General features: G+C 46.2%; 1 protein-coding gene across 1 annotated transcript; it reads right to left on the bottom strand.

Annotated features, from left to right (window-relative positions):
- Positions 1-15,934: 15,934 nt before the first annotated feature.
- Positions 15,935-41,252, bottom strand: seraf (Schwann cell-specific EGF-like repeat autocrine factor). The gene is made up of 5 exons (XM_072509123.1): positions 40,919-41,252; positions 40,077-40,172; positions 18,802-18,906; positions 18,502-18,597; positions 15,935-16,479 (listed from the first exon to the last, which is right to left on the bottom strand). The coding sequence occupies exons 1-5, from the start codon at positions 41,151-41,153 to the stop codon at positions 16,370-16,372; spliced, it is 642 nt and encodes a 213-aa protein (XP_072365224.1). The 5' UTR covers positions 41,154-41,252; the 3' UTR covers positions 15,935-16,369.
- Between the last annotated feature and the right edge of the window lie 30,837 nt (positions 41,253-72,089).

Below are 72,089 nucleotides of genomic sequence, written 5' to 3'. Positions count from 1 at the left end.
GGCAGAAATGATGACCTCAAGAGGTAGGCCAGAATCGATACGGATGGACAATGCGTTGCACTTTAGAAATAATACCGTTATTAACTTTTGTGCTGACAGAGGAATAGCAATTAATCGGGCCATGAAATATGCACCGGAGAGTAATGGAATGGCTGAGAGGTCTGTAAGAAAAGTAAAGGATTGGATAATAAAGAATCAGAATGATAAAGGCTGGGATAAAGACATTGAGCGAATAGTATTTGATCTTAATAGTAATCTCAGAACCTCTGTCTCCCAGGGACAAGGGGACCCAAGTGAATCTGGAAATTATCAAGTAGGAGAGGAAGTGTGGGTGAAGCTACCAACTAAGACTGCAGGGAAAATAATCAGTGAAGCTGTGAAATGTAAAGACAAGATTGTTCAGAATCTGGGTAAACATACAGTTGAATTAGAGAAGCATGGTGTCTGGAGCAAAAGAAATTGTATCGGATACAATTAAAACACATGACCCAATTGGTGGGAAGACAGTGAATTAAAACCCGTGAGCAGCATTGATTGGACAGATGATAAAGTTAAAATGTCATGTTTGGAACTTACCTTCATAAAAATCCGGTCGTAATCAAAATAAAGTAATTAAAGCAAATGCAGTAGCAATATCAGGAATGTATCAGGGTTAGGTTTTGACCAGATTGGATCACTGAGTGAGCAAAAGAGGAGGAGTTTGAGATTCTTTGAATCTCACTCACGGGCGCAATGACAGAAGGAGGAGGCTTAACAGGCTTTAATTGTATGAAGAATATAAAGGATAAGGAAAATAAACCAGTCCAAAAAAAAAGGAAAGAAATGGTAGCCAAAGAAATCCGGAAGTCCTGGAGAGGGCACTTCTGGAGTGTTCAAACGAAGATAGAAAGTACAAATTAAAGAATAGGGCCCTCTCCACACTTGACCTGTTCATTTGATTTTTCAGATAGAAAAAATAAATAACAGACAAACCAGTTCACAAGAAGGAAGAGAACTGCACTCCAGAAAAGAATGTTTTAGACAGGATTGGGGGAAAACTAATGATACAATTGGCTACATGTTTGAGGGGATTAAATGACAGAGCCCGGAGGAAAACTTTACGGGTTAGAAACAAATCAAAATATCAAATTATTACTGAGCAGTGAAGCCTCCGGTCAGACATCGCTAATTGGACATCAGCTGATGGATGATTTGCGGTCTCCACAGGGTATGTACTACGTGGTGGAGTTATTAAGGGTCTCGGTAGACAGCAGCGACTGACGAGGAACCACAACATGATAAATGACAATAGTTTAAGAAATTTTGTAGCTTGATGCCACGGTGGGAAAATTTTTACCAATGCAGCAAACAATATTGCATTGACGAGCTGTAAACATTATTAATGAAGAAATGTCATGTAAATTGGTAGGCACTGTTATGTATGTATGATAATGGGGGTATGTGTGCCGTTCAAGAACTTGATCAGCATTTCTAAACTATGTGAATGTTTTAATAGAGGGGGAATAGTGGTAGTTTAGTGTGTTTTCTTGATTTAACTACATGGAACATCACAAATAATATTGATGTTGTTAACACGCCATATTTAGTATATAATGACTACTGGTCCCAAAGCCACGAAGGGATGTGTCAATATTGTACTTTATTTTTAGTATTGGAATTGTGATAACAGTTGCACATATGTAAAGTTGTAACACAGTCTATTTGTGTGGTTAGGTGATGAGTAATGTGTTAAGATAAGACTTAATTTTTTTTTAACTGTGTATTTAACAATAGGGAGAATTTATTTGGAAAAAGAAAAGTGACAGTTCAATGTGGTTTTGCGAATACTGTCGGCATGTTGTATTGCAAATGTTGTAAGGGAACTGATAACAGACGAAAGGGATTTGAAGGAAGTTTGTCAGAAAGATATTCTCTCATGTACACCAGGGGCTGGCAGACATACATGGTTCAGGACAATGTTAGACATTAATGTGGAGAAGTCAACGATAGAAGCAGGATCGATTGAACCTTTTAAATTAATGAAGCAAGGGAATCAGTGGGTGGTACATGATATCATAATTTACCATTCTGATGAGAAACGGTAAGCAATTTGGATGATGGTAAAATGGGACACTTAACAGCATTGATGGACAAAAGACCTTTTTGGTTACTGATGGACTGAGTTGTGTGCTGTTTCTAAGGGACATGAGGAAGCTTCTACGGTGCTGCTACCCCAAGGAAGTAAAATACTTTGGAGGTAGTGGGACACACGGATATAGCTATTGTGTTACCTTCCTGAGCGGCTGTGGCTATGGTTCACGGTAATTGGACTTGTGGAAAGGACGAAAAAAGACACTAGTCTGTTATATGGATACATTTACGAATTGATTTTGGTGCACAATTTAAAACCACAAAACATGTACATACAAATGAGAAAGATCAGGGATAAATGTTAGTCAGTACAATTAGATAGGGGGAAAGATGTGTCATTTGAAACATGGAAGTCTGGCAATATCTGGTCTGAAAGAAACATGAGAGGATACAGGGAAAGGTCCCACAAAGGGTTAACAGCAGCTGCAAAGAGCAGGATTGTAAAATGCAGATATCCTTGGTCAAGCAGGCTTAGCAAACAAGACAAACAGGATTTTGAATGAAGCCCAAAACAATGGCTCACACCTTCATTGAAAGTAACTATCTTAGTAAACATCTGGAAAAGCATGGATGAGGTTCAGTTGAATTTGGTGACAATTCTAAGTGTGAAATTTTGCTAATACCAGGTAAATTAAAGAAAACTGGAGACTATCAGTCTACGAGAAACATAATTCAAAGCCAAAATCAAAGTCCAAATTATGAGCCGAGGACACAATTGGAAAATAAAACTATAGAAATGACAGGAACCAAACCAAAAGTAACACCTCTTGAAGTCAAAGCATTTTTGAATATCACAAAGGACACAATGTAATCAGATCTATGAGATGAGGTTATGTCAAAATGAATACTTAGTTGGATTAGACTGTTTAGATCAAATATGCTTTTTACAATCAAAGAAAATCAAGAGATACTTTACAATAAAGTCATAAAAACTAGATAACTGTTAGAAAAATATATAAACCCGAAGAAAGGGAACAGCCAGCAGAGCCAGCTCTCACAGCTCGGTACATGGGAAAGATAGGACACAGCAACCCAGCTTATCAGCGAATACATCTAAAGAAGACCAGATTTTTAAAAGAAGATTGATTGTCAAGTTCGGCCTGAAGGTCCCTTCAACCAACCAGAAGGATCCAGAAGCAAGATCTTTTTACTTTTCTGTAAAGACAGTGATTGCATTTTTAAAAAGAAAAAATATATAATAATAAAATAACTTAAAAGTTTTAACCTGAAACAGTGGTTATAAGCCTACTTTACGTACTTAGCAACGCAGGACCCAGGATATCAATGCTACTGAGGGGTAAGTAGGTAAAATTCTTCGATGAAGGTATGGGTTACATCGGGGGATAACTTGAAAATATAGTTTGACCTGAATAGCACCCACTGAAGCCTGCATCGGAGTCGGGGAATGAGAATCCCCTGTTCACCATTTAGAATATCGACCCTTTTTTTGGTTTAGGGGGAATTCTAAGAATAGTGGTGAGTTTTTAACTTCAGGTGCCTGTCTTTTGGTTTCTCTGCTGCTTTTGTGGCGCGTTGCACTGTCGTGCAAAGTGTCCTAATTGTCCACAGTTGTAACATTCCTGGGTTTTGGCTGTGGTGGGCTGTTCCTGCCCTCATTTACCCATGCGGGGTTCTGGTGCGCCTTAACTGGATTCATATCTGCCTGCTCTTCATCTGGTTTTATCAATGCGGTTTTGCCTTTGACTGATTGCTCCCAAGCGCGGGACAATCTCTTCAAAACCCATTTCTCATTGTGGGCCTCGTCTGAGGGGTCGTAATTTGCGCAAGCTCTCTGTCTGCATCTGTCGCGTGAGAGACTAGGATTCAAGTCCATTTGGCCATATTATCTGGGGACAATTGGGCACGGGCTAACTCTCCGAAAACTGCTGTGAAATGTATCCACGAAGCCTCCAGCAAACGCGGTGGGGTGCTCTGTCTTCTTTTGCCTACTCTTATTTAGGCCTTCTACGGGGTCTCCTCTGTTATAGCCGATCACATCTAGGATCGCTGTGTGCATCTCTTGGAGTGTGCCTCCTACATTCTCTGGGTCAGGAAGGGCTGCCACGACTGAAGAGTCGAGGCTTAAAACTGTGAGCTTCACTTGCTCCTTTTCATCCAGGCGGTACATGGTAGTCTGTTGTTTAACTCTAGCGAAAAATTGGTGGGGGTCTGATGTGGGGAGGAACGGTGTAATTTTTCCACACGCGTCCCGTAATTGGGTCACGGTTATCGGGGTTGCGTACAGGAAATATGCATTTCCTTCTGCTGCAGCCCTGCGGTGTGTGGTTACAGGGTTCATGGGGGTGTGTTCTGCCTGTTCAGTCGGGGGTTGGGGTGCTTTCCTCTTTTGGGGTTTTTCTTGCGTACATGTCCCATGTACATATCTGTGGGCAGTCTCATTTAACTCCTGCCAATCGGGGACGTTTTCCTGGTCTAATTGGGGTCCAAACGTATTTTGAAACCCATTTTGAACAGAAAGCAGAGATTGCAATTCTGCAATATGCTTCCGGCACTTTGCGTGATCTACTGAGCTCTGCCTTTGTTCCGTTGTGGAAGTGTGGAGTGCTCTTAGGGCTGCTTTCAAATCATTGGACTGTTTCTGCAATTTCTCAACCTGTTGCTCGGTTTCTTGTCTTACCAAGACTGTACGTTGCGTGTCCTGGTAGGCCTTATCATATTGGGTGAGACAAGACTGGTGTGCCCCTTGGTATCATCCAACTCTCTGTCCCTCGCTGCTAACTGTTCTCTCAAATCTTTATTTTCTTTCTCAAACTCGCTCACATCTCCCTCACTATTTCTGTCTCTCTGCTCTATCTCTCTACGGAGCGTCCTAATGACCTCCTCTGTGCCTCGCAATTGTGCCAAACAGGACACGATTGCCATCGGCTTGCGAGCTTTCCCTAAGCTCTTTTTGTGGATCTCTGACAGGTTCTCCCACCAAGTATGTACTATACTCCCGGGACCTGTTTCATCATTCGTGCACAATTCGCTCCAAAGGGGCTATCCTTTCCCTTTGAGGTTCTCTCTGATTTCCTCTTCCCATACGGGACACTGTCCTACTCTACTGGTCGCTGCGACCTCAAATTCCTGGAGGTTCATAAGGCATTCCATTGTCTTCATTGCCATTTTCTCTATCTGGGTTCTCTACTGAATTTGGAACAGGGGGTGATAAAGTGGTGGTGTAAACACGGGTACGGCTTACGCTAATTTCCGGCCTACAAAACTCCCGACAGTTTTATGCAACAAAATGTAGCCACCTGAGTTGGCCAAGTCCCGATTTAAAATGGAGAACAGCAAAGGCTGAAGGGAAATTCAGCCAACACAGGCAGAAACTGGCAGGTGCAAGTTACTGTGTATTAAACTCTGCAAAAAGCCCAGACAGCATTGATACCAGCGACCATCGGCATAATAATGTAGCAGCCATCTACATACTAATGAGCAATCCCCGGGAACAAACGAAACATTTGGGATAAACAAAGCCAAGCCAGACTCCCCGGCGCCAGCAGGAGCCAACACAAGAAGTTAACGGACACCTCAAGACCGCCCATCGATCAGGGAACCGCTCCAGTATTGGAGAAATCGAACCAAGCGATTGGAACAAAGTCCAATCACTTGAAACCAGGGACAGGGTCCGCCCCGAAAGGCGGGAAGCCCCTGGGGACTATAAAGTTAAGCCCCCAAGTTCAAATCGTTCTTCTTGACCGGGTCACCCAGCAACGCGAACCAACCTTGACCGTGACCAGTTCAACTGCCACCGATATCCAGTAAGTCTTAAGTCAACGCTCGCTATGAGATAGGCGCTCCTAGCTACCAATCCGTACCAACTTCGAATCCCGCAGACTCAGAACCCGAACGAAAGGCCATTTGTTTCCCTGACCTGGTGGGCCAGTCCGAAGTTAAGTATAGGCCTGTTAGTCGTAGAAGTAGCTTAGACGTAGAATTTGTGCATGAGTAGCGATTACTGTGTATAATAAATGTGCTTTAATTTGAATCTTACTAATCGGTGTATTGAGTTATTGATCATTACTTGAACTTGAACCTCGTGGCGGTATCATGAAGATACCTGGCGACTCGAGAGCAAAGGTTATAAAACGGAGCCAATTGAACCAACCAAAAGTTAGCAACATATTACTGGCCCACCAGGTCAGGGGAACAAATGGCCTTTCGTTCGAAGGTCGCTGGTATCGATGCTGTCTGGGCTTTTTGCAGAGATTAATACACAGTAACTTGCACCTGCCAGTTTCTGCCTGTGTTGGCTGAATTTCCCTTCAGCCTTTGCTGTTCTCCATTTTAAATCGGGACTTGGCCAACTCAGGTGGCAACAAAAATCCCTCAGGTTTATATCCCTGTTCGTACGCATGCATTAACACACTTCCGAATCTCGGATGTTTGATCAGTATTGTTCTTACACTTCTGGGGCGAGATTCTCCGACCCCCCGCCGGGTCGGATAATCGCCGGGGGCTGGGGTGAATCCCGCCCCCGCCGGTTGCCGAATTCTCCGGCACCGGATATTCGGCGAGGGCGGGAATCGCGCCGCGCCGGTTGGCGGCTCCCCCCCCCCCCCGCGATTCTCCGGCCTGGATGGGCTGAAGTCCCACTGCTAAAATGCCTGTCCCACCGGCGTGGATTAAACCACCTCTCTTACCGGCGAGACAAGGCGGCGCGGGCGGGCTCCGGAGTCCTGGGGGGGACGCGGGGCGATCTGGCCCCGGGGTGTGCCCCCACGGTGGCCTGGCCCGCGATCGGGGCCCACCGATTCGCAGGCGGGCCTGTGCCGTGGGGGCACTCTTTTCCTTCCGCCTTCGCCACGGTCTCCACCATGGCGGAGGCGGAAGAGACTCCCTCCACTGCGAATGCGTGGGGTGCCATGAGCGGCGGCTAACGCTCCCGTGCATGCGCCGCCTGGCAATGTCATTTCCGCGCCAGCTGGCGGGGCACTTCCGCCAGCTGGCGGGGCGGAAATCAGTCCGGCGCGGGCCTAGCCCCTCAACGTTAGGGCTCAGTCCCCCCAAGATGCAGAGGATTCCGCACCTTCGGGGCGGCGCGATGCCCGACTGATTTGCGCCATTTTTGGCGCCGGTCGGCCAGATACCAGAGAATTTCGCCCGTGGTTTTTCTGTTTCTAATTGTATTCTAATTCAAATTTGGGTTCTCTCAGAGTGACTAGGCCACTTCTAGGTCGAATCCCGACAGATGTCGCCAGTAAATGTTGCTAATTGTGTTTCTCTTAATTTGGCTCTAAAAATGGCGGCCGATATGGTCGCCTTCCTTAATTCTAATTGCGTTTTGCTCTCGAGTCGCCAGGTATCTCTCGATACCGCCACAAGGTTCAAAACCGAATACTGATCAAAGACTCGATACACCAGTTAGTAAGTTCAAACTCAATGCTCATTTATTTACACACACAGTCAGATATACTCATGCATAAAACTCTACAAACTAAACTATCACTATTGCTAAAAGCCTATACTTAGCTTCGGACGCCCACTCAGTCAGAGGAACAATGGCCGTTGTTCGGTTCTGAGGCTGTTGGTGTCGAATTGGTACGGAATAGCAGCTAGGAGCGTCTGTCTCATAGCGTGCGTTGACCTTGTCTGACTTGTTCTGATGTTGCTGTTGGCCAGGTCTCTCCTTGGTGAGAGCCGGGGCCAAGAGAGCGATTCTCTCTTGGGGGATTCTTCTTGTACCCAAAAAGGGCTTCGCGCACTTTTGGGTGGGCCTTGAACTTGGCCCCAATTAATTGGGCCGTTTCCCAATCGTTCCTATCGACTTCCTCCAAATGAAGGGGTGGGTGCCCTGATTGCTGGGCGTGTTCTAAGTGGCCGTTGGTCTGCTTTGTTCTGGTCTCCTCTGGCGCCGGGGTGTCTGTCTTGGTATTGTTTACTTAAATGTTACCTTTTTGTCCCCGGGGATGGCTCATTAGTATGGTAATGGCTTTGCAGTATCGGTCTTGTCTGGGAGCTACGGCTCCAATCAACAGACAAACCTTGCACCTGCTTGCTTTCTCAGTACTATCCATTTTCCCTGCAATCTTTGCAAAGTGTCCATTTTGTAATCGGGAATTGGCCATCCCAGATGGCTACAGGGGGAGGGATTCGATGGAAACAAAGGGATAGGGCGGGCCATGCCCAGTGGGCAGGGCCCGGAGTTACGATGATGGCGGATAGGAGGGGCGGGGAGGGTGAGAGACCCTCCGGTCAGAATAGTAATGTGGAACGTGAGGGATTTGGGGGGACCGGTGAAAAGGTTGAGGGTGTTTGCGCACTTAAAGAGCCTAAAGGCCTATGTAGCGATGCTGCAGAGGCATAGGAAGGTTTGGGTGAGTCGGGTGTTCCACTCTATCGAAAGCTACTATCGAAGATGGGGCTGGACTGGAGGGGCCGGTGGGGGAACAGGAGGTAAAGGAGGCAATTGGGGAAGATGGCGGGACCGGATGGGTTCCCAGTGGAGTATTGTAAGAAGTTTAAGGACAAGTTGCCCACTGATAATGGGGATGTTTGAGGAGGCGATAGGTAGGGAGTTATTACCACAAATATTGGGACAGGCTTTGATTTCCCTGCTGTTAAAAAAGGATAAGGACCTGACGGAGTGTGGGTCGTATAGGCCCATATCATTATTAAATGTGTATGCCAAGATATTGGCGAAGGTGCTGACTGCAAGTGTGGAGGGGTGCCTCCCGAAGGTGATAGGAGAGGATCAGACAGGTTTTGTGAAGGGCAGGCAGTTGTTCTCGAATGTTAGAAGGTTGTTAAGTGTGATCATGACGCCGACTGAGGGGAAGGAGATGGAGGTGGTGGTAGCACTAGATGTGGTGAAGGCGTTCGACCGTGTAGAGTGGAGGTATTTGATGGCGGTCCGAGAGAGATTTGGGATTGGGTTGAGGTTTACAGCTGGGTACGGCAGTTCTATAGGGAACCGATGGCGAGTGTTTGCATGAACAACATGAGTTTGGGGTACTTTGCTCTGTACCATGGTACTAGGCAGGGGTGTCCTATTCCCCCCTGCTATTTGCATTAGCGAGAGAGCCATTGACCATCGATCTAAGGAGTTCAGGGTTGTGAGATGTGGATGGGCATCGTGACGGGGGATGGAACATAGGGTATCCTTGTACGCGGACAATTTACTGCTGTACATCTCAGAGCCGAGTTGGGAATATAATGGGGCTGTTCCAAAGATTTGGGCCGTTCTCAGGGTATAAATTAAACCTAGAGAAGAGTGAGTATTTTATTGTGTCTCAGCCAGGAATGGGGGGGGGGGGTGCTGCCATTTTGTAGGGCGGCAATTCACTTCAGGTATTTGGGGGTGCAGGGGGGCGTGTGACGAGGGGGAGGGGGGGGGGTCCGTAGATATAATTTTACATGTTTGGTGGGGAGGGTGAAGGCCAACTTGGTAAGGTGGGTTAACCTCTCTCTGTCGTTAGTGGGCCGGGTGCAGGCAGTTAAAATGAATGTGCTACCTTGTTTTTGTTTGTTCTACCCAATTAACATTGAATAATTTTTTTAAGGATGTGGACAAGGTAGTTACTTTGTTTATTTGTGGGGGGGGGGGGGGGGGGTGAGAAATACCCAGGATTAGGAAGGTGGTCCTGCAGAGAGGGCGACAGGTGAGGGGGCTGGGTCTCCCAAATTTATTATATTATTACTGGACGGTGATTCCGGAGAGGTTGCAGGATTGGGTCATGGGTGGGAGGGGGGGGGGGGGTGGGGTGGGGGAGGGGGGGGGGGGGGTTCCTGGTGGGCCAAGATAGGATCGGGGTTGAGGGTGCTGACAATGGGCTGACAAGCTCGGGTCGGGGTTGAGGGTGCTGACAATGGGCCGCTCCCGATGGCCCCGGGCAAGTATTCGGGGAGTCCGGTGATGGTGGCAATGTTGAAGATTTGGAGGCAGTTTAAGCAAGGGCTGAGTCAGGGACAATTGCGATTAGGGGGAATCATAGGTTCGAGCCAGGGAGGCTGAAGGTGAGGTTTCGGAGATGGGAGGTAAGGGAGAATAAGGTTATGAAAGATCTATTCCTGGAGGAACAATTTGGCGCAGGTGGAAAGGTTCAGGAACTGCAAGTTCGAGACTTTGTGAGGAAGGAGTTTCTGACCTTTCCGATAGTGTGGCCCTCTCGCTGTTGGAGCTGGTAATGTCGGCAGGAGAGTTGGAGAAAGGGGTTGTGATGACGATCTATGGGTAGGTTTTGGAGGAGGATAGGGTGTCCATGGCGGGGATTAAGGCCACATGGGAGGAAGAGCTGGGAGAGGTCATGGAAGGATTGGGTGTAAGGAGCTGCGAAGGATGAATGCCTCAACTTCGTGCACGAGGTTGGGGCTGATGCAATTGAAGGTCGTGTATAGGGCGCACCTCACAAAAGTGAGGATGAGCCAGCTCTTTGAGAGGGTGGAGGAAGTCTTCAAGTGGTGTGGGAGGGGCCAGCACACCATGTACGTATGTTTTTGTCCTGCCCGAAGCTGGAAAGGTATTGGAGGGAGGTTTTTAATATCATCTCAGGGTATTGGAGCCGGATCCCCTAGAAGCCATTTTCAGGGTGTCAGACCGCCCAGGCGGCTGCGGGGACAGACATTTTAGCCTTCGCCTCGCTGGTTGCTCATAGGCGGGTCCTGCTAGGGTGGAGGTCAGCTTCTCCGCCCTGTGCCTCGGCATGGTGGGGGACCTGCTGGAATTGTTGACCCTGGAGAAGTTGAAATTGGTGGGGTTGTTTTGCTGTTGCTTCTTTTGGGCGCGATCTTCCGGAAAAGTCTCAAAGTGCTGTAGTGAGCAGGAATTGCCACAAGTTTCCCGGTGCTCGGCCCAGCGAGGCTGTCAACGCTATTCAATGTTAATTGGTCCACTTAAAGAGGTCTCACGGGCTTCCCACCCTCAAATGCAGGCTCGCCAGCTCATTCGCCAGGACCACGCTCGCCAGTCCCCCCTCTAACAATGCCGAACAGCACTTGAGCTGCATTTGCTCAGACAATCCCAGCCAGTTTGCAACAATGGCGTCGAGGAGACCGGCCCCAACATTTGTTCAGGGACACTGACCTGGGAAGGCTCCTGAACAAGGTGGAGGCCAGGAGGGTTGTCCTGTTCCCCCAAGGGTACCGGAGGGTGAGCCACAACACAGCCAATGCTGTCTAGGATGAGGAGGCGACAGCAGGGGAGAGTCTAGTGCAATACCTCGGCACCATGAGTGAAGATGTCCCAAGGCATCCCGCAGTCGGTGACGGCCATGGCTGAGAGGCTCGGCAGTATGTCTGCCTCGCCGGGGGATGTGGCCCAGTACCAGGCTAACCTTGATGAGGTTCTGCGGGACATGTCCCGCTCTCAGGTGGGAATGGCTGAGGGGCTGTGGACCTTGTCCAAGGCGCAGGTGAGCATGGCTGAGACACTGCAGAGCATGGCCCGGTCACTGGCGGATGTGTCCCAGTCACTGAGGAGCTTCACCAAGGGCGTTGAAACGATGGTGCGAACTGTGGGGAACCATCAGGGCTGGCAGAGGCAGATGATGCGGTGGCAGCCGGGGCTCGAACCAGCTACCCCTCCGTCCCAATGTGAACCTCAGGGCCCTATGGGCATTGACCGGGCGGAGGGGGCACAGAGTGCCAACCCGGGCCCATCCCATGGGGTGGCGATGGTGGCCACCAGCTCCCCCGAGATCCACCCCTTGATGAGGCCGCGTCTCAGGGTCAACACGAGGGACAGGGCGGCAAGGCTGTGCATGTGCCGTCGACAAGTGAGCCGGGGCCCTTCGGCCCCAGAGGACGCCTGCCCCTGGCATCAAAGGCCACGGGACGAGGTAAGCAGCTGGCTGCCCCCACCTCAGATGTGCATCCTTACTGTAGTGGTAGAGCTTGGAGGGCCAGGCACGTTATTCATCACTGAGGGCACCAGGTTAGTGAGGAGGGGTTAGGTTGGGGGTGGGGTTGGAGACTGGGGACGGGGGCGGGGAGGGGGGGGGGGGGGGATCAGGAATGGGGTATTGTGCAGCACATTAAACAACATTTTTCACAAACATTATGATGCCTCTGTCACTTTCTTCCGTAATGCGGGCTGACCCCTGGACCCTTAGTCTATTTATCCAGGCAAACCCCCTTCCCCAAGGCACCAAGCCACCCTCCGGCTATGGTCATGTCCCGGAAGCGGCGCCCCATCCCCGGGGTGTTCGGATGTTGGCTGCTACATATGTGGTGTTGACTCCACACAGTGTCTAGGCATCAAGGTGCGATCAGAATGCTAGGCAATGATTCCCACATGCTACATGGCCCACCTACCCAAGGGATTCCACTTGGCATGTGTCAAGAGCTCACTTAACCACAAATGCGAATACCCTGTTACCGATGGCGTTTAGGAGCGCAGCCAGGGACCGCAGCAGTCGGTGGGGCTTATGGGTGATTGGTGTGGCCAACAGGCAGGGACAGAGGTTATTCCCAGAATGGGGTTAGGATCCAGGGATTGGCATGGTGGTGCTGGGTGCGATTGCCCCCCAGCGCCTCCCTACCATCCTCCCATGGCAGTGCATCTCTTTGGAGAGTCCCACACCCTCCCCAAGCACTGGGGTGGCAATCCCAGCGCCCCGGTCTCTTTGCCTGTGAGCAAAGATTACTGCTCCCTTCCTCAGCTCCCCATGGAAGCCCTTCCGGCAGGTTCCCGTTTTTCAAAAGGAGTACTAATCATCGCCAGTGTGACCACTTGCTGGGAAGGCCGGTGAATGACGGGAGGCATTTGGATGACGGAAGGTTCTCATTAGTTGTATGAAAATGGGGCTTAAGTGGTGATAATTGTTTTCTCGCCACGCTACGGCGGGATTCCAATTTGGGCTATGGGAGCAGGCCGGTTGCATCGCAAACTGTTTGGCGCCTGGCACGGTTCCCATTTTTAGCACCTCCCGCTATTCACTGGCCTCGTTACGCCTGAACACAAGTGTAATGAGGCCGGGAGATCGCTCCCTTTATTTTGCTTTTGTTGTTTTGATGATAAAAATTACGAAAATCTGGCGAATAAAAAGTTCATGGGATTCTCCCTGTGCCCAGGAACTAATGGTCATGGCTGGGAGATCTCATCAGGGTGCCATTTAGTAATAATAATAATCTTTATTAGTGTCACAAATAGGCTGACATTAACACTGCAATGAGGTTACTGTGAAAATCCCCTCGTCGCCACATCCGGCACCTGTTTGGGTACACTGAGGGAGAATTCAGTATCCAATCCACCTAACAAGCAAGTCTTTTGGGACTGTGGGTGGAAACTGGAGCACCCGGAGGAAACCCACACAGACACGGGGAGAACGTGCAGACTCCGCACAGACAGTGACCCAAGCCGGTAATTGAACCTGGAACACTGGCACTGTGAAGCAACAATGCTAACCACTTTGCTACAGTGCCACCCCCGTAATGGCAACTGGGGAGAGCCATGTCCTGATCTAGAAGTCCTTCTGCTTCAAACATTTTAGTTGAGCCCATTAGCAGAAACATTTGGTCATTTATGCTGATAGATTTTGCTTTGTCGAGGAGTGTTTGAGGAATTTTCATCAGTATGAAGTGGCAAATTGGATTCCCAAACCTGTAAATAATTGTGGCAAGTCAAGAGTGAAATTAAGAATATACTACAGCAGAGGGCTATCTGTCCAGGAAACCATACTGACAAAGTGGTATTCTGGGATGGTCACAGTCCAAAGCCAATGGCTCAATTAGAATCTGAGTGGATTTGATTCGACTAAACCAATCGGTAAAAGAGAGATCCACCCAATAGCATCAGTGGATGTAAATCTTGCCAAATTAGCGAGAAGTACCCTATTCGTCAAATTAGATGCAAACAGTGGCTTTTGGCAATTGCCTCTGGACAAATAATCCAGATTTCTGACCACTTGTATAATGCTATTTAGTCACTGGTGCTCTAATAGTTTACCATTTGGAATTACTTTTGCACTGGAAATATTCCTGGAGCAATGTCTCAACCCCATAGACATGAATTGAACCTGGGACCCTGGAGCTGTGAGTGCTGCCCATTGTTCCACCTTGCAGCCCCAGTACGTTGAACAGAGAAAATATCTCACAATTATTGATTATTTCTTCATTTTTCAAGATCATTTGGAGAAAGCAAAATATCAAGCAAGAGCCCAGCCAGGCACTTGTTGTTCTATAGAAGAGCTAATCTAGAATAGCCTTAATTATGCAGTGAATAGCCAACAGCAGGGAAAACCATTGTCACACGCCCCTTTTCCACTGAGGTCAGGGGAGCACCTGGAAATGAATATATATGACTTTAAAGGCAAAGTATCTATCATCATCACTGATTGCTATTCCAGGTAGATTGAAGTGAACAGATTGTACAGCATCGCAGCAGACACAGTCATTCAATTGCTGAAGAGAATCTTTGCAACACATGGCATCCTAGACATTGTAGTGTCAGACAGAGATCCACTGATTGTGAAATTATTTCACAACTTTGCAAAGGAATATGCTTTTATGCATATTACTAGCTCAGCTATATATCCTCAGGTGAATGGAGAAACTGAAAGGAGAGTAAACAATCAAAGGATTGATGAAAATGAATGAAGATATTAGTTTAGCACTTCTTAGTTACAGAACCTGATCACAACAAAATGGGTTCTCACCGTCAGAGTTGTTAAGGGGAAGATGATGAAGAACACAACTTCCCGCTTTGCAACAGAAACTACAACCTAATAATACCTCGGATAATTATGAGAGTGTTAAAAAAGTGGAAGCAGCAACAGAGACACAAGCATGCTCATAACTTCAACTTCAGGCATAGAGCATTGTGCTACTGCTACATCCCAGGGAGAGGATGGATACAAAAGCGTACAAAACCAGCAGAATGAAGGCATGATAATAGAAAGAGCTCCACAACCAAGATGTTCCAAGATTGAGATAGACCAGGGAAATGTGAAGAAGTGTCTTCGGATCCTGGGAAAGGAAACCAATAGAAACTTGAGGGCTTACTACTCCGATTGGTTGGAGACAATAAACAAGGCAAAGCTTTGCAGTAATCCAAAAAAGGATGCTCATATCAACCTAAGAATGAGATCAGAACAAGATCAGGGAGATTGGTCAAGCCACCTCAGCAGTCTGAGACTTTGTGGGGAGATGTAGGAGGATGTATATAAAGGGAATAAAGACTGGGGGGGCAGGGGAGAAATTGAGTAAAAGGTCAACAACAGAAGCACCTGATGCTGATGTAACTATAATGCAATGTCACATGCCTCAGTAAGAGAGATCGGGGTGGAAAAAGTCCAACTTTGTGTGGAGTTACTGAGATGAACACAAAGCTGTAAATAAATAATATTTTTTTTTTACAAGTAATAATCTTAAGTAGCTTTCTTAGGGTAACAGTCAAATGCTAAATAACCCCACCTAGACCTCAAACCCAAAATGAAACACACGACAACCCTCACCGTAATGTGCAGAAGTCCTGATGAAGTAAACTTAATGCAGCACGGTACTTGTACACAATTTGCATGTTTGTGGCCTTGCCTAGTGTGGTCCTCGGATGCAAATCTTGTGCACAATCAACCAATCTTTGGGGACACTTGAAATGAGAGGAACTGTTCATTTCTTCCTTCATGCCTCTCCCAATTTGGTACTTATGCTCCAAGGTTGTTTCTCACCAGTTCTTTCAAAGCACGCAAAAATAAATCTATAAATAGAATTACATCATATCTGTGATGCAGCCAATCAGAACAAAACACTTGCCATTGTCAATATATGTACCAAAAGAGACGACAGCCAATGCAACAGGTTAAATTATTTTGAATTTCTAGCCAGGACAGGGTATTATAAATCTACAATAAAAAGTTCTTAAAACCTCAGTATAATCTTTTATTGTACTTGCATTCAGAATAACAGTTCACATAACCACATGTGGTCTTTTAAAACCAAGTAAAGTGATCTCTCCAGTGATTATGGATGGCTTGTGATCACTCTGTTTAGAATTTTACAATAAAAATGGTGACATTCAGTTATGTTTAACAGGAATTAAGTTACACAGAAGATAACCACTGCATTAAAAATCCAACCAGCCAAATGGACATGGTGCCTGGCCCAGGAAAAAAGATAACCACATAGTGCAGCTGCTTTAGCTACTAAAAAAGAATGCAAAGCTTTGTGATTTACAGACATTTTTCACTTGTTTCCCAATTTTTGGCACTGATAAGTTATTACATTTTTAAAAATTTGATGGTTTGACCAAAGGAAACAATAACGAAGAGGTGCCCTCTTGCCCTCTCCATGAAAAGACTCTTCATTCACTTTTCTTTTGTTTACATTGAGGGCCAGTATAGGATCCACGACATCGGCACACATTCGGCGCAATACATTTCCCTCCATGTCCACAAGGGATGTCACAAACCGCTACAAACAAACAGATTGATCAGTGCTTTTATTCAGAATCAATATTTTTAGTAGATGGCCTATCATTGGAAACAAAGATAAGAACGCATAGCCCTTTTACTTGAACCTTATTGTATTATTTAAAAGAAAACGCTGGCAGATGTGTTGCATTTATTTCTGGATTCTCCTGAATCCGCCCACATCTCAAAGTGAACTATCAAGTTAAAAATCCCCCCCGCCCCCATAACATCCATATGAGGATTATAACTTTAGGACTGAGATGAGAAGAAGTTTCTTTACTCCGAGGGTTGTGTGTTTTTGGAAATCTTTATCTGAGAAGGCTTTGGATGCTCAGTCATTGAATATACTTGACACAAGATCAAAAGATTTTTTGGATACTTAGGGAATCAATAGATATCAGGAAAGGGTAAGAAAGTAGAGTTGACATGGAGGTTCGTCCATTATCTTAGTAAATGATGGAGCCATTTTCCTATTTCGTATAGAGTTATGACTTGCAGGTTGTCTGTTCATTTACCCAAACTTAGTATAGTTTTGAAGGAGCAGTAACAAAGGTGGGTCTTCACATTCTGCTTTTGGGTTATGAATAATATTCTGAATTGAGGGTGGTACCCTCAAAGCATTGCCAGCAATGACATGAGAAAATATGTATTCTGCCATCTAACCAGGATTACCTCTGCCTCATTCTGCTAACATTCACCTCCACGATACTGCTCATCTTCAGCCTTATTTCATTCCACCATCGCCAAAAAACTGATGTGCTTTTATTACTTCCAAGGCTGGATATTCCTCTCTCAAAAGATACCTACAAAAACTAACACCAAAGGACCTAGAAACACCATGAACATGCCTGTGGCTATTATAAAAAAATTATTAATGGGCTATGTATTGTTGAAAGGATGTGGAAAAAATCCATGGTGTCTCAAGAGTGCATTATGCTGCTCGTGAATATTAGGTTTGACTGAGTTTGTGAATTTATGACATGTTATGTAACAAATATGTTTTAGGAACTGTCTAGTCAAACGCATATCACCAAACATAAAATCTGCCATGAATCAGCCGAACAGCATTTTAGATTTAAAAAAGCTTTCACATATTTAAGAGTTGTCATGTGGTGTAATTTCATCAATACAACTGAAAATGGGCTTATCATAAAACTAAGCATTTTTGATCAGAATATCTTGTCCACCACCTGTGAGTAGCATGTTTTTCGATAACGTTCTTCCCATGTCTGCGTGGGTTTCTTCCGGGTGCTCCAGTTACCTCCCACAAGTCCCGAAAGACGTGCTGTGAGGTAATTTGGACATTCTGAATTCTCCCTCAGTGTACCCGAACAGGCGCCGGAATGTGGCGACTAGGGAATTTTCACAGTAACTTCAGTGCAGTGTTAATGTAAGCCTACTTGTGGCACTAATAAAGATTATTATTATAACCAAAATGGCTTCAAAAACTATACAGAACCATTTACTCATTACATTGGTGTGCAGCATTCAGTTTCTAAGTAAATTAATCATTTAATATTAAAAGCTTTTAAAAATGGCCTATTTGTCTTTCCATCTAAAGAAGTTTCATTGCAAGAGCCACTTCAAAGGCCTGAAAATGAATGCAAGTTGCAGAAATTATGATTAATTCAATCTGGGATCATGGGCAGTTTTGTACTTGGGACCAAACCTGTGCCTGATTTTTTTTTAAAGTAATGGAAAATATTTCAGATTTGCATTGAGCATAATTTGTGCTTGAAGTTCCACCATCATTGGGCTGCTTTCAAAACTTTCATGTGAATTACCTGGAAAATCTGACACAAAAAGGCAGAAACTCCTGCAAACAGTTTTGATGCCTCAATAGGACAGGATAAATAGTCACCATTAACTATCATAAATAATATGATGTAATCAAGTGCATTCTTAACATGTTTTTAACAGAAGAAAAATAAACCAGCTCTGGAAATCTCATTATTCCTCCTCTTATGTAACAGTGCATTAAACAGTAAAGCACGTTATGACTTAAATGCAGATTCGGCCTTACCTAAATGGCAGGCTCCACCAACCCATCCATCTGGGCAATTACAGATACCTGGTGCCAAACAGTTCCCACCATTCCGACATCCCTGCGGACAGATGGCTATTGGGCAGGTGGAGGGAGGATGGAAGGAGAGAACAGATATACATGTTCAGGATTCCTAATTTCGATAACATGATGAAACCATTGACATTTTCAGAGAAAACAAAATATTCCTTACCACATGAATGCTTTACAAACAAGGCAATAATTTTATTTTACCTTTTGCTTTTAGAAAACAAACTTCCAACACAAGAGTTCCTTTACCTTCCTGACATCTTGATCCCATCCAGCCAGAGGAACACAGACACTTCAAAACACTGTTAACAGAGAGGCACTCTCCACCATTGAGACAGCCGCCGTCACAAGTAGCTATGTGGAGACAATATTTGTGTCAAACACAGTTTTACAAATTTGGAAGTTTAAACATTTTTTGCATGGCGTGGAATACGAGGGATTGCCGGGGAATCCTGATATCAGGCTGCCATCTTGAGCGGGTGGCCCGATAACGGAGTCCTGTGGCTGGCAAACCCCTCACCGCAAATCAGCCCTGAATCCCCCCGTCATAAATGGGGGAGCGGTGTGGAGGGGGCTCCCAGGTAATCTGTGGAGAGGGAGGGGGCCCACTCGCCCTCTCAATCCCGCCCGATGGCCGCTTACCCTCCTGCCCGATGTCGGCAACCACACTCACCTGATGGATGCTTTCCCTCCCTCTAAATGGCTCACTATCCCTATCACTCTGCTGCCACTGTACACACTCCGCTGTTCGCTCTCACCTTGATCTGGAAATTTGAAGATTTTAGAACTGTTTCCAGCTTGTCCAATCATAGACTGGTTCTGGAGAAGCCAGCCTCTGATTTGGCAAGCAGCTTTGCAGCATTTGTCAAATATTATAAGTTAGCCTGACCTAGAGCAGCACCTAGGGATGCATCCAACAGAATCCTAGAGTTCCACGGAACCTGGTTTGGAGAACCCTGCACTCGAAGAATCTTTATGCAAGTGACCATTTGAATTTTAATGAAGAAAGTGCACAAAATAGAGTTTTAGAACTCAGAAACATTTTTTCTCACAATCAGCAACATCATTAGAAAGTAATTAGTAAAGCAAAATACCAAACTAGAATATTAATGTTTCTAATGCTAACTGGCAAAGCAAGATTAAAGGTATATTAAATGAAATAAGGACACCACAGTTCTACAGACTACAGGTTGGTAATGTATCTATATATTGTCACTCATCATTAAAAGCAACATTTTTAAAATCATAGAAAATTATGTCAACTATTTTTCATATCAAACACAAAAATGGGAAGAAAAATAGCAAAACAAATTTGATAACTGTGATATACTTTAACAATATTAAGAATTACAATTAAAACATTCAGACGGTTCAACACATATCAGAACTGAGTTCAGTTGACTGGACCTTCGACGGAGCACAACATACACTTCTTAAAAATTAATTTCACAAGATGTGGGTGTCACTGGCTAGGCCAGCATTTATTGCCCAACTTTAGTTGTCCTTCAGAAGGTGGTGGTAAGCTGCCTTCTTGAATCACTGCAGTCCCTGAGGTGAAGGCATGCCCACAGTGCTGTTAGGGAGGGAGTTCTAGGGTTATGACCCAGCAACAGTGATAGAACGGCAATACATTTCTAAGTCAGGATAGTGAGTGACTTGGAGGGGAACCTCCAAGGGTGGTGTTCCCAGGTATCTGTTGCTCCTGTCCTTCTAGACGGTAGTGGTCATGGGTTTGGAAGGTGCTATCTAAGGAAACTTGGTGAATTCCTGTAAGGGGGGGGGGGGGGGGGGCTGGTCAGGAGGTGAGTTACTCGATCCAATATTAGCTATCACGACTGCAGTATGTACTATCTATCAGATCAGAGAACTCATCATCCTTACTTAAACAGCACCTCATAGCACTGCAACCACTGTTACAGAGAAGGATATGACCAACGATACCATGGGAGCACCACAAGTTCAGCAGTGTCATTCAAGAAGAAGCTCACCTTGTCAGGACAACTAGGAATGGGCAACAAATATGTTCTTGTCGATGTTGCCCAAATCCCAACAGCAAACAAGGAAGTAGAGGCCCATTGCACATGAGACTGGATTTCACTCTCCCCTGCCGGCAGGTTTGAAGTCTCATTAAATCCAGCAGGCCACCTGCCCACCCCTGGCTCTGCCGCAATTACATCAGCGGTGCAGGTGATGTTGGGTAGCCCACCGAAATTGGGCAGCCCACCCAAGCTCGGTCAATTGAGGCCTAATTGGGAATCAATTGCTCAATTAAGCCCCTCATCCTACCACTGCTGGGAATTAACAGCTGATGGGAGAGGCCCAGGCCAAGAGGCCGGTCGGGAAGGCTTCTTCATAGACTTGTGGCAGGAGGGAACTCTCACACCCACAGGACAGCATGGACAGCAAGGTAGTACAGTGGTTCGCAGAGTTGCTTCACAGTTCCAGGGTCTCAGGTTCGATTCCCCGCTAGGATCACTGTCTGTGTGGAGTCTGCACGTTCTCCCTGTGTCTGCGTGGGTTTCCTCCGGGTGCTCCGGTTTCCTCCCACAGTCCAAAGATGTGCAGGTTAGGTGGATTGACCATGCTAAATTGCCCTTCGTGTCCAATAAGGTTGGGTACGGTTACTGGGTTATGGGGATGGGGTGGTGATGTGGGTTTGGGTGGGATGCTCTTTCTGGGAGCCGGTGCAGACTCGATGGGCAGGGTGGCCTCCTTCTGCGCTGTGGATTCTATGAAACCCCCATACACTTACTCAAATCCCAATTCCATAAGACCATAAGATACAGGAGCAGAAGTAGGTAATTCGTCCCATTGAGTCTGCTTCGCCATTCAATGGTTGTGACTGATCTGATGCTAATCCTCAACTGCACTTTCCTGCCTTATCCCTGGTGTAGTATTATTGTCACTGGACAGGTAGGGCTCTGGGGACCTGGGTTCAAAGCCCCCCATGGCAGAAGGTGAAATTTGAATTCAGTACAAATCTGGAGTTAAAAGTCTAACGACAGGGCAGCACGGTGGCCTAGTGGTTAGCACAGCTGCTTCATGGCACTGAGGTCCCAGGTTCAATCCCGGCTCTGGGTCACTGTCCTTGTGGAGTTTGCACATTCTCCCCGTGTCTGCGTGGGTTTCGCCCCACAACCCAAAAATGTGCAGGTGGATCGGCCACACTACATTGCCCCTTAATTGGAAAAAATAATTGGGTACTCTAAATTTAAAAAATAAATCTAATGATGACCATGAAACCATTGTTGTAAAACACATCTGGTTCACTAATGTCCTTTAGGTAAAGAAATCTGCCATCCTTACCTGGTCTGGCCTACATGGGACTCCAGGCCCACAACAATATGGTTGACTCTTAAAATGTCCTCTAAAATACATTCATTTCAAGGGCAATTAGGATGGGCAATATATACTTGGCCCAGCCAGAGACATCCATATGAACAAATAAGATTCCCTTGCTGATTAGAAATCAGTCTATCGCAACATACTTAACAATGCAGCCTCTACAGCTCTCTGTGGTAACAGATTCCACAGATTCACTACCCTCTGCGTGAAGAAATTCCTCCTCATCTCTAAATAGGCAACCCCTTACTCTGGGAATATGTCCTCAGATCCTAAACATTCCCACAACCTCTCAGTATCTACCCTGTCAAGCACCTGAGAATCATATATGTCTTAATAAAGTTGCCTCTCATTTAAACTCCAATGAAAAAAATTCCTCCACACCTAGGATCAACCTAGTGAATATTCTCTGGGCTGCCTCCAGTGCCAGTATATCTTTCCTCAGATAAGGGAACCAAAACTGTTCAATGCCACACACCGCTGCTTCTGTGCTGAAGAGCTGCCAGCCTCTGACGAGCCATTAGCTCTCTGGGGCTGGACATACTGTTCCTGAGTGACGGAACTCCCACTTCCGGTCTATTTATGGCTGCTGAATGGCTGAATTCCTGGGGGTTCGTAAGATGTTCCATTGCCTTCATTGCCATTTCTACTGCTATCTCTGGGTTTCTACCGAATTTGGAACAGGAGGGAATAAAGCGGTGATGCAAACACGGGTATGGCTTCAGCTATTTTCCAGTCTACAAATCTCCCGACAGTTTTACGCAACAAAATCTATCAGGTTTACCTTATATTCCTTGTCAGTACGCATGCAAATAACACACTTCCGAATCTTGGAGGTTTGATCAATATTGGTCTTACCCTTGTGATTTTTTACTTTTTCCAATTGGATTCCTAATTCAAATGTGGGTTCTCTCGGAGTGACAAAGCCACTTCTAGGTCGACTCCCGTCAGATGTCGCCAGTAATGTTGCTATATTTATTTGGTTATAAATATGGTGGTTAATATGGTCGTCTTTCTTAATCCTAATTATGTGTATACTTTCAGAGTCGGCAGGTATCTCTCGATACCACCACAAGGTTCAACCCGAATATCGATCAAAGAGCCAATACACCAGTTGGTTAGTTCAAAGTCAATACTATTTATTTACACACAGTAAGATCTACTCATGCAAGATAATACTACAAACTAAACTATCTCTATCACTAACACTTATACTTAACTTCGGGTGCCCACTTAGTCAGAGGAACAATGGCCGTTGTTCGGATCTGAGGCTGTTGGGTTCGAAGAGGTAACAGGAGTACAGCTAAGGTCGTCCGTCAGGTAGCGAGTGTTGACCTTGAACTTACTTGCTTCTGGTGATGCTGGTGGATGGGTCTCTCCACTGAGAGCCGAATCCAAGAGACTGAATCATTATCGGGGGTTCCTTCTTATACTTGGAGGGGCTTCGCGCGCTTTTAGGCGGGCCTTAAACTTGGTCCCAATTAATTGAGCAGCTTCTTGATCATTGTCATCGATCTAAACCAATAAAGGAATGGGTGCCCTGATGGCTGGGAGTGTCCTAGGTGGCCGTTCGCCTTGCTTTGTTTGTGTCTTTCGATTGGGGTACTGGCGCCGGGATGTCTGCGACAGTATCGGCTACCTGAGTATTAATCCTTTGTTCCTTGGAGATGGGTCATCAATATGTTAATCGACCCTCGAGTTTCGATTCCGTTTGCTGACTGCTTCCTAAATATACATTCAGGCTCTGTGCCTGTTTGTTGCTTAGTATTGTCCACATTTCCCTATATTCTCTGTGAGTGTCCATTTTGTATTCTGAAAGTGGCCATCCCAGATGGCTATACGCCCTCCTTGTGATCCTCAACACAAAGCGTGAAGGATCATATTACTGAGTCTTCTTTGTTCTCTGCCTCAGTCGAGCACCCACAATCAAGGATAGGTTCTTCTCTACTCTGTCCTATGGATTGGAACCTTTACCTAAATTGCTTCATTTATTTTTTTTTGAAATATATTTTATTGAAGTTTTTCAAACAAAGATTTTCCGTTTTTACAAGTTAATAAAGGAATATACATTAACCGTTATTTAAATAATATATTAAACTAACAACAGATGGAAAAAGAAATAAACAAAAAGCAAATATCAACACCTAACTAAGAAAAAACAAAAACACGGAATAATACTCCCCACCACCCCCCTCCCCCCACTCCCCCCTCCCCCCTGGGTTGCTGCTGCTGTCTTTTCTGTTTTTCCATTATCGTTCCGCGAGATAGTCAAGGAACGGTTGCCACCACCTGGTGAACCCCTGAGCCGATCCTCTTAATGCATATTTTATTCGTTCCAGTCTTACGAACCCTGCCATGTCGTTTATCCAGGCCTCCACGTCCGGGAGCTTCGCTTCTTTCCACATAAGTAGAATCCCTCGCCGGGCTACTAGGGACGCAAAGACCAAGACATCGGCCTCTTTCGCCTCCTGCACTCCTGGTTCTTCTGCAACCCCAAATATAGCCAACCCCTAGCTTGGTTTGAACCGGACCCCCACCACCTTTGAGATCACTCTTGCCACACCCTCCCAGAACTCATGCAGTGCCGGACACGACCAGATCATGTGATTGTGGTTCGCCGAGCTTCCCGAGCACCTCCCACACCTGTCCTCCACCCCAAAAAACCTGCTCAGTCTTGCTCCCGTCATATGCGCTCTGTGTAGAACCTTAAATTGAATCAGGCTAAGCCTGGCACACGAGGACAAAGAATTTACCCTACTTAGGGCATCTGCCCACAGCCCCTCCTCAATCTCTTCCCCCAGCTCCTCTTCCCATTTTCCCTTCAGCTCCTCTACCATCGCCTCCCCCTCGTCTCTCATCTCCCTGTATATTTCGGAGACTTTACCTTCTCCAACCCATGCCCCCGAAATCACTCTATCCTGGACCCCTTGCGTCGGGAGCCACGGAAATTCCCTCACCTGTTGCCTCGTAAATGCCCTCACTTGCATGTATCGGAAAGCATTCCCTGGTGGCAACTTATATTTTTCTTCCAATGCTCCCAAACTCGCAAACGTCCCGTCTACAAACAGGTCCTTCAGCTTCCTAATTCCTGCTCACTGCCAGAATTGAAATCCCTCATCTATCCTCCCCGGGACGAACCTGTGGTTATTCCTTATCGGGGACCACACCGAGGCACCCGTCACTCCCCTATGTCGTCTCCACTGCCCCCAGATCTTCAACGTCGCCACCGCCACTGGGTTTGTGGTGTACCTTTTCGGGGAGAACGGTAGCGGCGCCGTCGCCAGCGCTTTTAGGCTCGTTCCCTTACAGGACACCATCTCCAGCCTTTTCCACGCCACACCTTCTTCTTCCCTCATCCACTTACAGACCATTGACACATTGCGGCCCAATAGTAGTCACTCAGACTCGGCAGTGCCAATCCCCCTCTGTCCCTACTGCGCTGCAGGAAACCCCTCTTTACCCTCGGGGTCTTTCCCGCCCACACAACGCTCATAATGCTCCTGTCTATTTTTTTGAAGAAGGCCTTTGTAATCAAGATGGGGAGGCACTGAAACACGAAAAGAAACCTCGGGAGGACCACCATTTTAACCGCCTGTATCCTGCCCGCCAATGACAGGGGCACCATATCCCACCTCTTAAAGTCCTCCTCCGTCTGCTCTACCAATCGTGTCAGGTTAAGTTTATGTAGGGTTCCCTAGTTCCTGGCCACCTGAATCCCCAGGTATCGAAAATTCCTTGCTACTCTCCTCAGCAGCAGAGCATCTATCCCCCTGCCCTGTTCCCCGGGGTGCATCACAAAAGGTTCGCTCTTTCCCATATTTAATTTGTATCCCGAGAACTCTCCAAACTCCCTGAGTATCTGCATTACCTCTGGCATCCCCTCTACCGGGTCCGCCACATATAGCAGCAAATCGTCTGCATATAGTGACACTCGATGTTCCTCTCCCCCTCTAAGCACCCCCCTCCACTTCTTAGAGTCCCTCAGCGCTATGGCCAATGGTTCAATTGCCAACGCGAACAGTAACGGGGACAGGGGGCACCCTTGTCTTGTACCCCTATGTAATCGAAAGTATCCCGATCTTTGCCTGTTTGTAATGACGCTTGCCACCGGGGCCGCGTACAAGAGTCTAACCCATCTAATGAACCCCTCCCCGAACCCAAATCTCTTCAGCACCTCCCACAAATAGTCCCACTCCACCCTATTGAATGCCTTCTCTGCATGAATCGCCACCATTATCTCTGCCTCCCCCTCCGGTGGGGGCATCATCATCACCCCCAGTAATCTTCGTACATTGGCATTCAATTGTCTCCCCTTAACAAACCCTGTCTGGTCGTCATGTACCACCCCTGGGACACAATCCTCTATCCTTGTCGCCATCACTTTGGCCAGCAGTTTGGCGTCTACGTTTAGGAGGGAGATGGGCCTGTATGACCCGCACTGCAGCAGGTCTTTGTCTCGTTTCAGAATTAGCGATATCGTCACCTCCGACATTGTCGGGGGTAATGTCCCCATTTCCTTAGCCTCATTAAAGGTTCTCGCCAAAAGCGGGGCCAACAGGTCCATATACTTCCTATAAGATTCCACCGGGAACCCATCTGGTCCCGGGGCCTTCCCTGCTTGCATGTTCCCAATTCCTTTGATCACCTCATCCACCTCAATCTGCGCCCCCAGACCTGCCACCTCCTGCCCCTCCACCCTCGGGAACTCTAGCTGGTCCAAAAAGTGTATCATTCCCGCTTTCCCCTCCGGGGGTTGGGACTTGTACAGCCTCTCATAGAATGTCTTGAACACCTTGTTCACTTTCCCTGCTCTCTGCTCCACCTTTCCCGCTTCGTCCCTAACTCCTCCGATCTCTCTCCCCGCCCCCCTCTTCCGAAGTTGTTCGGCCAGCAGCCGGCTCGCCTTTTCCCCATATTCATATTGTATCCCCTGTGCCTTCCTCCACTGTGTCTCTGCCTTTCCCGTGGTCAGCAGGTCAAACTCCGTCTGTAATCTTCGTCTTTCCCTGTATAGCCCTTCGTCTGGGGCCTCCGCATACTTCCTATCCACCCTCAAAATTTCCCCTACTAATCTCTCTCTTTCTTTACCCTCGTGTTTCCCCCTGTTGGCTCTGATGGAAATCAGCTCTCCTCTAACCACTGCCTTCAGCGCTTCCCATACTACTCCCACCTGGACCTCCCCATCGTCATTGACCTCCAGGTATCTTTCGATACATCCCCTCACCCTTCCGCATACCCCCTCATCCGCCAGTAGTCCCATGTCTAATCGCCAGAGTGGGCGCTGGTCCCTTTCCTCTCATAATTCCAGCTCCACCCAATGCGGGGCGTGATCTGAAAAGGCTATTGCCGAGTACTCCGTTCCCGCCACTTTCGGGATCAGTGCCCTTCCCAAAACAAAAAGGTCTATCCGGGAATATACCTTGTGGACGTGGGAGAAAAAGGAAAACTCTTTACCCATCGGTCTGGCGAATCTCCACGGATCTACTCCCCCCACTTGCTCCATGAATCCCTTAAGCACCTTGGCCGCTGCCGGCCTTCTCCCGGTCCTGGATCTGGACTGGTCCAGCCCTGGGTCAAGCACTGTGTGCCCGATCGGTGCCCACCGATCGTCGGGCCGTCCTCTCTGAAGGAGGACCTCCTTCCTTCCGTGGCCCCGCGAGATCCGTCTGACATCTTCTTGAGGGGCGGACTCGGAAAGGACAGCAACCACGCATGCGCGGGTGACGCCAGTTATGCGCCGCCGGCCGCGTCATGTATGCGGCGCCGCCTTTACGCGGCAACAAGGCCTGGCGCATGTAGATGACGTGGCCCCGATCCTAGCCCATTATCAGGCCCTGAATCGGTCGGGATAGGGGCCGTTTCGCGCCGTCGTGAACCTCGACGGCGTTCACGACGCCGTGGGCACTTCGGCGCGGGAGTGGAGAATCCCGCCCCCAATGTTTATTTAAAAGGTTAAGTTGAGTTCATGGAATAAACATTGTTTTGTGTTTAAAAACCCACGTGTCCATAATTGTAATATCACACCTGGAGAAAAAGCCGTGTGCTTCATAAGCAACAGTCCATTAAAGGACCAGGTTAGTTGGACTCCATGATACATTTTGGGGTTCTGAAAACACTTCTCCCATAACACGTGATTAATTTGTCACACCAGGCTGGTGTATCAGTGGCTGTCTCTGGGTGTGGGGTATGGCAGGGATGGGAAACATTCACGGCCTGTGGGGTAGGGGCCAGGGGGTCGCGTCCGCGCGCAACTGGAGGGATCCCGTGAAGATCTAAATGTAGACCATGATGTCTGTCTTCATGTTCCCTTTTCCTTCTTGGTCTTCCTTTGTCTTCTGTTGTTCTGGACTTCCTGTGGACACAAGCATAATATCTGTTATTATCTTGTTTAAGATCTCGTACACCTGTCTGTCTGTCCTTTTAGTACCAATTGCCCATTAGAATTGTCACCATATGTGACTCCCTCATTTTTTTTTAAAAAACCAAATATTTTGGGACAATCCAAGAAGAAAATACTGTCACACCGCGAGCAGTCTCGCAGCCTGTGTGATCGATGCAGTGAGTGTTCCATCCAAGTATTTGAGGATGTAAATAGCATATGGGAGAGCAACCTAAGGGTCGCCGGAAAACAAACAAAAGAGTTTTGAACAAAAGCTCCGAATGGGGTGCGTATGGGCCGCGGCGGGGCAAGAATGGGTGGAGTCCCCGGGTAAGACGGTGACCAGTGCTGTAAGTGCACTACTCGAGAGTAGCTGACCAGATGGGGATCCTCAGGCAGGGCGGGGACCAGTGCCATTACTCCACTACCTGAGCGACCAGACAAGAACGGAAAGAATTTTGTGTTCATCGTGGATACTGTCTCTCATGATTACCTTCGAATCAGAAGAGTAGTTATGATTGGGTGTCTGCCGACAAACTTGTTCCTTTAACTGCCAGTGGGCGTTAAAAGAGTGGTGGCGTGGGGCCATGAATAAACTTTAAGTGCACAAACACCATGCAACATTTAAAGTAACAAACATTTAAAGTAACAAACTAACGTAACAAAATCGGGCAGGCTCCATCAGAAGGACACCGTAAATCTCCATTGGGACCTTTTTACCATCATCTGGACACCTCATTGCTCTATAGCGAACAGAGTCGCAAAGGGGCTCGTCTTGTGGGAGTCAGACTCTGAGTCATCATCTTCCCCGGTTGCCACACTCGTGACTGGAGTAGCTGTGCCAAAGCTGCTTGGGGCGAAGTGGGGTCCATCTCATCATTCCGGATGAGTCTGTAAGAATTGTCACGGTGCCAATGTTTTGTGTCGAGGTTGGAGGTGGTAGGGGGCAATCCATCGTCGTCGGGCGGTGGGTCCGGATCAGCGGCTTCTATATACGTGGTCTCAAAGGGGTCGAACAAATCCTGTTCGGAGTTGCTGGGAGTGCGGCCTGGTGCAGGAGTGTAATAATGTTGCGGTGCCATGGGGCTGTCGCTGTCACTGTCGGTGCTGGTTGAATGAAGGGAGAGGCGGAGATGTGCCTCTGGGGGTGGAGTCGCAGTAGCGTCTGAAGATGGGCTGGACTGGTTGAGGGAGGGTAGGAATAGGTTGTCCATGCGCGGGGCGTGGTCATCTGCTGCTGCAAGTGAGAAGTGGTGTGAGTGGTTGTTCTGTGTGCCATAAGCTTTAAGCTGGTTTATGTGAAACCATCCAGACTTGCCATTGGGATAGGTGATCTTATATACGGAGGGGCTGACATTATCAGAAATGGAGTAGGGTCCTGCAAATTTGGGGGAGAGGAATGAACTGGGGTTGTATAGGGATAGCATGACCTTCTGCCCCGCTACAAATTCTGTGGCGTGTACCATTTTGTCAAAACAATCATTACTTTGCTTATTTTGTATTCCAAGCCTAACAGCTGCAGTGAGCTGGGCTGCTTTAACAGTATCGATAAGCTGCTGTACTGGTTTCTCATGGGTGAGGGCGATGAATGTGGGGCTGGCAAAATCAAGCCCTAACAAGTATTTTGCCCCCTTCATGGGTCGTCCGATCATGAGGGTGTGGGGGCTGTATCCGGTCGAAGTGGACACCGTGTTCCTTATGAACATCAGTGCAAAGGGGAGAACTGTGTCCCATGTGGTATTGTGCTGTTGCGCCATTTTCCTGAGGGTTGCCTTGAGGGTTCTATTCATTCGCTCTACGATCCCGCTTGATTGGGGTTGATAGGCAATGTGAAATTTTTGTTGGATGTCAAAAATTGTGAGGACATTTTTCTTGACGCGTCTTGTAAAATATGAGCCTTGGTCTGACTCTATACTGCGGGGAAGTCCCCATCTTGTGAAGATGTGCTGTGTGAGGATCTTGGCTGTCGTTTTTGTCGTGTTAGTTCCAGATGGAAAAGCTTCCATCCACTTCGTGAAGGTGTCGATGACTACCAACACATACTTAAAACCATTCTTGCAGGGGGGTAGGGGTCCTATGTAATCAATCTGCAAATTCGTCCAGGGGCCATTAACAGGGCGGGTGACTGAGCTGACCTTTCCTTGCATATCTGTCCGGATTGTTCTGGGCGCAGATTAAACAGTTTTCAATGTAATGCGTTACATTGGATTTCAAATCGGGCCACCATCAGAGAGGTCTGAGGTGGGCGAGGGTTGCTTCTATGCCTTGATGTCCATGGTTGTCATGGAATTGGCAAATAATTTGGTTTCTGTCCTGGGTGGGAACTACATAAATACCTTCTTTTAAAATTACCGTCATGTGTTGTCAAAGTGTTCTTGTATTTATCGTAGGGGGCTGGAAAGATGCCTTTTAAAACTTCCCCGAGCTGTGCATCTTCCTTTTGGGCCTGAGCTAAATCTTGAATGTTGGTCTGTGAGACCTGGACCGCGTGTACTGGGGCACTCTCTGGGGGATTACAAAAGTGACCGTGTCTGGAGCCTGCCTTTGTTAGGGCATCTGCCTTAACATTACCAGGGGGGGGAAGAATGATGGTGGCTATGAACTTTAATGATACCATATTTCCGATCTTTAGCTGTCCTGAGAATATTCTGGAGTAATGGGGCTGAGGGTAGGGGTTTTCCATCCGCGGAAACAAATCCTCTAGATTCCCACAGGAGTAGGAATTCCGTTAAACTATTGCAGACAAATAAGCTGTCGGAGTATATGTCAACTGGGGTCGGGAACGAGTCGGGGTGCTCTACAATATATGCTACGGCTGCTAGTTCTGCTGCCTGTGAGCCTAAATGTCCAGGCAATTTCAAGGATATCTCCTCTAACACGCGTCCCTGCATGTCCTCTACATATATGCCACAACCAGTAATTCGTTTACCGTTCAAAACTGTGGAGGAGCCATCCACATAAATCTTAAGGGGTGCGCCTATGTCTGTGGGCTGGGGTCTCTGGGGTGTAGTATCTGGCTTTGGGGAAACTGACTTTGGTACAAAGGGTCCTGTGTTGTGCCTGGTGGTGATTATTTCACCCTCATGTGGGGTGCCTGCGTAATGTAAATTGTCTGCAAGGAAAGTGTGTGTTTTTGTCCTTTTAACTGTAATATGCTGTCCTTGTAAGAGAAGGGTCCATCGGGCGGCGCGAATTTGGCTGACTGTGCCGTCCTTTAGTCTACCATCTAGTAGAAGTTGGGTTGGGGTGTGCTCTGTAAAAATAGTGACGGGTTGAGTCCTGTTATGTAGGCGAAGTATTGAACAGCCCAAAAAGCTGCGAGCAGGTGCCTTTCGCAGGCAGAAAATCCTTGCTCAACTGGGTCGAGAACTCGTGAGGTGTATGCTACGGGGCCTAAACGATCGTGTCTTTCTTGGAGGAGTATAGGCCGAAAGAGTTCAGTCGGTGGTTGCAACCTCAATTGCGTATGGGGAGAGTGGATCTGGGACCTGTAATGCGGGAGCTGTGCTGAGGGCTTGGTTTAATGCATCCACGCCATCCGTGTGCTGTGGAAGCCATTCCCATGGGCTTGCTTCTTTAGGAGTTCGGAAAGAGGGACTGCCTTTGTCGCAAAACCGTCTATGTGATTCCTACAGTAGCCAACCAGTCCTAGAAATGACCGGAGGGCTGTGACATTATGGGGCAAGGGTAATTTGACAATGGAGTCAATGCGTCTCTGCTCGATCTCGCGTTTGCCATGGGTGATCACTGTGCCTAAGTAAATTACATTTTCCTGGAGAATCTGGGCCTTTTTGGGGTTTACTTTACATCCAATTTCTTGAAGGAGTCCTAATAATTCGGTGAGAAGTGAAATGTGCTATTCCTTAGTGTCTGTCTGTAGAAGCAAGTCATCTACATACTGGACAAGGCAATCGGGCAAGGAAAATTTAGCTAATCCATTCTCCAGCTGTCGGTGGAAAATGGAGGGGGAGTTGTGGAAGCCTTGTGGAAGGCAAGTCCAGGTGTATTGCTGTCCCTGGAAGGTGAAAGCAAATTTATATTGGCATGCTTTATCCAATGGAATGGACCAAAAGCCGTTGCTAATGTCCAAAACCGAAATTTGTTTTGACTGGAATCCCTGTTTTAGCATTGTCTCGGGACTCGTGGCTATGGTGGGGGCTGCTACAGGGGTTTCTTTGTTTAGTTCCCTATAATCGATGGTCAGTCGCCATGAGCCATCGGGTTTCCTGACAGGCCAAATTGGGCATTGATTGTTGAAGCTACTGAGCGAAGGACGCCTTGGTCAAGCAAACACTGGATAACCTTTGCGATTTCTCCCTCTGCTTGTTGGGGAAAACCGTACTGCTTTTGGGGTTTGGGGTCGTGTCCTGCAATGTTGAATGAGCCTGCTGTCTTGCCGCAGTCATGCTTGTGCTGGGCAAAAGAAGCCTTGTGTCACTGCAAAATGTCTCTAACGTCTTTATTCTGACTAATGGCTCGAGGGTCGAACCAGAAGTCTCCTACTGCGCTAATTCTGTGTGCGTAGTCTCCAACAGTCAGCATGGTGTGGGCTCGTGCTGCCTTTGCCATTCTCCACACACATTTGTTTACAGGGTCAAACGATAGATTGTGGGAGCTCATAAAGTCTATTCCCAAAATGTGTTTGGCTGTCTGGGGTAGATCGACTAGAACTACGGGGTGTTTGGTTTTAATGTTTCCTATCTGAATCGCTACAGGGGCTGTGATGTGTCCCTGCTGCAAGTGGCCTGTAAAACCGCTGAGAGTAATGGTGTCTGGTGGTGGGCCATGCGTCTCGTTGAAACATTGTGGAGGAGTTGAGCGTGGTACGGGACCCTCCTGTGTCCCAAATAAATTTTACGGGGTCTCCCTGGACTGTGCCTGCCATTACCGGTCTTCCGGACTTGTCCCAAAGTGTGTTGTAGATCCAAGTTGGGGAGCCCGAACACCGACAATCGGTGCCGTTCATATCTGCGTTATCGGAACGGATGCTATTACTATGAATTGGCTTGGCCCTATTCTTATTTAGGGTATTGGCCTGCTAGTTTCACTGCTGTTTCTGGGGGCATTGCACTCTCGTGCGTAATGTCTTAATTGTCCGCAATTGTAACATTCTTGGGATTTAGGCTGCTGTGGGCTATTTTTTCCCTCATTTACCCATGCGGGGTACTGATGTGTCCTAACTGGATGCATGGTAGCATCTGCCTGCTCTTCCTCTGCTTTACTGTAATCTGATTTTCTCTGAATGGACTGTTCCCAAGCTCGGGGCAATCTCTTTAGTACCCATTTCTCATTGTGGGTCTCGTCTGAGAGGTCATAATTGGCGCAAGCTCTCTGTCCTGCTTCGGTCGCGTGAGAGATTAGGATTCAATTCCATTTGGCCATATTGTCTGGTGTCAAATGGGCGCGGGTTAACTCTCCGAATACGGCTGTGAAATGAATCTACAGGTGTCCAGCAAACGCTGTGGGGTGCTCGGTCTTTTTCTGCCTACATTTATTTAGGCCTTCTACGGGGTCTCCCTTATTGTAGCCGATCGCATCTAGGATCGCTGCATGCATTTCTTGGAGGGTGTCTCCTCCTACATTTTGTGGGTCGGGAAGGGCTGTCACAACTGAGGGGTCGAGGCTCAAAACTGTGAGTTGACGTGCTCTTTTTCATCCAGGCCGTACATGGTCGCCTGTTGTTTGACACTTGCGAAATAATGGTGTGGATCCGATGTGGGTAGGAATGGTGTTATCTTATCACACTCATCCCTTAATTGAGTGACGGTTAATGGGGTGGTGTACAGAAAATCTGGGTTCCGTCTGTTGTGGCCCTGCGCTGTGTGGCGACAGGGTTCATGGGGTTGTGCTCTACCTGTGCAGCCGGGGGTTGGGGTGCTTTTCTTTTCTGAGGTTTGTCCTGAGTACATGTTCCATGTACATATCGATGGGCAGTTTCATTTAACTCCTGCCAATCGGGGCCATTTTCCTGATCTAACTGGGGTCCAAATGTATTCTGGAATCCATTTTGTACAGAAAGCAGGGATTGCAGATCTGCAATTTGCTTTCGGCATTTGGCGCTGTCTAACAAGCTTTGCTTTTGTTCCGTTGTGGAACTGTGGAGTGCTTGTACGGCTGCTTTTAAATCATTACATTGTTTCTTTAATTGCTCAACTTGGTGTTCTGTCTGTTCTCGTACCAGCACCGCGCGTTGCGTGTCTTGGTAGGCCTTATCGTATTGCGACTGAAAGCTGCTTAAGTGGGCGAGACAAGATTGGTGTGCCCATTTGACATCAGCCATCTCCTTGTCCTTGACCGCTAACTGCTCTCTAAGTTGCCTGTTAACTTTTTTGTACTTGCTAACGTCTCTCTCACTATTCTTATCTCTCTCTTCCATCTCCCTGCGGAGCATCTTTACGACCTCCTCTGTGCCTCGCAATTGTGCCAAGCAGGACACGATTGCCAACGGCTTACGAGCTTTCCCTAAGCTTTTCTTATGAATCGCGGTAAGGTTCTCCCACCAAGTATACCCTATACTTCCTGGACCTGTTTCGTCGTTTGCACAACATTCACTCCAAAGGGGCCATCCTTTTTTCCCTTTGAGATATTTTCTAATTTCCTCTTCCCATATGGGACACTGCCCTGCGACCTTGAATTCCTGGGGGTTCATAAGGCATTCCATTGCCTTCATTGCCATTTCTACTGCTATCTCTGGGTTTCTACCGAATTTGGAACAGGGGGGAATAAAGCGGTGATACAAACACGGGTACGGCTTAAGCTATTTTCCAGTCTACAAAACTCCCGACAGTTTTACACAACAAAATCTCTCAGGTTTACCTTATATTCCTTGTCAGTACGCATGCAAATAACACACTTCTGAATCTTAGAGGTTTGGTCGATATTGGTCTTACGCTTGTGGTTTTTTACTTTTTCCAATTGGATTCCTAATTCAAATTTGAGTTCTCTCAGACTGACAAAGCCACTTCTAGGTTGAGTCCTGTCAGATGTCGCCAGTAATGATGCTATATTCATTTGGTTATAAATATGGCGGTTAATATGGTCGCCTTCTTAATCCTAATTATGTGTATACTTTCAGAGTCTCCAGGTATCTCTCGATACCGCCACAAGGTTCAACCCGAATACCGATCAAAGAGCCAGTACACCAGTTGGTTAGTTCAAAGTCAATACTATTTATTTACACACAGTAAGATCTACTCATGCACGATAATACTACCAACTAAACTATCTCTATCACTAACACCTATACTTAACTTCGGGTGCCCACTTAGTCAGAGGAACAATGGGCGTTGTTCGGATCAGAGGCTGTTGTGTTCGAAGGGGTAACAGGAGTACAGCTAAGGTCGTCCGTCAGGTTGCGAGCGTTGACCTTGAACTTACTTGCTTCTGATGATGCTGGTGGATGGGTCTCTCCGCTGAGAGCTGAATCCAAGAGACTGAATCTTTGTCAGGGGTTCCTTCTTATACTTGGAGGGGCTTCGTGCACTTTTAGGCAGGCCTTAAACTTGGTCCCAATTAATTGGGCAGCTTCTTGATCATTGTCATCGATCTGAACCAATAAAGGAATGGGTGCCCTGATGGCTGGGAGTGTCCTAGGTGGCCGTTGGCCTTGCTTTGTTTGTGTATTTCGGTTGGGGTACTGGCGCCGGGATGTCTGCGACAGTGTTGGCTCCCTGAGTATTAGTCCTTTGTTCCTCGGAGATGGTCCATCAATATGTTAATCGACCCTAGAGTTTCGATTCCGTCTGCTGACTGCTTCCCAAATATACATTCTGGCTCTGTGCCTGCTTGTTGTCCACATTTCCCTATATTCTCTGCGTTTTGTATTCTGAAAGTGGCCATCCCAGATGGCTACACCTGGCTATCTGGGTTTGGACGTGCAGGACTCACAACAGAGGAAGCACTTCAGAAAAATTGACAAAACAGGATTCCGGCAGAACAAGGAGAAAATACTACAAATAGAAAGGGAAAGTCAGTAGTCCATGAATGGTAATGAAATAGTTAAGGAGATGCTGGAAGAAACGTCGGAGCCTGTGAAGGCTGATTGCTATCTCAACAAATCCAGAGCAGCATTAACAGAGCTTTCAGAATGTTGAATGTCATGGTCAAAGCAATAAAATATGTCAGAGATGCTAATCAAACTGTGTAATATGGCTCTAGTTAGATTACACCTAGAATGTGATATTTATTCCCAGTTTCAGAGAAAGAAGAGCAAGTAAAGCACTGGAGGCAGTGTAGAGAAGAAGCAGCCAGCTGAGTTTTAGTATCTGGCATCTGAGTTAGAAGGAACACTCAGTTTTTCAGCCTGGAAAGGTGGCAACTGGGAGTTGACCTTTGAGGTATATAAGTTAGTTGAGAGCACGGAGAAAGTAATTTCAGAATCTTTTTTTACATTTCAAGATAAAAGGCAAGGGAAGACATGTTTAAATTCATTTTAGAAATGCTATTTTCTTCATAAAGATGATCAGTATATGAATTAGACTTCCAGATAAACCAACATTTTCTCTTTTTAATTCAGATTTCCAGCATCCGCAATATTTTGTTTTAAATTGATATTGAGACCCTTGCTTTTCTTGATATATATTCATGACCTAGACTTTGATATACGGGACACAATTTCAAAATCCGTAGATGGTACCAAACCTAAGAGTATTGTGAACTGTGGGAGGACAGAGATATAATTCAAGAAGCGATCGGTAGGTTGGTGGAATAGGCAGACACATGGCAGATGAAACCTAATGAAGAGAAGCGTGAAGCGATACATTTTGGGATGAAGAATGAGGAGAGACAAATCAAAGATACAGTTCGAAAAGAGGTGCAGGAGTACAGGGACGAGCATGTTTGCGCACAAATCATAGGTGGCAGGGGAAGATTGAGAAAGTGGTTAACAAGCAATACAGGTTCCTGTGCTTTTACATAGAAGCACAAAGTACAATGCAAGGGGGTTATGGCGAACTTTAATAAAAAACTACTTCAGCTGAAACATGTCCAATTCTGGGCACCACACGTTAGGAAGGATGTGATGGCTTTCGAGAAACTCCAGGGAAGATTTAAACAAATCATTCCAATGATGAGGGATTTCAGACACATGGATAAATTGGAGAAACTGGAGCTGTTCTCTTCAGAGGAGATTTGATAGAAGTGTTCAAAATTATGAGGGATCTACACAGAATGGTTAGAGAGAAACTGTTCCTATTGGTGGAGGTATGGAGGATACAGATTTAAGGTGAATAGAAAAAGAACCAAGGTGACATGAGGAAAGGCATCTTATGCATCATGAGTGGCTCAGGTCTGGAATACACTGCATGTGATTGTGATGGAGAGGGATTTAATCATGGCTTTCAAAAGTCAATTGGACAATTATTTGAAGAAAAAGACATTTTCGACGCTATGGAGCAGGATGTGCAATTAGCTGAGTATTTCATACGGAGAGCCAGTACAGACAGGACAGGCTCAAGAAGCCTCTTTCTGTGGTATAACCACTCCATGATTCTACGATTTCTGTCACATATCTTATAACAGTGTAATCTTCCATAAAACTGTTTCCATGATGTTTTCCTTTATTTCCAACCGAGATTCCCGAGCATTGTAATTAATAAGGCTCTCAACTTTGTCCTTTCTATTTGGAGCACTTCTGTTCTCACCCCTTGCCCCACCTCCCTCCCAGATCCATGTTCACCTTAACCTCAACTTCCACCTACCAGCCGAATCAAAATGGATTTGTCCCTGTTATTTCTGTCATTTCCACAACTGAATACATCTTATGCTTCCCCCTCCAGCGTTTTGAATGGACCATTCCCTCCATTCTACTCCTCAGTCACACTTTCCCACGGCAGCTTCCCATTGCAAGTACAGGAGTTACAGGACCTGCCTTTTTACCTCCTTCTTTACCACCATGCAGGACACCAAGAGCCCATTCAGGTGAAACAGATTTACTTGTATTTCTTTTGATTTAATATATTTAAGAGACTTTTGAAATATATTTTGTATGCTGCATTTACTGCTCACAATAAGGCTTCCATGGGAAATGAAATACATATTGGGTGATACCTCCATTAAGTCTGCAAGCATGACCCTGAGAATTTGGCAAAGTGTCAGACTCAGTCTGAAAACTAGCGTGTGGCTCTCCAGTTGCACAGACCCATTTTCTCTCCAGGTATTGAGCTTCTTTAAAGAAAAAAAAGAGTGGGCATGGTGACACTGTCAATCTAGTGGGGTGGGGCCTGATGGAGCTGGCACCCAGCTCCACAGAGATTAGGACACCATTGTTAAATGGGTAACAATCAGCTCTGAGACATAATGGCCACCAGCCCCCACCATGGAGGTATGAGGGGCTCTTCCCACCCCCGAACAGCATCACCAGAATTTGACCCCCCCCCCAAAACCACCACTGTAGCAGTACCACCAGCAATCCCACCCTCCCCCTCAGTGCCCGCTCTCCACCACCCATAAATGAATGCCCCCATGAGGCTCCCGCTAGGGCCCGCCTCTGGCACTGCTCCCAGCACAGGTTAACATTGCTAGCTTGGTGTTCTTCAACCTGTGCCGGGGCAGTTCCCAGGCATGTTCCCCTCCCTCCCAGGGGCTATTCTGACAGCTGCGCCCCCGGAGGGATACCCTCGACTGATTCTCATTTGGGCAAGCCAGTCGTAGGCCTCTCTGGCATGACGTCACATTCGCGAGGTATGAACATTCAGTAGGGAGGATCATGTGGCGGGGGGGGGGGCCCATTAATCATATTTAAATGCATTAAAATCTATTCAAATGAGGTTCATGCTGCGACATCGCCAGCGAGAGGGGGAGACATCGGGAAATGTAATCTGTCCAGAGAGAATCACATTCCCCAATTCTCTGCGGATTTTGCGCCCACATCGTCAATCCGTGCCTGGCTAGTGCGGGCTCAAAATCGTCCCCTATATTTGCTGATCATTTTAATTCTCTGCCCCACTCCCAATCTGGTCCAGTAAAGTTCAATGTAAGCTGGTGGAACAACACCTGATTATTCAAGTCAGCTCTTTTCAACTTTCCATACTCTACATTATGTTCAACAATTTCAAATTATAACCACTGCCTCCATTTTTTCAGAATTTTCAGGTGTCCGTCTTTGATGATGGTTCTGTCATTCACATTCATTTAAACCTCCTTAGATCATTTTTGAAAATGTTATTCCTTTCTCAGGGCAAGCCCTTAATCCATCTCCATGCTTGCTCCAAAAAGCAATTCAAATTGAATCCAATTCATGGTCCCCACAAGAGAGACAAACCAGATGCAAGCTGACAAGGACAGGCATTACACCTTATCTTGGGCTTGATCTTAGACAAAAGGCCGAGAAGCGATCTTGTCCATTCTTGCCTTGACCATCATCAGTTTTGTCGTTTGATCCCTCCTGCCTGCTAATCCTTCCCTTTTGTCTTACTCCACCTACTCCTTTCTCTGGCTACAAATTTGCTTAAAGCTGGTTTTAACTCCAATTCTGATGAAACTCTTAACTCTTTCTCTCGGTAAAGATGCTTCCGGACCTGTTGAATATTCCCATTGTTACTGTGAATTCCAAAGATGGGGAGTGGGGAGTCGCAGACACAGATCCGGTGCAGAGAAGCAGCAGCGAGCAAACCCCGAGGAAAGCCACTGTTCACAACAATAACTCCGCGTGAATTCGATATGTTTTACAAAAAGCCGGGATGGGTTGTACAAGGAGGAAAGAGGCGTGTCCTGTAAGCAAATTAAGAAACGGCTCACAGCTATGTAGCTGGTTTACAGTGGCTCTGTTAATAACGTGGTGTGCGCTTTCTAGTGCAACATGTACCTTTGTGGCAGTATCTTCCTCCAACTCCAGGTGGGCATCGACACTTCCCAGGGCGGAGACACTCTCCGCCGTTCTTGCATTTCGGGTAACAAGTTACTAGAATCACATTGAATTAAATGTGAGTGTGTTTCCCTCAAAAGTACAGGCAGAGGAATCAGAATGGGACACTTCAATCAATGGCTTTAATCCGCGCAACAGGTTTAAAAAGTTTAGACATCAAACAGAATATACATTTCCCAAACGCGACTCGCTGTTATTTAACTTTACAATGAAGATATTCTCTGTTATTGAGCGGGGGTTGGGAGTGCTGGATGCCGCTGGTCAATGTACTCTCTATCCACATCTGCTTGCATCTGCTTTGAAAACCACAGTAGTGCGGATAGCAGCAAGTTACCATCCTGGAGTGAACTTTACACTTCTGGGACACGGTTTGCCTACCGCCCGTTTCTCCACTGACCCGGCATCTTCATTTGTTCATCTTCACCGCACAAAATCAAATCGTCTGACCCACCACCAGAATTCAGTTTAACACCAGCCCTCCCCCCACACAGACCATGTTTAAAACATCTTTATATCTTTAATTTTGAATCTATTACTGATAGTGGACAGATTTTTTTCAGTAACATGATTGCTTGACCTCTGGTCTCAAATACGTTTTAAAATTAAAAGTAAACCAACTTCGTAAAAGTATAAGTTTCCTTCTCTATTGACGATTTAATCTAAAAAAAAATACCTGGAGGCAAGTATCGGACTAAATCTAAACGGTGAAATTGATGAGAAATTGACCCACACTATTCCTGGAATTCCATATAACAGGGTCTGAAATACAAGTGTTGATTTACCATACTGGCAGATATCGCCCTCGTACCCTCTGGAACAAAAGCAGGTGTTGTTCCTGATACACAGCCCCACATGTTGACAGGGAGGAATACACTTCGCTTTAGGGTCGAAAACAAAAGGGACCACCACTCCACGTGATGCTTTCGACCGAGCTTCGGAAAGCTGCAGAGGCAGGAAGGCCAAACCCTGCAAAATGAACAAAATAGCACAGAAGCGTGGTGCGGTCTGAACTTCCATCCCGCTTGTCCTTCCCACGTCAAGTGAAAGTGCACCGAGTGCCTCTGACTTCTCCCGGGAAGATTGAGGAGGGTTTACCTTCTGCCGACCTCCCCACTGGTCTGCGCCCCCCCGCCCCCACACACATATACACACACACACACTCCCCATTGGTTGGTTGCAGTGACTTTCACGCCGGTTTGGGAAAACTGACAGGGGGAAAGGGAGTTCGATGAATAATGCAAAGCTGTGCCAAGCACTGTCAGTCACAGGCTTTGGAGGACTTATAGAGGTTTTAAGGCGAGACTTACTTTTTCCATACGTTTTTGAACATTAAATCTTCACAACTATCCCATTGTCCTGAAGAGAATGGTAATTTGTAGAAGCTGGGAGAACATTCTAAAACTTGATGTCCTCGTGTTTCCACAAATCTCGCAACAAAACAGCACCAAATAAGTAGAATACTCAGCAGTAAACTATTTTTAACAAATCAGTAAATTAAAAGGACGAATTATTTTGTGGTTAGCAAATACCTGTCCAACTAAGGTGATTGTATTACATTATTAATAGATAAATAGATAATTTATAAATAGATCTGCAGGTTCCAAAAATGTACTGACAAATGTTAAAATCATTGATTTCTGACTGCATTGTACCATCATCTTTGACTTGATTAATTCAAATGATTTGCACATTTTAATACAGCTCCGACGTTGCATAACAGTTGTTTTTGCTTTAGATATTACTAGAGCAGTAGAAAATTACCCATCTTTAAATTATTTACTGACTGCGTCCTAGTTTTTTTGTGAAACTGAGAGTGGTGTGTACATGAAGCTTTAGTTTATGATAAGGTGCTTAAATACTAGCATTATCTCTGTCTGAGACATTTAATGCTGGATTTTAGAGAGAAAAACAGACATTTTACCTCCTTAAACTGAGTCAGATTGGATGTGTATTCTTAACTGCTAGAATATGGTCTATGGAAAATATCAGTTGGCTGTTAACATAGGCAAATGTAGCAAATGCTTATATTCTGCCAGCAAGGTGGCCTGGTCCGCTGACCCTCAAATTATACATATAATAAATGCGTAGTATTTACACACTGCTGAGGAACCAATAATGTATGATTTAGCATTTTAGTCGTGTAAAAATAATCATCCTAAATTGACAGTTAAATCAACAAAGACAAACTTATTTTCAAGAATTAGTTTAAAGTACATTAATTTATCAAAAAGTACCAATAGTGCTTCAGGGTGAACTGCCCAAGTCCAACAGGTCGTGTAAGACACAAGAAAAGACGTATGAATTGGCCGCGGGCCAGGGGAGGGGGGTGGTGAGGGTGGTGAGCATGGGGGGGGGGGTGGGGTGGGGTGGGGGTGGTGTAGGGTGAGGGTGGTGTGGTGATGAGTATTGTGTGGAGATGGTGTGGGGTGAGGTTGGTGGGAGGGTGAAGGTTGTATGGGGGTGGTGTGGGGATAAGGGTGGTGGGGGGTGATGGTGGGGTGAGGATTGTGTGTGGGTGGTGTGAGGGTGAGGGTGGTGTGGTGTTGGAGGGTGTTGACACACGTGTCATGGAGAACTGCAACTAAGTAGGGTCTCACTTCCTCGCCCGCGGCCGAACTCCACCTCGGCGACCTCCCTTTTCTCTGGTCCGCCAACCACATCCAGGGCTCTCTGCTCAACCACAGTGAGGGTGGCGCAGGTCCAGTGGTCTCCCTCCTGTCTTCTCCCACTCTCGGCGGTTGTGCGCGGCCTTCTACTGATGAGGGGGGGAAACAAAAAATGACAGCGTTAGACAGTCCGGCGCATGCAGCCCGGGGTGGGTAGCTGGTGGCCTGGGTGGCCAGGGCAGCCGGCCATGGTGGCAGGTATGGTATAGATGCCGGCATGTGGTGCAAGGTGGGGGTTTGCCCGCCCTCTGGGAGGAGTAGGGCTATGTGTGTGTGGGAGGGGTGGGGGGTTGGTACAAGGGGCATAGTGCTGTCTACTCACCGTGGCCACTCTGAGGAGGTTGTGCAGTATTTTGCAGCACTGCTGGCTGGTCCGGACCACATTGCCCAAAGCGCTGACCGCCTCTGCCACCTGCACCTAAGCACGGCAAATAGCGGCTGATGACAGCCTCCTTCCTGGGCCAGGGTATAGGCTCATCCTTGTATCCTCCACAGCATCCAAGGGGGTCTCCAGCTCTGTGTCCACGAACCTTGGTGCCGCTCTCCTTGCTGCCATCTTGTTGGCTGGGATGATATGTGTGGGGACTGAAATGTGTATATGTGGCTGCAGCTTGTCAGCCTCCTGAGTGTCAATCACAAAACCGGCGATTATGTCCACATGGCGCCGCTGCTGGCCCCTCAACAGTAGCTGAATCAGTCCAGGTGTGGCGCCGGTTTTGGTGTTGTGAAAGTCATTGGCGTCAGCACTTAGTTTCAGAAACGGAGAATCCCGGCCATTGTTCTCCCACCTGTTGCACCAGTTTTATGATCCCCTTTTGGTCGTATAGCGGGATGCAATTCAACGTTCCACACCATGCGAGGGATTCCCATAGAATCCCGCTGTGTGACAGCCATTTTGAGTGGGTGGCCTGATGGTGAAGTCCCGTTGCCGACACCCACACCCACACCGCAAATCGTCTCCGACAGCCCCACATCACCACAAATAGAGGGAGAGCCCCAGGATTCCCTGTATAAGAGGGATCCCCAAATGGACTCCTGGAATAGGGGGACAACACGACAGGGACCCCTGTAATAGCGGGGACTCTCCAGGGACCACATGGCCTCCAACCTAAAGGAACCCCCTCCACAGGCCCCCCCCCCCCCCACTCACAGACCCCCCCACACACACACACACAGACCCCCCCCAGAAAAGGGACCCCTGTCTGGAAGCTAAGGAGCAGTCCAGACAGTGGGAAGCATTATACCTGTAAAATTTACCTTGCACCTCCACACATTCATTCCTTGAAGGAGAGCAGCTGTGCCTGCATCTGGTTCCACAAATCCCTATGTGCATGCCAGTCATAGCTTTCGAGTAGTTGTCTGTGATTGACATCTCGTAAAAACCATCTGCAGATTTTATCCATTCATGCCCTTTCAAGCTTCAGTGCTCTAAGTGGTAAAACCCCAATGTTTGTAAACATTGGCCACATCAAAAAGGTAAGTGCAGTGAAATCACACACTTGAGTGATTGGTATGTACTTTACACAACGTACATCTCTTTGATGTGGTCAATGTTTACAAACATTATGACCCAGTTGCATTTAATCACATGCTCCTGCTGGCGTGCGGCGTAGAACTTGTTTACAGGATTGGAGCATGCCGTTCGGGCGCTGACACCAATTTTGCTCCGATGCCCAATTCTCCATCCCATCGGCGAACACATTCTGGGCGTCCTGTGAATCCAGCCTTATGTTCTCCTGCTGGAGCTGATTCACACCAGGAAGTGCAAATCAGGAAGCGATTCCCAATCCTCAGCATGCCAAGGATTCTGAGATATTTCTGCGGGAATCCATCCATTTGGGCTGCCATTTTGATAAGCAAATAAAATTTGAATCCAATTAAATTACACTGATATAGAATGTCATGTCCTGAAAGGAATCCTATTTTTATTGTTTTGAATATCTTCCTGAAGCTACTTGTAGAATCCCATTATTATCATCATTGTCAGATTCCTATTTTAAACTCAAGCTTTTGCATTAACAGATTTCACATTATATTTATTCTTTTATGGGATGTGGGTATTACTGGCTAGGCCAGAATTTCCCACTGCAGCCCATCTAGCTCAGTGGGCTAGACAGCTGGTTTGTGATGTAGAACAAGGCCAAGCAGCATGGGTTCAATTCCCGTACCAGCTTACCCAAACAGGCACCGGTGAATGTGGTGACTAGGAGCTTTTCGCAGTAACTTCATACTTGTGACAATAAAAGGTTATTATTATTATCTTGAGCAGACATTCCCACAGTGTTGATGGACAGGGAGTTCCACGATTTAAATCCAATAACAGTGAAGGAATGGGGATATAGTTCCAAGCCACAATAGTGTGTGACTTGGAGGAGAAAGTGTGGGTGATGAAGTTCCTTTCCCTGCTGCCCTTGTCCTTCTAGGTGGTAGAATTAATGGGTTTGAAAGTTCCTGTCAAAAGAGCCTTTCTGGGTTTCTGCAGTGCATCTTGTATAAAGTAATCACTGCTGCCACTGTGCACTATGTTATGGGCCAGGGTTTAGGAAACTCCAAAGTATATCATGGAGTTCATGTGACCTACAACTGTTTATTGATTTTGGTTATGAGGGGCACAAGAGCTTGCCTTTCCGGTGTTATTCAACAGAGGGCTTCGGCGCTTTTAGTCAAAAACAAGCTTTATTCTATGAATTTAGTTAACATTTTAATAAACACATACACAGTTAGCATTTTTACTAACTACAAACATAAATACCCCACAATGCTACAGTAATCTGTGTATAATCTGTTGCTAACTTGTTGTTGTTTCTTAATTTGGCTCTGTTTAATTACGTTTGCTCGAGAGTCGCCAGGTATCTTTCGATACCGCCACAAGTTTCAAAACCGAATACTGATCAAAGACTCGATACACCAGTTAGTAAGTTCAAAAGCAATGCTCATTTGTTTACACACAGTCAAATATACTCATGCATAATTACAACCTAAACTATCACTATTACTAAAAGCCTATACTTAGCTTCGGGTGCCCACTCAGTCAGAGGAACAATGACTGTGCTCGGTTCTGAGGCTGCTGGGTTGAGCTGTATACAGGATAGCAACTAGGAGAGTCTATATCGTAACATGCGTTGACTTGGAACTTACTTGGTCTGGAGCAGCTTTGGCGGGTCTCTCCTCGCTGAGAGCCAAGGCCAAGAGAGAGATCCTCTCTTGGGGAGCCCTTTTTATACCCCAAAAGGGCATCGCGCACTTTTGGGCGGGCCTTGAACTTGGCCCCATTTAATTGGGCCGTTTCCCAACTGTCCTTATCGATTTTCCTCCAATCGAGGGGTGGGTTCCCTGGTTGCTGGGCGTGTCTTAGGTGGTCGTTGGTCTGCTTTGTTTTAGTCTCCTCTGGCGCCGGGATGCCTGTCTTAGCATTGTTTACCTAAATGTTGCCTTTTGTTCCTGGAGATGGCTCATTAGTATGTAGAAGGTTCTGCAGTACCGGTCCTGTCTGAGAGCTAGAGCTCTAATCAACAGACAGACCTTGCACCTGCTTGCTTTTTCAGTATTGTCCAATTTTCCCTGCATTCTTTGCAAGTGTCCATTTTGTAATCGGGACGTGGCCATCCCAGATGGCAACACACCCTCCTTGTGATCCTCAACGCGAAGTGTGAAGGATCACATTACTGCGTCGTCTTTGTCCTCTGACCAAACGGGGCACCCATAATCAGGCTCTCCTCTGTCCTATCCTGTGCAATACAATTTTACCTAAATCATTTTAAATACATACATTATTATAAAACTCTACAGGGCGCTCTGACATTAATGCATGCATTACAGAAAAATAAAAAAACTGGAACCTCTAACTATCCTCAATAAACTATCATCATTCAAACAATCAAAAATAATCTACAACATTTTAAATGTACAAAATAGCAGCACACATATTTCTCTGGCCTGGCAGTCAGACACAGAGGTTTACATTTCTTTATTTAACAGAATATATGTGAAGAAAAATGGATGCACTTTAATTCATGTCAAGGGGTACGGGGGTTTGGTGGAATCCGAAAATGGGGGACCTAAACCTGTATACCGGGTTGCTAGAGCGGTAGGCTCTCTTTCGCCATTTCCTGACTCTAAGTGTCTGCACGACACTGCAAAGTATCGCCAGTACTAAGAGGGCTTCTACTACATACGATAGTGAGTACCAGGTGAGATAAACTTATCACGCCAGGTCGGGGTATTGTTAGCTTGTCGCGGGGCTAGCTATCTCGGGGTTCTGTGTATTGCAGGAGTGGGAATCATTCTCGGCTTGTGTGGTAGGGGTCGGGGGGGGGGGGGGGGGGGGGATAGCGTCCGCTCGCAACTGAAGGGATCCCGCTAATATCCAGGTAAACAAGATGGAGGTCGTCTTCATCTTTCCGTCTTTCTATCTTCTTCTTTTTCTTCCTCTGGGGTTCCTGAGATTCCGGAGTTCTGTGAATACAAGCATAATATCTGTTATTATCTTGCTGAAGGTCTCGTATGTCTGTCTGTCCGCCCTTTGTTGCCAATTTCCCTTTATAATTGGTTACCATCTGTGACTCACTCATTTTTTTAAAAAAAACAAATATTTGGGACAAAACATCCGAGAAAAATGCTGACATAGTACGAGCTGTCTCGCAGCCTGTGCGATCTACCATCCCAGTGTTTTAGGATGTAAATAGCATACGGAAGCAACCTAAGTGTTGCCAAAACCAAACAAAAGAATTTTGAACCGAAAGTGCCAAAATGGGGTGCCTATGGTAAGAAATGGGTGAAATCCCCGGGTAGGGCGGTGATCATTGCCGTTTGTTCTCTACCTGAGCATAGCTGACTAGAGGGGGGTCCTCAGGCAGGGCGGGGACCAGTGTCGTTTCTCCACTGCCTGAGCAACCGGCAAGAATGGGTAAGAATGTGGTCATCGTGGGGGTTGCCTTGTTGTCTGCTGACAAACTTGTACCTCTAAACTGGTTTCTGTTGACAAACTAGCTCCTCTGATCTGGTTTCAGTTGACAAACTAGTTCCTCTGAAATGTTGTCTGGGGACAAACTTGTTCCATTAACCGCCAGGGGTCGTTAAAGGAGTGGTGACGTGGGGCAATGAAAAAGTTTCAAGTTTACAAACAACACTTAACATTAACACTAACGAACAAACATGGTGCAGGTTCCATCAGAAAGGACACCGTACCTCTCCATCGGTTCCTTTTTTCCATCATCTGGACACCTCACTGCTCAATAGCGAACAGGGTCGCAAAGGGATTTGTTTGGTAGGAGTCAGACTCTATCAGACTTGTCATTGGGATATGTAATTTTATATACCGAGGGGCGGACTTTGTCCGAAATTGAGTACGGTCCGGAGAATTTAGGGGAAAGTAATGAACTGGGGTTGTAAAGGGAAAGCATCACTTGCTGCCCTACTGCAAACTCAGTGGCGTGTACTGTTTTGTCGAAACAAGCCTTGCTCTGTTACTTCCTGGTACCAGGTCTCACAGCTGCTGCGAGTTGGGCTGCCTTTATGTTCTGTATCAATTGTTGTACAGCATTTTCATGCATGAGGGCTGTGACTGCGGGGCTGGCCAAATCCAGTCCTAATAAATACTCTGTCCCTTTCATGGGGTGTCCGGTCATGAGAGTGTGGGGGGTGTATGCTGTGGACGTGGATACCTTATAAACATTAAAGCAAATGGGAGAACTGAATCCCAGGTGCTGTTATTCTGCTGTACCATTTTCCTGAGGGTGGCTTTCAATGTCCTGTTCATCCTCTCTACAATACCACTTGACTGGGGGTGGTATGCTATGTGAAACTTTTGTCGAATGCCGAAAATCGTGAGGACGTATTTCATTACACGTCCTGTGAAATGGGAGCCTTGATCGGATTCTATACTGCGGGGGAGTCCCCATCTTGTAAAGATGTGATGGATTAATATTTTAGCCGTTGTCTTGGCCGTATTAGTTCATGATGGAAAAGCTTTCACCCATTTTGTGAAGGTGTCGATGACCACCAACGCCTATATAGTATATCTGGAGATTTGTCCAGGGTTCATTAACGGGGCGGGTATGACTAAGTTGAGCCTTTTTCGCATATCTGTCCGGATTGTTCTGGGCACAGATCAAGCAATTCTCTATGTAGTGCGTAACATCGGCTTTTAAATCAGGCCACCAGCAGAGCGGTCTGAGATGGGCTAAGATCTATGACCTGCTTAGTTAGGACTAAACACCACTCCCTCGTTATTATCTCCACTCTAGGGAATCTTCAGCAATCAACACATGATTCCATTAGCCCTTTATCTGTTATCAAGATAGTGGTTAAAATAAATAATTACCTCACTCTTTTACAACTCTTTAATTACAGCTTTAGCAGATACACAGACTCGGTTCCTTAACCTAGATTATTAAATAATATTACTGCAACAAATATATACCTGAACCCAGGTTTTAAAAATACTGATATAAAATAGAATATATACCAATTTCTACATTCATAATACTTGTGTGGCACAATTCTTACTTGCCATTTATAAGCCTAAACCTGGATATTGTGCAGGACTTTATGCATATGGGCACAGATTGCTTCAGTATCTGATGAGTTGTGAATGGCACTGAATTTCCATCCGCGAACATTCCCACTTCTGACATAATGGTGGAGGCAAGGTTATTGATGAAGCCTCTAAAGATTCTTGCGCCTAGGGCAAAACTCTGAGGAATTCCTGGGACTAAAATTATTGACCTCCAACAACCACAACCATCTTTCTTTGTGCTAAGTATGAATCCAACATGTGGAGAGTTTTCCGTTAACTCCAATTACTTTAATTTTGCCAGAGCTCCTTGATGCCACACTCAGTCAAATGCCACCTTGATACCAAGGACAGTCACTCTCACTTCACCTCAAGCATCTGCCACATTTGTTCATGTTTGGACCAAGGCTGTAATATGTCAGGAGCCGAGTGGATCTGGTGGAACCATAACTGAGCATTACTGAGCAGTTGTGCAAGTGTAAGTGTGGCTTGATAACATTGTTGATGAAACTCCCCCATGACTTGGCTGAAGGGGCCAGAGTGGATTTGTCCTGCTCTTTGTGGACATGACATTTCAGGGCATGTTTCCACATTGCTGTTTAGATGCCAGTGTGTTAACTGTAATGGAACAGCTTGGTTAGGGGGCGTGACTAGCTCTGGAGGACAAGTCTTATCTCCTGCTGCCTTTGATTTTTCGACAGGCCTTTTTTACTTGTCCGCATTCAATATTGGTGAAAGGGCCATTCTGGTTTAATTAAATCGTGAAATGTATAATGGACTGGAATTTGGGCTGGAATTTCATTAGTTCGGGTGGACTTTGTGAGAGACTTTGTGTGAAATTCACTTAGACAATGTCAAAAACTCCTCAACCTCTTAAAACCTCTGCTGTTCGTCTAAGCTTTGAAACAGTGTGCCATTATGCACAGCCAATAAAATGTTAATTTGGAGCAATCAGACATGATTGTGGAAAGCTCTGAATTTCAATGTGGCATCAGTAAATATATAAAATCAATCACTATGCATATCTTAAGGTGTAGTTATTTTGAATTTATAGTCCAGAACTTGTAGTGAGTGATTTAAGGGGAAACTCGCAAGCTTCACCTCCTCTGAATCTGACTGCAACTTTACAAGTTAGTGTAAGTGTAGGTTAATGTGGAACCCGGTGCTCTGCCATTTACTGCACTACAGCAGGATGTGCTGTCAGCACTCCCCCTCCAACCTCCACATCAGAGCTGGGGAACAGTGAAATCAAATTGATTTGGTGAGAACATTCCTGTCCCACCCTCGTATTGCTGTTAGAAACCTCGTAAAAGTTAAACCTTGTTCAATGAGGCCTAACTGGGCTTTTAATGATGATCTTGCTAATAGCTACTGCTGAACAACAAATCTGGTCCTGGAAAAAGAGTGCAATGCTGTTAAATTTCTCCATTATGGATGTATTTATTATATTTCTAAACAAGATTTTTAAAAAAAGTCTGTTCATGATATTTCAGTTCCTTCCTTGCCGCATGTGTATGTCCTAATCTTTAGATAGCTCTCTATATTTTTTTAAAGAGAGGATTGATTACTCATGTTTTTCATTAGCTAGTTTGCGGTCTCTGAAAATTCGTTAATGTGATTGCTGCTTAAACAGTTTGATGACATCTATGCTGGGAATCCCTCATTAAATCAAACTTCATATATTTGCACGTCAAGATAATAAAGCTTTCATACAGAGATTTCTAGTCTCACAGCGGGATTTCTTTGAGGCCAGTGACAAATTACCTTGCTTTGCCACGGATAGCAATTTATATGCTGTTATTAATGAATCAGTGACAAACTTTTGCCCACCATCCTAAGATATTGTCTACGAATTACATACAAATTACAACATGTGAACAAGCCATTTGGCTCAACCAGTCATGTAGGTGTCTATGGTTCTCATAAGCAGCAGTGTAACCCATTAGCTCATGCTGCTGCTAGATCCCTATAATCCTCTTTCCTTTAACAATCTATCTGGCGTATCTTTAACTGTTAACATAGGCTCTGCAACAATCACTAACACCAGCCTTATAATCCACTGCATAAAATGGTTCTTCAGCTCTCTGATTTAAATCTCTTACATTTATTCTAGACTCTTCAATTATTGGAAATAATCTGATTCTATCTCCCACCTCCCCATAATTTTAAACAACTCATAAATCTTTATCCTTTAACCAACATCATTAAAAATGATTATCTGGTCACTTATCTCATTACTGTTGTGGCACCTTGCTGTTCAAAAATTGTCTATCCTGTTTCCCATTCAATTTCAGATGTATCAATTGCTTCTCAGGTGTTTTGGAAATTACAGAGTTCATGGATGGTGCTATTATAAATGTAATTTTTTTCTTTCTCTCACTTTTCTTCCTTTCCCTATTTCTTTTTTGCTGTCTTTCTCTCCATTTATATTGTTTCAACACATTGGACTAGTGTGTGGTCAATTCCAGTCCCCCTTGACCTGGAGTCGCAACACAATTGAATTAAGGGGTGTAAAATAATTCTCAGAAACATAAGCAGCCCTTGGCTGCCCAATAATTTCAGACACCAGGTTTGAAAATTTAAACACAATAACTTTTTATTAATTAAGAGAACTATAATTAAATATGCAGCAAATGAAATTGGTTGACAATCATCTAATTCTGACCCCCCCCCCCCCCACCCACCCACTTTAACTTGCCTCAACCATCTACACACACACACAAAAGACAAACAAATACAGAGGGGAAGAAAGGGGTGTAAATAATAAGGATAAAAATCAAAAGATAAAGGTATTTGTTTCAGGTGGTTGTTTCTAGCACCTTTCTTCAAACTTCGCTTTCAGATTGCGGTGTTCTCTGCAGATTCATTCAGGAAATATAACAGCTTTCTGGAGAGAACACGAGAGAGTGAGGGAGAGAGAGAGAGAGAGAGAGCAGGTCCTTCCACTTAGTGTCCAGCGATCTGAACCTGCTTTTTTTTAGGTCTCGGGAAATCATCCCATTCAGGCAGAATACAGCTTTTTGGCCAATTCATTGGTCACTAGCCAATCAATCAAACTGAGTCCCAACCCATCTCTCGTGTGCCACAAAGCCTGAGTTCTGCTGTCCAAAGCTATCAAAGTGTATTACGTTGTAATTTTTTGAATTCCTCATTCTCTCTGCTGCTTGACTTAAAGATACATGTCCATTAAGCATCCATGGATCACAAATGATAATGGCAAAAATAAAGAAAGGAGAAATAAGGGAATCAACAGGAAAGATCCTTACATATCTCTCTTCTTATATTATCCTTATATTACAATATTCAGAAATTGCCGATAAAAGGTCATTTACCTGAAACATGAAATCCCTCTAAAAATACTGTCAGAAAATGAGTATTTCCAGCATTTTCTGTTTTTTTTATTCCTGCCAAATTAGATTTTTCTAATCTGCCTTCTTTGTATGATTTGCCTTCAATATTGGTGAAAAGGTCATTCTGCTTTAATTAAATCATGAAAAATATATTGCACTGGATTTTCATGGATCTGGATATGTGGGAGAGTGGAAATGCTGGCTGGGACCCAATTCCAGGTCCGTTGACCTAATTCCTGTTTTTTCCCATTTTCACCTGGGTCTTTTAAGGGTGTAGGCTGGTTCTTGTCGCAAGCAGCATACACTCCAACCCAATAGGTTCTATTGGGGGTGGCATGGTATACATCAGCATATCATGGTGCAATCACACACACACACTGACACACTGATGGACATACAGTAGGACCAACCAGCATACACAACATCGCAGCCAATCACCAGTGAGAGCACACGCACTATAAAGACAGGGGACACCAGAGTTCCCACTGATTCTAGCAGCAGCCAGCTCAGAGCACAGAGCTCACAGCCTGCCTCTCAGACATTCACCATGTGCTGAGTGCCTCACCTAGATAGTGATAGGACAGGGTCCACAGATAAGCTGGTAATGCACGTACCCAAGCTTACAGTATGTTATTACAGTTGAGTTGTTAATAAAATAGAGTTACACCATCTCCAGCCGTGTTGACCTGTTTGTAGACCAGAACACCCAACACAACATGGTTCCAGGAGTGGAAGCATACTATTCCCCGTGAGACCTACCTGCAACTTATCAGCAATCCACCATCCTGCAGCATGGAGAACATCAACCCGCTGCCGCCGCTACGCATCGCTGGCAATCTCGGGGTGAATTGGAAGCTTTTTAAACAGCGCTTCCAGCTCTTCCTAGAGGCCACAGACAGGGAGAATGCATCGGACACCAGGAAGATTGCCCTTCTTCTCTCCACGGCAGGGCAACACGCCATCCACATCTTTAACTCCCTTACATTCGCGGACGGCGAGGACAAAACCAAATACAAGACGGTGCTCCTAAAATTTGATGAACACTTCAGCGATGAAGTTAACAAAAGCTTCGAAAGGTACCTGTTCTAGCAGCGCCTGCAGGGTAAGGACGAGCCTTTCCAGTCTTATTCAACTCCGCATCCTCGCGCAGACCTGCGGCTATGGACCCACCGCTGACTCCATGATACGCGACCAGATAGTTTTCGGGGTCATGTCGGACACCCTGCGCCAGCTGCTCCTTAAAATCAAGCAACTCACCCTAGCGACGGCCATCGAGACCTGCGTCCTGCATGAGAACGCCACCAGTTGGTACTCACACATCCAGGTGGCTGAAACGGTGTGGCAGGGGCCCCACGAGGCGGAGCGGGTCCAGACGATCGAGTACCTCCCGGCCCATGGCCCGGAGAACGGCGGCCATTTCACGCACCTTCCGAGGACACCCGCGCTTGTACGCGCCAAGAGAGGGGACATTGATGCGGAGGAACGCGATGCGCAGGTGTGCACTACGCAAGACCGCACCGCGCATGCGCGGTGGCGCAACAAACGCACTGACGTCATGACGTGCGACACCTGTGGCTCCGCCCATTTAAAGTGGCAATGTCCGGCCAAAGTGCGACAATGCCTATGCTGTGGCAGGCTTGGCCACTATGCTGCCTGCTGTCGAGCACCTCAGCCTGCCAACTCGCAACAGTTTAACCAGCCTCGCAGAAATGTTCGAGCAATTCTACCCACGTTCACCGAGTCCGATCCTGACATCACACAGACCAGTGACACTGAGGACAGGGAGCCCTTCCGCGTTGCTGTCATCAACAAGAACAAGCTATCCCCGAGTCGAACGCACCATCCGCTGTCGGTGCACAGCATTGATCCAGACGACGAGTGATGTGCCACCCTGACGCTCAACCCGAATTCGTCGTCCACCTCAAAGACTTGATTTATAAACCTTGCACTATTGGACTCGCTGACTTGTTCTGCCGTACTGTTTAAGAGTTTTTCATCATTTGTTAATAGCATTTGTTTCGTTCTTGGTGTAACATAGTTTTCCTCTGCACCTGGCACCTTCCCGTGTATATAGCATAGCCACATGTATATATTGATGTAAATAATTCACGGACATGATCAGACGCACTCACTACACTTTATTTATTCTCATGTAGGCACATATTCTTTGCGAAAAGGGGGGAATGTCATGATATACATCAGCATATCATGGTGCAATCACACACACACTGACACACTGATGGACATACAGTAGGACCAACCAGCATACACAACACTGCAGCCAATCACCAGTGAGAACACACGCACTATAAAGACAGGGGACACCAGAGTTCCCGCTCATTCTAGCAGCAGCCAGCTCAGAGCACAGAGTTCACAGCCTGCCTCTCAGACATTCACCATGTGCTGAGTGCCTCACCTAGATAGTGATAGGACAGGGTCCACAGATAAGCTGGTAATGCACGTACCCAAGCTTACAGTATGTTATTACAGTTGAGTTGTTAATAAAATAGAGTTACACCATCTCCAGCCGTGTTGACCTGTTTGTAGACCAGAACACCCAACACGCCGGGGGGGATAGGTATTTCTTAGCCCCCCTTAATTTTCATGGAAATGGGTCCATTTTTCAAAGTGTCATGATACATGGCATCTCAGCAGTGTTGCAACTGGTGTTGGGGCGCATGAGGGAACCTTTTTAAAGATCAGGTCAAAAGGTTACGTCATTTCCTCATGCCAATGTATGCCCCCATTGCCCACTCTGATCCCTCCTGCCCCACATGTTACTTATAATAAAAGTGAAAGGTTCTCCAGCCTTAACCCCTCACACCCCCTCATTCCCACCCCCAGTACATTCCCCATGCCCCATCCATGCTACCTCATGTCCCTCCATCTATGGCCCAATTCCATGCTCATTCACCCACTATGCACTGTATATGTCTCCCATGGCACCAAATAGCTGTAGCTGATGCAGGTACAAGGAAATATTGATAGTTTTGCTCCATCAACAGTTGCAGAAGGAGATGGCTCCCAATCATTTTTGATAAATTTCTTAGTCTATGAAAAATAACAGATTCAAACTACCTGTTGAAACAATTGAGTGCAATGCTGAATTGCCAACATGTACAAAATGCTAAACTGAGGTGCTATTTACCTGTTGGGAAAGAGGTAAAATATCCATTGTTCTAATTTTAAAAAAGACTACCTTTAATGTTCTGACTAATTTACATGTCTCAGCCAAAAATATCAAACGCATTATCAAGTTATTTATCTGGGAGTTTATTGGCTTTGAAACACTTCGGATATCTGAAGACATAATGGTTCTGCATAATTGTAAGCTATTAATTTCTTTAAATTTGCATTCACTTCCTCTAGTTCAATTCTATAAATCTAAATAAATTCAGATTTTCATAATGTAGGCATTCATTTTGCTGCTGGATGCCACTTTTTGACTTATGTGGGGCATGGCAAGGAGGGGGGTGGGTGGTGAAGAGAAAGAGAGAGTGTGACAAGAAAGATATAGACTGTCATACCCCGAGAATGTTGTGCAGATAATGGGCTGGATTTTCAACCTTGATAGGTTGCCTGTTTAAAATGCTGTCTCACCATGCTGTGGGACTTTGTCCCAGTTATAATAAAAATGGATTGGATCACCAGTCCTCACACCTAACCGCCCCTACCCCCCACATAATCCCATGCCCCATCCATGCTACCTCATGCTCCTCTATTTATGATCACTTACCCACCCTGGAAGCCCCTCATGCCCCCCCACACATCAAACTATTGTACTTCAATGTCCAATCACCCACTATGCACTGTATAGAATCAATTAACCATATTGTGAAAATAGATTATTGAGAAACAATCTATTTTAAAAAATCAAATTCTCATTAATAATTGTGCATTTGTTAAAAAAAAACTTTTTGCTGCAATCCAATGAAAGTGTCAATTATCCAAACCAAGTAAAGTTCCAATAACTGAAACTGTAAGCACCAAAACCCTTTTTATCTTGCTGCACATATTCATTATGAAATTAACAGCATAGATAAGAGGACCAGAGCTTTTAATCAAGCAATGTCTTCCCTGGAGCGCAGGTGTTTCAGTACTCTGGGCTCTCAGACAAAAATGCATAATGAGGCTCTGGTATAAAAGGACGCAGTCTTATCTATACCCATTATGGCTACTGTCATGGGAGTGTCCCTTTAGGAAATGTTTCTGTCTTATCACATGGCTTCAGTGATGTCATTGTTTGGGTGGAGCTGGGCTGTGGCTCTGTGGGTTTTTACTTTCACTTTGAGTTTGGACTGGTTTGAACTGCACAGGTTGAAAGAAGTGTCTCCCTATCTTTATTTTAAAAGCTGAATCCCGACTGCTAAGTTGGTAACTTAAAAGAGATAACTGCTTTCTGGAAGGAATTCAAACCTGCTGTTTTGAAAAGAGGAACAGAGTATCAATAACAAGTCTTATATCAGTGAGAATATTGTGTGCTGGGCCACACTTTTGAAAAGGGGTTTCTGGTTTCACTTGGATTTTGTTATTGAATTGGAACAGTTAACGGAGAGTTTGTTAAGGGTTATACATAGATTACCGTACTTGTGTAGGGTCTTTGTGTTTGTAATTGATAAAAGTTCTTGCTGTGTGTGTTTATACAAATGTTAACTAAGTTCTTAGAATAAAGCTTGTTTTTTTGATTAGGAGCGCCTAAAAAGTCTGTTGAATAACACCTGAAAGGCAGGCTCTTGTGCTCATCATTGTAAAAATCAATAAACAGTTATAGGTCAGGTGATCTCCATAATATACATTGGAGTTTTCTAAACCCTGGCCCATAACACTGGGTTCGACATTGAATTATTGTGGTTATTGACCAGCAACCAATGTAGAACAGGAATTCAATAGGTTTCCAGGACGGATTCCATCAGCTTTTAGAGAAGCAGGCAAAGAAGGACATAATTCATGTTGTGGGAGACTTTAGTGGAAAAGAATGAAAATGGCAACGCTAGCTGTCAACTAGTTACAGATCAGCAAAGATTAGGCGAGGGTAGAATTCTTCAATTACCAATGAGTTTTTAATATTGCCTGAATTAGGGAAGGTGCAGTCAGTCTGAATGGTAGGATTGTCCCTGAAGCCTGCTGACAGGCTGAAAAGTAGGTCAGAACTTTGCATCACTTGGGAAATAGTTATTCAATGGAATTTCCCTCTGGTGACTAATTAATGGCCAGGATGGGACATTCACCATTCAATTAAGGGTGCTGGGTGGGATCTCAAAGCTGGAGGGCTAACCACTTTGAAAGCAACAGCAAGCTTTCATGGCAGGTAAGTGAGGGAGGGGGGTGCTTCAAAATGGTCGATCACTTCCTCTAACCTTTTAAACCTTAAAATAATCTTTATTGTCACAAAGAGGCTTACATTAACACTGCAATGAAGTTACTGTGAAAAGCCCCTAGTCACCACACTCCTGAGCTGTTCAGGTACACAGAGGGAGAATTCAGAATGTCCAAATTACCTAACAGCACATCTTTCAGGACTCGTGGGAGGAAACCGGAGCACCTGGAGGAAACCCACACAGACACAGGGAGAACGTGCAGACTCCGCACAGACAGTGACCCAAGCTCGGAGTGGAGGTGGGGGAGTGTGGTTGGAGTGGAGAAGGAGGAGACATCACTGTGAGAGTAGCTCCTTTATAGGGTTGCCTGTGACTGCTGCTGCATCCAGCCAGCAGGCAGGTAAGACCACTGAGCCTGCCATGAGCACTGGTGTCATCATTTACCATCAGGGGACTGCCACTAAGCAGCTAAACAGACCCTCGTCGCCTCTTGGAGCTGGAGGTGAGGGGAAAGTCATATTCAACTCCAATAACAGGCTTTAATTGGCCATTAATTAGTTAAATTGGCTACACGGAGAAAATGCCCTTGGAGAGAGGTAGACACCGGGAGCCAGCACACAGGCTGCCATTTTTTAGTGCCTCACACTCCGTTCTTGGCTCTGGAGGGGACTGAAAATCAATCCCTGAATACATAATAAAAAGTGTTCTACAGCATGTCTGGTGGTCAGACCATGCAACTGCATTCAGAAATAGCACAAATATGTCAAAGTTCCAGTTGGTTGCCTGCTACATTGTCAGAAACATTTTCTTAAAATTGTGATTGAATATTGCAGGAAATGGCTTTTTACAAAAACAGTACTTAGCAGTTTAGAACATAGAACACAGAAAAATACAGCACAGAACAGGCCCTTCGGCCCACGATGTTGTGCCGAACCTTTGTCCTGGATTAATCATAGATTATCATAGAATTTACAGTGCAGAAGGAGGCCACCCGGCCCATCGAGTCTGCACCGGCTCCTGGAAAGAGCACCCTACCCAAGGTCAACACCTCCACCCTATCCCCACAACCCAGCAACCCCACCCAACACTCGGGGCAATTTTGGACACTAAGGGCAATTTATAACGGCCAATCCACCTAACCTGCACATCTTTGGACTGTGGGAGGAAACCGGAACACCCGGAGGAAACCCACGCAGACACGGGGAGGACGTGCAGACTCCGCACAGTCAGTGACCCAAGCCGGAATCGAACCTGGGACCATGGAGCTGTGAAGCAATTGTGCTATCCACAATGCTACTGTGCTGCCCTTAAGAACAACTTAATCTACACTATATCATTCTACCGTAATCCATGTACCTATCCAATAGCTGCTTGAAGGTCCCTAATGTTTCCGACTCAACTACTTCCACAGGCAGTGCATTCCATGCCCCCACTACTCTCTGGGCAAAGAACCTACCTCTGACATCCCCCCTATATCTTCCACCATTCACCTTAAATTTATGTCCCCTTGTAATGGTTTGTTCCACCCGGGGAAAAAGTCTCTGACTGTCTACTCTATTCCCCTGATCTAAACCTCTATCAAGTCGCCCCTCATCCTTCTCCGTTCTAATGAGTTTGGACAATGTTGACCCAGGAAATCCTAGAGGGAGATCTTTGGAGAACAATTTTCATTTTATGCTTGAATTGATGGAACATATAGATATATTTAAACTGTTTTTTTATCAATAATAGGCAGGTATCTGCTTAGCTTAAATATCAGCCTCTCAGCTTGTAGCCATCTAAGATGGCCACCTGCAAAGGACCATGGAAATTACGGCCAACCTAGGACTCAGACAGATACTGAGCCTATGTGTATCTGAAACACAGGTAACCAGACCTGATCGAAAACCCCCGCTCGTGTGCATTTTAATGGCCCTTTTTCCCAGGACAATAGAACTCCAATCAAGCAACCGGTACAGCCACAGACTGATCGGCGCCACTCCCTTTACTCGGAAAGCCCAACTGCCAAGGTCAATGACCGCTAAGGACCCACCCAGCCACCAAGGTGCCCACCCCTTTATTGGCTGAAATTGAAGACAGTGATCAGAGCCCTGTCGAACTATTGTGTCCAAGGTTAAGGACCGCCCCAAAGCACGCCTAAATCCCAGAGGGATAAAAGAGAGCACAGCCATGTGTTCTGTCTCTTTTGGATCCGGCCTGTGCCAACCCAACTGTAGCAGGAACAGCCAGCCAAGTTCAAGACCAACGATCGCTACCTGATGGGTGAGCCCAGCAGAGACAGAGCCACTTTCTTCAAACCAGCCAAGTGAAATCCAGATAAAGGCCTTATCCATTTGCACAGTGCCGGTCGCCCTAAAGTTAAGTGTAGGTTATTGTAGTTGATAGGTGTAGTTTAACTCGTAGTAGATATTGTGTTTGCATGTCGAGATAACTTGTATGTAAATAAACCATCTTTTGAACTAACTAGCTGGTTGTGTGGTCATTTGATCGATATAAGGGAAGGATTGTGGTTCACCAACATCATTAATATTAGCAACAGTATTGGCGACGCTGTTGGATTGAAACGGGCAACAAGCTCTAAATCAGAAGTTTGCAAGCTCAAACTCCACTTCAGGACTTGAACACATAATCAAGGCAGACACCTCAGTACATACAGAGTGAGTAGTGCTTGTGGTGACTTTCGGATGAGACGAAGGCCCAGAAATGTGATCAGGCAGTAAAACGGGCATTTGAGGATCCAGTATAGCAGAAGTTGCGTGTGCGCAAGATTGTCTGCAATGCTGTATCATGTTCCTCCATCGGTGTCAAGAGCATGCGCCAAAACAATCATTAAAACATTTAAATAAAAGTAGTACACAGCTTGGAGAACCCTTTTGTGAAATTGGGCTACCTAATGCCTGAATTGCCACTGAGGGGCCATGATCCACAAGTCACAAAGAAATACGCCCATTTCCATGAAATTTGTGGGGCTAGAGTGCTAAAGAATGCCAATTTCCACAATGGAGCTGACCAGGTCAGAAGCATAGGGTGCAGAATCATTATCCGTACCATTATTCCATGGTACCCAAAATTTGGACCGTTGGGAGTGGGGCAAGAATCATGGAATCAGATTCCGTCCACCATTTTAAAATCCCCTTGCCTCCGTTCTGGCAGTTGGAGGTTTCAAAATCTGAGTTTATAATTTTTTAAAAAACTCATTTATGGAATGTGGGCATCACTGGTGAGGCCACCAATTTATTGCCTATCTCTAGTTGCTCCTCAGAAGGTGATGGTGAGTTGCCTTCCTGAACCGCTGCGGTCCCTGGGATGTAAGTACACTGTGCTGTTAGGGAGGAAGTTCCAGGATTTTAACCCAGCGACAGTGAAGGGATGGAGATACATTTCCAAGTCGGGGTGGTGAGTGACATAGAGGTGGTCGGATTCCCAGGCATCTACTGCTCTTGCCCTTCTGGACGGGAGTGTTCATGGGTTTGGAAGGTGCTACCTGAGGAACCTTGGTGAGTTCCTGCAGTGCATCTTTTAGATGGTACACATGGCTGCCACTGTTCATCAGTGGTGGGGGGATTGAATGTTTTTGGAAGGGGGAGCAATCAAGTGGCCTGTTTTGTCCTGGATGCTGTCAAGTTTCTTGAGTGTTGTTGCAACTGCACTCATCAAGGCAAATGAAGAGTATTCCATTTGTTATGGGCCAGGGATTAGAGAGCCCCAAAGTGTATCATGGAGTTCACCTGACCCACAACTTTTAATAGATTGTGGTATGGGGAGCACACGGGCCACTCTACAGATGTGGTAGAGCAGAAATGGAAAAGTATTTTTTTTAAACTAAACAATGTTTATTCTTATGAACTCAAGTTAACCTTTTTAAAACAAACAGTGAACATTTTAGCAACCATCAATCAAATACAACCCCCAAAGAATACAACACGAAGTAATCCTTACTTTCCTTTTAACATCCATAAGACTTGAAACAAAACCTTTGAACAGAAGCACATTAGGTTTAAATTCACTACTGAGAACAGTTACCATGTTGAAATCACCAAATGAACATTCATAAGCTTGCAGAGATTCACACACATCCTGCTGTGAATTCAGCTTCTCCAAAACTAAAATGAAACCAAACCCACCCTGCAGCAAAAAGCCTAAAGCGAAAGTAAAAGCTGACAGACAGCCCAGCTGCACCCACTCTCTGACATTAAAGAACAAAGAACAAAGAAATTTACAGCACAGGAACAGGCCCTTTGGCCCTCCAAGCCCGTGCCGACCATGCTGCCCGACTAAACTACAATCTTCTACACTTCCTGGCTCCGTATCCCTCTATTCCCATCCTATTCATGTATTTGTCAAGATGCCCCTTAAATGTCACTATCGTCCCTGCTTCCACCACCTCCTCTGGTAGCGAGTTCCAGGCACCCACTACCCTCTGTGTAAAAAGCATGCCTCGTACATCTACTCTAAACCTTGCCCCTCGCACCTTAAACCTATGCTCCCTAGTAATTGACCCCTCTACCCTGGGGAAAAGCCTCTGATTATCCACTCTGTCTATGCCCCTCATAATTTTGTAGACCTCTATCAGGTCGTCCCTCAGCCTCCGTCGTTCCAGTGAGAACAAACCAACTTTATTCAACCGCTCCTCATAGCTAATGCCTTCCATACCAGGCAACATTCTCGTAAATCTCTTCTGCACCCTCTCTAAAGCCTCCACATCCTTCTGGTAGTGTGGCGACCAGAATTGAACACTATACTCCAAGTGTGGCCTAACTAAGGTTCTTTACAGCTGCAACATAGAAAAAACATAGAACATAGAAAATACAGCACAGAACAGGCCCTTCGGCCCACGATGTTGTGCCGAACCTTTGTCCTAGATTAATCATAGATTATCATTGAATTTACAGTGCAGATGGAGGCCATTCAGCCCTTCGAGTCTGCACCGGCTCTTGGAAAGAGCACCCTACCCAAACTCAACACCTCCACCCAACACCAAGGGCAATTTGGACATTAAGGGCAATTTATCATTGGCCAATTCACCTAACCCGTACATCTTTGGACTGTGGGAGGAAACCGGAGCACCCGGAGGAAACCCACGCAGACACGGGGAGGATGTGCAGACTCCGCACAGACAATGACCCAAGCCGGAATTGAACCTGGGACCATGGAGCTGTGAAGCAATTGTGCTATCCACAATGCTACCATGCTGCCCTGAAGAACAAATAAATCTACACTATATAATTTTACCGTAATCCATGTACCTATCCAATAGCTGCTTGAAGGTCCCTAATGACTTGCCAATTCTTATACTCAATGCCCCGGCCAATGAAGGCAAGCATGCCGTATGCCTTCTTGACTACCTTCTACACCTGTGTTGCCCCTTTCAGTGACCTGTGGACCTGTACACCTAGATCTCTCTGACTTTCAATACTCTTGAGGGTTCTACCATTCACTGTATATTCCCTACCTGCATTAGACCTTCCAAAATGCATTACCTCACATTTGTCCGGATTAAACTCCATCTGCCATCTCTCCGCCCAAGTCTCCAAACAATCTAAATCCTGCTGTATCCTCTGACAATCCTCATCGCTATCCGCAATTCCACCAACCTTTGTGTCGTCTGCAAACTTACTAATCAGACCAGTTACATTTTCCTCCAAATCATTTATATATACTACAAACAGCAAAGGTCCCAGCACTGATCCCTGCGGAACACCACTGGTCACAGCCCTCCAATTAGAAAAGCATCCTTACATTGCTACTCTCTGCCTTCTATGACATAGCCAGTTCTGTATCCACCTTGCCAGCACACCCTTGATCCCGTGTGACTTCACCTTTTGTACTAGTCTACCATGCGGGACCTTGCCAAAGGCCTTACTGAAGTCCATTTAGACAACATCCACTGCCCTACCTACATCAATCATCTTTGTGACCTCCTCAAAAAACTCTATCAAGTTAGTGAGACACGACGTCCCCTTCACAAAACCATGCTGCCTCTCACTAATACGCCCATTTGCTTCCAAATGGGAGTAGATCCTGTCTCGAAGAATTCTCTCCAGTAATTTCCCTACCACTGAAGTAAGGCTCACCGGCCTGTAGTTCCCTGGATTATCCTTGCTACCCTTCTTAAACAGAGGAACAACATTGGCTATTCTCCAGTCCTCCGGGACATCACCTGAAGACAGTGAGGATCCAAAGATTTCTGTCAAGGCCTCAGCAATTCCTCTCCAGCCTCCTTCAGTATTCTGGGGTAGATCCCATCCGGCCCTGGGGACTTATCTACCGTAATATTTTTTAAGACGCCCAACACCTCGTCTTTTGGATCTCAATGTGACCCAGGCTATCTACACACCCTTCTCCAGACTCAACATCTACCAATTCCTTCTCTTTGGTGAATACTGATGCCAAGTATTCATTTAGTACCTCGCCCATTTCCTCTGGCTCCACACATAGATTCCCTTGCCTATCCTTCAGTGGACCAACCCTTTCCATGGCTACCCTCTTGCTTTTTATGTACGTGTAAAAAGCCTTGGGATTTTCCTTAACTCTATTTGCCAATGACTTTTCGTGACCCCTTCTAGCCTTCCTACTTTCCTTATATTCCACACAGGCTTCGTCTGTTCCCAGCCTTTTAGCCCTGACAAATGCTTCCTTTTTTTTTTTGACGAGGCCTACGATATCACTCGTCATCCAAGGTTCCCGAAAATTGCTGTATTTATCCTTCTTCCTCACAGGAACATGCCGGTCCTGAATTCCTTTCAACTGACACTTGAAAGCCTCCCACATGTCAGATGTTGATTTGCCCTCAAACATCCGCCCCCAATCTAGGTTCTTCAGTTTCTGCCTAATATTGTTATAATTAGCCTTCCCCCAATTTAGCACATTCACCCTAGGACCACTCTTATCCTTGTCCACCAGCACTTTAAAACTTACTGAATTGTGGTCACTGTTTCCGAAATGCTCCCCTACTGAAACTTCTACCACCTGGCCGGGCTCATTCCCCAATACCAGGTCCAGTACCGCCCCTTCCCTAGTTGGACTGTCTACATATTATTTTAAGAAGCCCTCCTGGATGCTCCTTACAAACTCTGCCCCGTCTAAGCCCCTGGCACGAAGTGAGTCCCAGTCAATATTGGGGAAGTTGAAGTCTCCCATCACCACAACCCTGTTGTTTTTACTCTTTTCCAAAATCTGTCTACCTATCTGCTCCTCTATCTCCCGCTGGCTGTTGGGAGGCCTGTAGTAAACCCCCAACATTGTGACTGCACCCTTCTTATTCCTAATCTCTACCCATATAGCCTCACTGTCCTCTGAGGTGTCCTCACGTAGTACAGCTGTGATATCCTCCCTAACCAGTAGCGCAACTCCGCCACCCCTTTTACATCCCCCTCTATCCCGCCTGAAACATCTAAATTCTGGAATGTTTAGCTGCCAATCCTGTCCTTCCCTCAACCAGGTCTCTGTAATGGCAACAACATCATAGTTCCAAGTACTAATCCAAGGTCTAAGTTCATCTGCCTTCCCCGTAATACTTCTTGCATTAAAACATATGCACTTCAGGCCACCAGACCCGCTGTGTTCTGCAACGTCTCCTTGTCTGCTCTGCCTCAGAGCCACACTGTCCCTATTCCCTAGTTCTCCCTCAATGCTCTCACCTTCTGACCTATTGCTCCCGTGCCCACCCCCCGCCATACTAGTTTAAACCCTCCTGTGTGACACTAGCAAACCTCGCGGCCAGGATATTTATGCCTCTCCAGTTTAGATGCAACCCGTCCTTATATAGGTCACACCTGCCCCGGAAGAGCTCCCAGTGGTCCAGATAACGGAAACCCTCCCTCCTACACCAGCTGTTTAGCCACGTGTTTAGCTGCTCTATCTTCCTATTTCTAGCCTCACTGGCACGTGGCACAGGGAGTAATCCCGAGATTACAACCCTAGAGGTCCTGTCTTTTAACTTTCTGCCTAGCTCCCTGAACTCCTGCTGCAGGACCTCATGCCCCTTCCTGCCTATGTCGTTAGTACCAATATGTACAACGACCTCTGCCTGTTTGCCCTCCCCCTTCAGGATGCCCTCTACCCGTTTGGAGACATCCTGGACCCTGGCACCAGGGAGGCAACATACCATCCTGGAGTCTCTTTCACGTCCACAGAAGCGCCTATCTGTGCCCCTGACTATAGAGTCCCCTATTACTATTGCTCTTCTGCACTTTGACCCTCCCTTCTGAACATCAGAGCCAGCCGTGGTGCCACTGCTCTGGCTGCTGCGGTTTTCCCCTGATAGGCTATCCCCCCCGACAGTATCCAAAGGGGTATACCTGTTCGAGAGGGGGACAACCACAGGGGATTCTTGCACTGACTGCCTGCCCTTTCTGGTGGTCACCCATTTCTCTGCCTGCACCTTGTGTGTGACCACATTTATATAACTGCTATCTATGACGCTTTCCGTCACCTGCATGCTCCTAAGTGCATCCAATTGCTGCTCCAACCGAACCATGCGGTCTGTGAGGAGCTCCAGTTGGTTGCACTTTCTGCAGATGAAGCCATCCAGGATGCTGGAAACCTCCCGGACCTGCCACATCTCACAGTCAGAGCACTGCACCCCTCTAACTGACATTGCGTCAATTAATTAGTAAATTAAAGTTAAAAGTTAAAATTTTAAGAAAAAAAGTTACTGTTAACTATATGTTTCCTAGCACTAGATTTCTACTATAAATGTGAAAGCTAAATATAGTACTCCCCGATCTCTGGCTTAGATACCCCTCTAATTTATAATTAAGTAATTATGTTTAATTAGTTACCAATGCTTAATTTTTTTAGTAATAAACACTCATTTCTTAAAGGTATACCCACTACAGATATTTATATACATACCCATTTATAAACACCTATTTCTTAAAGGTACTCTCACATGGCACATTACACTCCTGATTTGTGCCTTGTAGATGGTGGACAGGCTTTGGGGGGGTTGCGGGGTGGGGGGCAGGAGGTGAATTTCTTGCCGTAGGATTCCCAGTCTTTGACCTGCTCTGGTAGCCACAGTATTTATATGGCAAGTCCAGTAGAGTTTCTGATCAATGGTAACCCCCAGGGTGCTAATTGTGGGGGATTCAGCAATGGCAATGCCATTGAATGTCAAGGGGCAATGTTTAGATTCTCTCTTGTAGGAGATGGTCATTGCCTGGCACTTGCATGGTACAAATGTCACTTGCCACTTGTCAGTCCAAGCCTGGATATTGTCCAGGTCTTGCTGCATTTGAACATGGACTGCTTCATTATCTGAGGAGTCGCAAATAGTGCTGAACAGTGTGCAGTCATCTGAAAACATCCCCACTTCTGACATTATGATGGAAGGGCGGTCATTGATGAAGCAGCTGAAGATGTTTGGGTCCAGGACACTATCCTGAGGAACTCCTACTGGGATGTCCTGGAGCTGAGATGATTGACCTCCAACTACAACAACCATCTTCTTTTGTGATGACTCCAACCAGCGGAGAGTTGTCCCCCCGATTTACATTGAGTCCAGTTACTCTAGGGCTCCTTGATGCCATACTCGGTCAAATGCTGCCTTGATGTTGAGGGCAGTTATTCTCACCTCACCTCTGGCATTCAGCTCTTTTGTCCATGTTTGAAGCAAGGCTGTAAGATCAGGAGCTGAGTGGTTATTGCAGAATAAGTGCTGCTTGATAATGCTGTTGATGACTCCTTCCATCACTTTGCTGATGATTGAGAGTAGACTGACAGAATGTTAATTGGCTGGGTTGGATTTGCCCTGATTCTTGTGCACAGGACACACCTGGGCAATTTTCCACATTTCCGGGTAGATGCCAGTATTGTAGTTTGTACTGGGACAACTTGGCTAGAGGTGCGGAAAATTCTAGAGCATAAGTTTTCAGTACTATTGCCAGAATATTGTCAGGACTCATAGCCTTTGCAGTTTCCAGTGCCTTCAGCCATTTTATATCACGTGGAGTGAATCATTTTGGCTGAAGACTTGCATCTGTGATGCTGGGGACCTCCGGAGGAGACCGAGATGGATCATGTCGGCACTTCTGACTGAAGATTGTTGTGAATGCTTCAGCTTTGTCTTTTGCATAGATATGCTGAGCTCCTCCATCATTGAGGATGGGATATTTGTGGAGCCTCCTCCTCCAGTGAGCTGTTTAATTGCCCACCACCATTCATGGTTGGATATGGCCGGACTGCAGTGCTTAGATCTAATGCATTTGTTATGGAATTGCTTAACTCTGTCTATTACTTGCTGCTTATGCTGTATGGCACACAGGTTGCCCTGTGTTCTAGCTGCACCAGGTTGACACCTTATTTTTCAGTATGCCTGATGTTGTTCATGGCATGCACTCCTGCACTCTTCATTAAACCAGAGTTTTTCCCTTGGTTTGGTGGTAATGGTAGAGTGGGGGATAAGCCGGGCCATGAGGTTGCAGATTGCGGATGAATACAATTCTGCTGCTGCTGATGGCCCACAGCACCTCATGGATGTCCAGTCTTGAGTTTCTAGATCTGTTCGAAGTATATCCAATTTAGCACAGTGGTAGTGCCACACAACGCAATGGAATTTATCCTCAATAAAAATACTTGACTTTGTCTCCACAAGGACTGTGCAGTGGTCAGTTCTACCGATACTGACATTGACAGATGCATCTACAACAGGCAGGTTGTTGAGAATGAGGTCAAGTATGTTTTTCCCTCTTGTTGGTTCCCTCACCACCTTTGCAGACCCAGTCTAGTAACTATGACCTTTCGGACCCGATCAACTTGGTCTGTGGTGGTACTACCGAGCCACTCTTGGTGATGGGCATTGAAGTCCCCCACCAGAGTATGTTCTGACTCCTTGCCACCCTCAGTGCTTCCTCCAAGTGGTGTTCAAATGGAGAAGTACTGATTCATCGGCTGATGGCACGTGATAATCAGCAGGAGGTTTCCTTGCCCATGTTTAACCTGAAGCCATGAGACTTCATGGGGTCCAGAGTCGATGTTGATTATCCCCCAGTGCAACTCCCTTCCGACTGTATCCCTGTTCCACCACCTCTGCTGGGTGTGTCTTGCAGTGAGACAGGAATCATAGAAGCACAAAATTTACAGTGCAGAAGGAGGCCATTTGGCCCATTGAGTCTGCACTGGCCCTTGGAAAGAGCACCTTACCCAAGCCCACCCCTCCATCCTATCCCGGTAACCCAGGAACCTTTTTTGGTCACCAAGGGCAATTTAGCACGGCAATCCACATAACCCGCACATCTTTGGACTGTGGGAGGTAACCGGAGCACCCGGAGGAAACCTACGTGGACACGGGGAGAACGTGCAGACTCTGCACAGACAGTGACCTAAGCCGGGAATCGAACCTGGGACCCTGGAGTTGTGAAGCAACTGTGCTAACCAGTGTGCTACCGTGCTGCCCAGGATATACCCAGGAATGGTGATAGTGGTGTCTGCGACATTGTCTGTAAAGTATGATTCTGTGCGTGTGACTATGTCAGGCTCTTGCTTGACTAGTCGGTGAGACAACTTCACAACTTTCGCATAAGCCCCACATGTTAGCAGGGAGGACTTTGCAGGGTCAACAGGGCTGAGTTTCTGGTACCTGTTTCGATGTCGGGTGGTCCGTCCAGTTTCATTCCTTGTTTGTGTTTTTGTAGTGGTTGAATATAACTGAGTGGTTTGCTGGGCCATTTTAGAAGGCATTTAATAGTCAGACACATTGCCGTGGGCTGGAGTCACATGTAGGCCAGACCAGATCCTTCCGCAAAGGACATCTTGACAGAATAAAGATTTCTGCTAAATTGCTTGCCTGATATAAATTTGAACTCAATGACCCAAATCTTCTGGTCTCAACATAGTTGAAGAACAAACATGATGGCCAAGATACATGTTGGGACCACTTGGAAGTCCCAATGCAGTGACTCAGTGGGATTTCTCCTGGGCAATTCCCCTGCATTTCCCCCCAAAATTCTACGGTTAGAATTGGAGACTTTGGACCGTTCTGACTTAGTTACCCAGCAAAGTTTAGATATAAAAATCACTCTTGTATAACTATACAACTATCCCCAACCACCCCACACTGAACCCACACTCCCCGACTTCCTCTTCAACCCCCCTCAACTCCCCCCGACTCCATGACTACCTCCTGACTTGCTCTCATCCCTGACTTTCCCCGCTTTCTCCCTGACATGACATGACCTACCCTCACCACCTGACTCCCCTTTCAACCCCCGACTGCTTCCTGACCCCCCCGACTTCCCCTGATCTGATCTGACCTGACCTGACCTGACCACCCTATCCAGCTGCCACCCTAGCCTTTTATCCACTTACTTCACCACCTTTGTCAGATGCCAACTTACCAAATGCAAGGGAATTATGTACACCCTTTTCTATATTGAGTTAGATTTTCAGGGTTGCTCACCGGTAAACGCTGAACATCACACAATAGACCACCCTTCTATTATATTCAGTCTTGTGACTAATTCACCGTTCGCATTCCATTTAAGTGAACCGTTAACATCTCCATTGAAATTTGCACAAAAATGAGGACGGATCTCAGATTTTGAGACCTGTGGCAATGAGCAGAAGCCCCCTCCACAGGAGGAGCAGAGGTCTGAGCAGCAGGAGCACACAGGAGAGGAAAGCGGGGGGGGGGGGGGGGGGTAAGAGGCACAGAGTGAGAGCAATTAACACAGGGTTTACTCCCGATGATGGAACTGCCTGAAGATGACCGCGTCTCCAAATTTATGGTAACTATCTTTGCCAATGACACCTAGATAGGTTGTCAAGAGGAAGTAGAGAGTCTGCAAGGTGAGGTTCGCAGGTCAAGTGAGTGGCAAAACTGGAACGGCCATATATAATAAATAGTGTGGCGATAAAGAGTAGTCCAAGGCTGGGAATTCTCAGCAAGTAACTCACCTCTTTTAAAATCCCTCCCTAAACCTCTCCATATCTCTATCACTCTCCTCTTTAAGGTGCATTATAATATCATAGATTATCATAGAATTTACAGTGCAGAAGGAGACCATTCGGCCCATCGAGTCTGCACCGGCTCTTGGAAAGAGCACCCTACCCAAGGTCAACACCTCCACCCTATCCCCATAACCCATCAACCCCACCCAACACTAAGGACAATTTTGGACACTAAGGTCAATTTATCAAGGCCAATCCACCTAACCTGCACATCTTTGGACTGTGGGAGGAAACCGGAGCACCCGGAGGAAACCCACGCACACACGGGGAGAACGTGCAGACTGCGCACAGACAGTGACCCAAGCCGGAATCGAACCTGGGACCCTGGAGCTGTGAAGCAATTGTGCTATCCACAATGCTACCGTGCTGCCCACATCAGCATATCTACCTGTATATCAGGATTTTGATTAATTGTCCGAATATCTTCTATGGCTCAGTGTCAAATTTCCCTCAACACTCCTTTAAAGTGCCTTGGTACAATAAAGGTTCTAATAGAGATGGTCAGAGCACTGTCTCATAAGAAACAGAGTCAGAATAAATGGGTCATTTACAGGATGACAAAGTATAATGAGTGGTCTGCCACAGGGATCAGTGCTGGAGCCTCAACTATTTATGATTTGTATTACTGACTAGGATGAAAGGACCAACTGCACTGCAGGCAAATTGGCTGATGATATAAAGATAGGTAGGAAAGCAAGTTGTGAGGAGGACACAAAGATTTTCCAAAGGATTATGAGTCGGTTAAGTGAGTGGCACAAATATCGCAGATCAAGAAAATGTGGGAAAATGTGAGCTGCCCACATTTGCAGAAGGGATAGAAAAGCAGAATATTATGTAAATGGAGAGAGATTGCAGAATGCTGTGTCACAGAGAGACTTGGGGCGGGATTCTGCGTTGGCTGATGCCGAAATTGGGAAACGCGAATGGGCGGAGAATAAGTTCCGATGGCAAAATCGCGGCGGGTGCCAATTTGACGGCAAATCGCAATTTTCCGTCACCTCGACAGCGGCGTCAATGCGGTCCGGGACGCACATACTGTAAACACCATTTGCATATCATTAGCTGGCCTGACCCGGTATTTTCCAGGGCCATCGCGATTCTGCTCCTCTGATAGGCTGAGTCCCGACGGCATGGTTCACTTGTAAAAATCATGA

This window comes from Scyliorhinus torazame, chromosome 6 (genome assembly GCF_047496885.1).
Source record: "Scyliorhinus torazame isolate Kashiwa2021f chromosome 6, sScyTor2.1, whole genome shotgun sequence".
Lineage (NCBI taxonomy): Eukaryota > Metazoa > Chordata > Chondrichthyes > Carcharhiniformes > Scyliorhinidae > Scyliorhinus > Scyliorhinus torazame.
The sequence above is the reverse complement of the archived record's forward strand: the minus strand, read 5'-3'. Positions and strand labels throughout refer to the sequence as shown.

What these genes read in the sequence shown, in the direction of transcription:
- seraf (XM_072509123.1), bottom strand. Translation starts at nt 41,153, where the DNA reads ATGGAAGTTCAGACCGCACCACGCTTCTGTGCTATTTTGTTCATTTTG. An exon ending in GGGCGATATCTGCCAGTATG is followed by an intron (nt 40,173 to 40,918) that starts GTAAATCAACAC and finishes ATGTGATTCTAG; the next exon opens with TAACTTGTTACCCGAAATGC. An exon ending in AGGAAGATACTGCCACAAAG is followed by an intron (nt 18,907 to 40,076) that starts GTACATGTTGCA and finishes GTCTCCACATAG; the next exon opens with CTACTTGTGACGGCGGCTGT.